Here is a 72,089-nt window from a genome sequence, read left to right as displayed (position 1 = left end):
TGATTTTAGTGACCCACAATCTCTGTTCTTGTATCATTACTGAAGTTTTTCTTGCTGTTGACTCCTAACTTAATTCAATTACAATCTGACAAGATGAAAGGAACTTTTTCAATGTTTTTTTTTGGTGTGTTGCTAAGACTTGCTTTGTAGCCTAATATATCATCTATTTTGGAGAAAATTCTTTAGCAGCTGTAAATGTGTATTTAATAGTTGCTGGATGGGATATTCTGTAGTGTTTATTAAGTTCATTTGATCTAAAGTATACTTTAAGTCTATAGCATAATCTGTAGTATCTTTGTTAATTTTTCTTTGAATGATCTTTGTATTAGTGAGAATGATGCATTGAAGTCACCCACTATTAAACTGTGGCCTATCTGTTCCTTTATATTGAGTAGTATTGTTTTATGAACTTGGGTATACCAATAATCATAGAATATATATTTATAATTGTTATATCTTCTTGTTGGTTTTTCCTTTTATCATTATATAGTGATTAATTATCTCTTCTGATTAATTTCTGCTTTAAGTCTGCTTTGTTGAAAATAGTAATAGCTACTCCTTCTTGCTTTTGGATTCACTTTCCATCTGTAAATGTCTTTGTCAGTGAGGCATGTTTTTTGTAGACAACATACAGTTGGGTCTTGATTTCTGATCCAATCTGCCAGTCTATGTCTTTTAAATGGAGAATTAAAACCATTTACATTCAGTGTGTTACTATAGAGAGGTATGTATTTCTTTTTGTTTTATTTCTAATGTTTGATTCATTTCTAAAATCTACAATTAATTTATACTCTCTGAATAAGATTTATTCTTTCTTATGCTCTCTTGGTTATTTTTATCTTCTCTGTATATAGGATTCCTTTAAGTATCTTCTGAAATGCTGGATTTGGAGTCATGGATTGCTTTAGCTTATGTTTATGTTGGAAGGTTTTTATTTCTCCTTTGATTCTGAAAGATAGATATGCTAGATGTAATAATCTAGGTTGCAGTTATTTTATTTTAGGTCTTGGAACACATCATTTCATGCCCTCCTAGACTTCAGAGTTTCTTCTGAGAAATCTTCTGCTATTCTGATGGGTTTTCTTTTATGGTGTTATGGGTTTTTGATATTTTAACTATAATATGTTCTTTTCTGGTCATTTCAATTTGTTTTTCTAAATGCCTCTAGTACCTGCATGTCCATCTCATTCCCAAGAGTAGGGAAAATTTCTGTTACTATAAGCTTTTTTTTAATGAGATTAGCCTATATCTCTATTCCTTCCTTTAGACCTGTGAGTCATAAATTTGGTCTTTTAATGTTCTTGTATATTCTGTTCAGTTTTGGATTTCTTTCTTGGTTACTGTGTAAATGTTCTACTTCATCCACTTTGTCTTCAAGCCCTGATATTTTTTAATTCTGCTTGATCTAGTCTCTTGGTGAGATACTCCACTGAATTTTTTATTTGACTTATTGAGTCTTTCATATCCAAGATTGCTGCTTGGTTCTTTGTCAGAATCACTATCTCTTTATAGAGAAGTTCTTTGTATCCTTAAGCATTGTCTTCCTTAATTTGTTTTATAGTTGTTATTTAAATTCATGGATCATTTTAATAATCAACATTTTTAATTCTTTGTTCAGCATTTCCTCCACTTTGATATCTATGAATTCAGTTATTGCAGAGGTATGAATTTTTGTAAGTGCCTTATTACCTTGTTTTCTCATGTTTTCTGTGTTTCTATGATGATATCTGGGAGGGATATCTCTTCCATTGTTATGTTACAGCCTTTTTAATGAGTTGATTTCCCTCTATATGGTCCAAACTGCAAACATATCTCAATGTCAAAGCACCAACTCAATATGCTTAAAGTGCTATGTTCAATCCTCCACACCTCTTTGAGAGGAGAGACTAAACACCAGTAACAATGACAGATCCAAGGCAAACTGTGTGTTAAACATTATAGTAACTTATTAAAATGTTTTCTATAACTCCATTAACTAAAGAGAAGAAAGGGGGAGTAATAATATAGAATAGACTGATAATTTAGGCAGTAAAGAATGAAAAGTTAATTTAAAGCTATCGAGAACATACAAAAAAAAGTGAAAGAGGAGAAAAAGCAAAAGAAGAGGAAAAAAGAGCGGAGACAGAAGAAGAAAAATAAGAAGGGGAAGAAAAAAACAGAAGGGGGAAGTACAAAATGAGAAAAAAATAAAATAATTCAATTAATTTAAAAAAACATAAACTTGTATAAAATTATGCAATAAGGAATAATGAAGGGAATTGAAACAACCCAGCATATCAGACACTACCAACAAAACAAAAACAAACAAACAAAAATAGTAGCATTAAAAATACTAAAATTCCTCCTTGCCAAGGTTTTGTGGTGGAGGGATTTCTTTCAGGGACTTGCATATTTGGAACGCGATGAGTGTTGGGAGCATCTTATACTTTCCCCCCATGTCTAGCTCAGCATCCTTCTTCACAACAAGAACCAATAGTAGGAAAAAAATAGGAAATAAAAACCCTGCCTATGACTCAGGCTCCAGAACCCACCTTCACAGTCTTCACCCTAACCCTGGTGCAAACTTTTGCAGCTCCGTTAACACCAGTTCAACCCGGGCATCAGTGTGTTCTCTGGGAGCACAGAGTGGATGTTCCCTCGTTGCACAGTCACATGGCCCAGGCCAATCACCATGGTCCTCACCCTACCGTCTGTTCACTCTTAAGAGGTTTTGTAAGCCCCCCTTGTGGGCCCAGGCACTGGAGAGTCTTTGCTTGCACAGAGGAGAGCCCTTGGACCAGTGAGGGGCACCCTCCCAGGTGTGGGTGATGGGATTGCATGCCCAGGAAGGTCTTGATGCTCGGAGAAAGCACTGTGCTCCCATGTTCTGGAATGTTCCCACTCTGCTGGCTCCCCTTCCAGTCGGGGTAGATTCAGTCGGGGTAGATCTCCCTAGAAATCTCACCATATATATTGCTTAGATGGCTTGCTTCAAAGGTATTCCCCTGCGACCATATCTGCTGCATCTCCAGAGGAGAAGAAGGTACAGGACTTTGTATTTCCCAAATCTTAAGCTTAAGCATGGCCTTCATGAAATGGCTTCCCCAAACAGCTCTCCATTCACTAGCTAAGAGAAGTGGGGTGCTGCTTGCTCATCTACCTGCAATGCAGCTTCTCAATCTGCTAAATTCAGTCTGATTTTTCTTTTATCCCACTACCTCCAAGGCAATTTTTCCATCTTTGCCTCTCTCTTTCCCTCCCTTTGGATCACTTCTCTGCTGGCAGTGTAGGGTGCAGGGAGGTTCAGAACTGATGAACTCCCTCTTGCTGTGTTTCAATGATCAGAATCTCTGAGTCTCTCCATGTCTGGCTACTGTGGAACCTCAGTGTGTTCCCTCAGTCACCCACCTTTCTATGTAGCTGTTCTCCAGCGTCACGGTGCTCTTTTGAACTGTTGGTTTATTTTCTGCTGCTGTGGTTCCTCTGTCCCCACCAGTGCTGCCTGAAGGGGCAGAAGAGTTTCTGCAGGACATCCTCTGGATGTCTCTGGTAGGGGAAGGTTGTCTCCACCTGTGGGCATGTAGAGTCTTTCTGGACTGGGTGCTTGGTGTGGCAGAGCTTCCTGGTTACCTGGAGTGTATGGAGTAATGGATTCCGAAATAGGGGGAAAAATCATTTCCCAGTTCAAGTTTATTTTACTTTATTTTTGGGGTGGGGTGGGGAAGATCCATTTGCTGGCTAAGAACAGGAAAGCTGTTATACGGTTATGATGGGATCCTCCTTGATGCTATATGCTATGCTGGGTCAACTGGTATCTCTAAGTGGAAAAGCATAGTCTTTCTCCTGTTGAGCTTGTTTCCTTGGGGCTCCTAATTTATCCCTTTTATCTTGTCAGTGCTACCAGATTCACCTCCATGTTGTCTGTAGAAGGAATGAGCCTATCTGGGAAACTTCTGCTGCTAAGCTGGGGTCAGGAAACATCAGACCTAGGTCTTTACTTGGATGGAGTAGGTATTATGCCTGGCCACTAAATTGTTCTGTCAGTCCTGGGGTCTCTAACCAGTGAACTGTATGTCTACCATTTGGAATTTTCCTTAGTGATTCTTGCATTCTTCCCAGAGTTCACAGTTGAACATAATGATCTGAAGTCTCAAATCTTACTTTTTTTTTAAAAAAATTATGAACTATTTTTTTTTGTTGTGGTAAAATACCATTTAATCATTTTAAGTGTACAGTTCAGTAGCATTAAGTACATTCACACTGTTGTACAACCATCGCTACTGTATATCTCTAGAATGTTTTCATCTTTCTAAACTTGATAATCCATACCCACTAAACAGTAACTTTCCATCTCCTTGTCCTTCTGGCCCCTGGTTATTACCACTTGTTTTTCTGTCTCTATAAAGTTGATTACTGTAGGTACCTCATCTAAGTAAATTCACACAATATTTGTCCTTTTGTGATTGGCTTAAAATGGCTAATAATTAACCACTCACCATAATATCCTCAGGATTCATCCATGTTGTAGCATGTGTCAGAATTTCTTTTTTTTTTAAGGCTTCTTTTTTAAATGGTATTTTTCTTGGCTATGGACTTCTAGGTAGGTTGATATTTTTTCTTTGAGTACTTTCAAGATGTAGTTCCACTGTCTTCTGAATAACTCTATCATGACCAGAGCTACAGGTGGCCACTGGATTGTTTCTTTGACTGATTTTTTTTCTTTTTTTTTATTGATTGTTCAAAACATTACAGAGCTCTTAATAAATCATCTTTCATACATTTGACTCCATTGGGTTTTGAACTCCCATTTCCACCCCAAATACAGATTGCAGAATCACATCTGTTACATACTCACATTTTTGCATAATGGCATATTAGTGACTGTTGTATTCTGCTACCTTTCCTATCCCCTACTATCCCCCCTCCCCTCCCCTCCCCTCCCATCTTCCCTCTCTGCCTCCTCTGCTGTTGTTCAATTCTCTCCCTTTTTCCCCTCCCCCTTGCCCATCTCTTTGACTGATTTTTAACCAGTCCTCTTGTTATCCATCCAAACTCTCATCCTTTAGTTGAGGTTTACCCACATGTTGCTTTTAATTCCTAAGCCTGGTTAGGTGACCTGTGTCACCTGACATGGCAGGTGTTTAAATTTAAATTTTTCTCTGCTCTGCTATACTAGACACTTCTAATCTACCTTCCTCACATTTTTCAAAAAAGTCATCAACTCTCTTAGTTTTTTCCTCTCTTGTTCTTTATGGAGGAACAGATTTCAATCCGAGTGTAACCAGAGGCCACTTACTCAAAACTACAAGGCTAGCATATCTATAGCATAGACACCTGATAAGAACCATTCAGCACAAGGAAAACAATATTATATGATTAAGTAGATGCTGAAGAGGAATCTGATAAGAGATAACAGCCATTCTTAATAAACAGAATAGGAATAGACAGAAAGTACTTAAACAAAATTCTGTAGCAGGAGTCAGCATATTGTGGTTTATGGGCCAAATCCAGTTCACCATCATTTTTTTTTTACTTTATTTTATTTATTTATTTTTATGTGGTTCTGAGGATTGAACCCAGGGCCTTGCATGTGCAAGGCAAGCGCTCTACTGCTGAGCCATAACCCAGCCCCTCACATCTATTTTTATAAATAAAGTTTCATTGAAACACAGCCACATCCATTCATTTATGTATTGTCTGCTTTAATTCTGTCATTTTGTGCTACAATGGCAAAGTTGAATAATTGTGGCAATGACCATATAGACCATGAAGTTTCAAATATGTATTGTCTGCCCTTCTACACAAATGTTCACTGATCTTTGTGCTAAATAGACAAACAATGAAGTTATCTCAAGAAAAAGTAGAAGCAATTTAGTGATGTACTTTATCCCCAATATTATTCACTCTGTCTTCTACTTAACAGAAAAGGGGATCTTAAGTCCAAGTCTGATAAGGTAATTTCCTGATTAAAATTCTTCAATGTCTTTTTTTAATATTTATTTTTTAGTTGTAGTTGGACAAAATATCTTTATTTTATTTATATGTGGTGCTGAGGATCGAACCCAGGGCCTCGAATGTGCTAGGCGAGTGCTCTACCGCTGAGCCACAACCCCAGCCTCTTCAATGTCTCTTTATTGTGTTTTGGAAGAAGTCCCAATTTCCAGCTGTGGTCTGTGGACAAGGACACTTATGACCTATCTTCTGCTGATCTTCCATCCCTCTGTATGCTCTTCCTCCTGTTCACCATAAATACCATGAGGACAGAACTGAGTCAATCTGGTTCATTGCAACATCATTGCTCTATTTCTTGATTAGATGAATACACAGGTGTAGGAGTTTTTCTAAACTGCATAATGACTTCTCTAGATAAAGGTCTATTGCTGTGCAAAGTCTGACAGTAAAAGTCATTAGTTTTTTCATTTATTTGATAAACATTTATTGAACAAATGCTCAGTGTTAGGCTTTAGGGTGATGGGACAGGAATGGAAGACATTATTTCTGATGTCAACAAACTCACAGCCTGATAGGAGACACCATCAGTAGACAACTGGTTATAATGGAGCCTTATAAGAGCTCTAATAAAGGGAAGTACAGAAGGAATCTTCTTTGATTCCTGAAGAGGAAGTGGGTGAGGATGGATTCAGAAGAAGGTACTGCTGAGCTGGATTCTGGAGTCGTGTCTTAACTTGTGTTTGACATATTAATGCCTGATGCAGTGCCAGGAGGACTGGAGGCTCTACAAATTGACATAGGAATGGGATTTAACCAGAAAATTGAGAGGATAGGGTTGTATATTTAGAACTATGTTTTAAGAAGAAGGAACAGCATGAGAAAAGGAATAGCGGTGAGACAGAATATGGTCCATTTGAGCGAATGCAATGAGATCAGTTTGGCAGGAGCAGAAGGAGGTATATGGTAGAGCTGGGGGAGGTGACAGGGAGGCAGAGACCGATCACAAAATGAATTATATGCTGTGTGTTAACAGGGAGCCACTGAAGAACAATGATATGAATGTAACTAAAATGATTAGAATAGCAACTGAGAAAACAGCTCTGTTTCTGCTGTCAGATGTAGGTAAGTCATGCCAGAAGATTTGATGCATCCTTAGATCAAACTTCTTTTGAAAAGCATAGGCTTCTGTAACTCTGAGTTTGCAATTACTGTTTTTTTTTTTTTTAAATTCCTGAGAGAAATTTACTTTGGTGCATGACAATCATATGCTGTTGACGAAACTGCTTTTAGAATACCTCAGCTACTGCTGGCTGCACTCTTCTCTGCAGGCCTGGGAAGAATGAAGGGCCCTGGAAGTTGCTTAGCAAAATCCTCCCTCCGCATGATTTCCCTCAGGTAGAGAATTGGGGCACATGGGGTAAACTTTGTAGGCCTTGGACGTGTGTCTTCCCCTCCTACTTTGGAGCCAGGGACAGCCTGGAAATAAATATCTTTTTATGTTGAGTCAAGTTCAAAACAACATGCCAAGCACCCAATTTACACCTGTGGGGAAAAGAAGAAACTTCAATGAGAGCTAATTGAATAGCTTTGCCCTGGTAGCAGGCACTTGTGTTTCTGCTAGTGGAAAGAAGGCCTCTGGAGAACCAAGGACCAAGTGACCTAAATTTCCCTGGGAACCCTTGCATTCTGGAGAAGCCCAGGATTTCAGAGGAAATATTTCTGTTTTCTGAACACGTGGAGCGTGTGCAGGATGAGCAATCTGTTACTTCTCTGGCAGCTGCAGCTGTTCCCTCTGAGGCCTGTTTGAGCTGTCTGCAGAGAGCAGTTGCTGGGTGTGGGCTACTAGGAAGGATCCCGAAGAAGAGTATGGGATCCTACTCTGAAAGAAAAAAAAAAAAACCCACATTTGTCTCTGGAGGTCTGGAAGACTATTTCAGGGTAGGAACTAGTGAGTCCTGGTCTTGCTGAGGGAATGCAGACAAAGGGAAAGAGCACCATGGAGTGGCACAGCCAGACAAAGCCTTCCAGGGTGATGGGTTATGGCCAGGACCTTGAAATTAATTTAAGAATTTGTCTCGAAGAAAAGGAGGTTCTGGGTTATTCCGGGCAGCTGGAAGCATGAGGGAAGTTGTAGTTAGATCAACAGAGCTATTCAAAAGATCCTTCTGACCTTGTCTTTACCTGCTTCAAACCTGTTGCTGGTCCCTTGACAGCTGGAGAATCAAGGAAAGCTCCTTAGCCTTGACATATCATTGACCTCTACTTACTCCTCCAGCTTCCTCATTTCTCTGCTCTGTGCCTTGGTTCTTATGCACTAGCAATATCTTACTCTCCTGCATGAGTCCTCCATGCTATTTCATGCCTATATGATTCTGCCTCTAATGTTTCCTCTGTCCAGAATGCCCTTTCCTGCATCCCAGCCTGGTGAAGTCTAATTCCTCCGTTAAAGCCCTTCTAAGACCTCACTGGCTGCCCAAGGTCATATGGTGATGGAAGTTAGAGAAAGCTGCTTTGCTCCGACTTCAGAGCCTCTGATCTTAACCACCATGCTATGCTATCTGACAGGAAGAACCCATAATGCACAACCATTTTATTCTGTTCAGAGTCAGTCTCATTGAGTGAGCTGAGCACTTTGGGAAGAGAAGTACCCTGGATTCTAGTTTCTCTCCTGCTACAACACTTAGAGCAAGACATGTTTTACACGTGGGCTTTAATTTTCTCACATGTAAAACAACAACCTTGGTCTTATTTATTTACAAGTTATTTGATATACCATAAATATATGTATTTTTTACTTTCTAAGGATACTGGCCAAGTTTAGCTCATGGATATAGATTTGTATCCAAGCACTTAAATAAATGACTTAAACGTCAGGAATTAATTCACTAATAGACTATGGTTTATTATCAAGGTAGGAATTTAAAAATGGAAATTGGGAACAAAATAGGACATGTCTTTGTAAAAAGTTGGAGGAAATGAGGCTAAAAAGAACCAGAAATACTGGCCATGTGACCTGAGGCAAGAGTATCCTTTATAATTCTATTTCCTTCTTTTGAAATGGGGATACTAACACATTTTACTCTAGAGGATCACTGTGAAGAATAGATGAGGTCATGTGTATAAAATTCTAGCATAGCTCTTGACTTGTGATAAATAACCAATAAACATGAACTGTGGATTGTGGGATGGTGCCATAGGACCTGGAAGGAATATGGGCAGCTAGATGACTAGAGAAACTTCAGATATCTTATCTAGTAAATATTCCAGCCACTGAATATCATCTCTGCCTGATGTGACCCAGAACTCAGAGTCAGCTTTCAGGAGGTGCTGGTGATACCTCATGGTACCTTGGACATGAGCTGGGATTGGTATAGCAGGAAAATACTGAATACTGAACACAGTCGAAACAGTCACAGCAGCAGCAATGACAATGACAACCATTACCAGGTCTTTCTGACTCCAAAGCCTGTGCTTTTCAGCATTTTTGTGTCTCTGAGATGCCTGACAATCATTCCTCAAGGGTCTCAGGCCAGATTGTTACTCCATGGCCTGAGACCCTTTGATGGGCGCAATAGTACTAGGGTTATCCCTGCCTGTGAAAGGGTAAAGCCTGTGTGATGTCATTCAGTGGCAAGAAATAGCCCTCATGAGTCACCTGCCAGGGCACCTGAAGGTTCCAGTATTTATCACCCTTGGAGACAGAGGCATTGACATCTTCTATTAAAATGCAAATGTAATCTGGAAGGCATTGTGCATCGATCCTTTACCATCATTTCTGAAATTATAAATCAGATTTGCAAGTCTCTTGTTTTGGCAGGAAGCCAGGGAAGGTTCAGAGCATAGAATATTCTGTCATCTCTAAACATAGTTCAATACTAAATTGTCATAATATCTCTTCTATGTCCAAATCTGGACAATTTCATTTTCTTTTCACTGGTTTTATAGTTGAGTGCAAGTAATTCAGGTCCTACTCCATATAGGATTGTGCATTTTAGAATACCAGAAAACATCTTTTTTTTCTAAATGAAAGATACTTAAGAGAAGGCTTGCAGGCATGGGTTAGTTCAAGCTCAGTCTCTCATGTTCCCTTAAAATGTTCTGATATTCATTACCCTCTTTCTGTGTATATGTATGTCTATCTCCTGTATTATTTATTGCTTTATTGACAGCATCTACCTTATATTCTCAAGGAGATAAATTAATAAACTGAGCACCTGTATCGTGAAAGACTCTGAGGAAAATAAGAAAGTCTGTAAATAAAGGCTCTCCATTCTCAAAACCCTTGGAATCAAGGTTATAAAGTTATAAAGCAAGAAGATGACAAGGGCCAGAAAATGGCTGTGGAGATAAAAGAGAGATGAATAAAAGCAAGGACAGGGCAAACAGGGGAAAGAGGCAAAAATTACTGTGAGGTTTTGAGCTTGGATGAGTGGGGGAGCCATGGTGTCATCAACAGAAGGGTAAAGTGAGGTGGAGGGAAGGCATGGGGCACAATGACAGGAAAAAGAGATGCTGTTTGATTGGAACTAAATATTGCTGGGCTTTGATGACACAGACCCGAATATAGGATAAGATGTTCAGCTGCCTTTTCACCTCTGTAGAAGATGAGTTAATTGCTGAGTTTCAGCTCAAAGGTAGGCTATTTCATCCTCCTTCTGATTTTTATTCAATGGACTTTGTGCTAGGCAATAAAAAGGGTATAAAGTTCCAGAAGTCATAATCTTTGCTCTCCAAGAGTTCCAGCTGGGTGAGTGAGGGACTGTGCACTCAACCGTGCCAGGTACTGAACAGCAGTGTGAGCAAGGATAGGGGAGACAGAAAAGGGAGCTGCTTGGGTATGACAAGCAACCACATGCAAGTAGCTACTGGTAGAGGGAACCTGGAGAATACCAAGGTCAGCCTGCCCCTTATGTCTTCTGTGAGGAAGTTACTAGAAACAAAAAGACATCATTGACCTGTATAAGGCTTATTTAAAATGAATACAACCAATGTAAGAGGTATAGTTTTTACTATAATCTTGTTAATGTGTGTCTAAAATGCAGTGACATTGCTAATTGCTTTATATTTTATCTTCTCATGAGAACAAGGAGCCTAAATGCTCTGGGCCCTAGGAACAGCCCACGCTGAGGTGGGCAGGGAAAGCATGGGGGAAATGCCCTCCGTGTTCCCGTCTGCCTTCCCATCCGATTTTGTCATGGGTTGCCCATCTCCTTGAGCCTGACAACACTGTGTTGAGTCCCATCCACTTCCTGACTGCCTGTTACCACCATTAAGCCTCATTCTGATTAGCAGTTGTGACAGTGGCCTGGGAGTCTAAACTTTGATAGACTTCACAAATGCCATGGGACACATGCCTGCTTATGTGGGTATTGTCTAGGGCTGTCCACAGGTGATGTGGTGTTAGAGCCCCTGTATATGAGGTTGAAAACGTCTATAACAATGACAAGTCCTAGTAAGGTTAGTACTCTGGGTTTATTGCAAAAATTCAACTTTCTAATGGTGATTCATATGGCCATAATCATAGGGTCAGGGAAAACGAAAATTTAGATAGTTTACTAGAAAAAGAAATTATTGACCACAAAACATTAGATATTATGGAAACTTGAGAGAAATTACAGATTTAGAACTTTCACTTTTGGAGTACTACTACTTGCTCTTTGCTTAAAGCCTACACCTGCATGTGATAGTAAAGATGTCAGAGTCAGGGCTTTATTCCCTCATTAAAATAGTGCCATCTAGTGGTGAATATTTCAAATTGTAGCTAAGTGCCCAGTGAGCTGTCACAAACCCCCAAGGGGCTGGGCTTAAATACTAAGCAGTATTTATAATTTGGTTATTTATTTATTCATCTCTTCTTTCAGTTAGTTCACTTATCACTCACTTCATGCTGGGCATCTTGTTGGATGGAGATGAAGAGGAACAAGCTCTGACCTCTGGGGAATTTGTAGTCTAGTAGGGGGGACTGTTAGCAGACTGGTGAATGCAATCCAGAATTAACGACTGTGACATAAGGACACTGGGGGACAAGGAGACCCAGATATCACAGGGTGTTTATGATTATTAAAAGAGGATTTATTAGATTGGCTTACACAACCAGAAGCTGTATAGTCCCACAATGGCTTTCTGCAGCCTGGAGAACTAGAGGAACCAGCAATTGTGCAGTCCAAGATGCTGAAGCCTCAGAACAAGAGGCATCAACAATGCCACCAAAGTATGGGACCAAAGAATTCTGGAAATTCCCTGGAGAATCACTGGCAGTGTCTGCTTTGGAAGAGTGAAGGAGCTGGAGTCTGATGTCCTTAGGCGATTGGAGCAGCAATCAAGAACTCATTCAAGAAGATTTGAGCTTGCATCTGCTGCTGCTTCATTTTTCTTCCAAATTTTATGCCATCCAAGCCTCCAACCTATTGGATGCTGCTGCCCACACTTAGGGAGGGTCTCCACTTCAGTTCGATCTCCCACATGACAATCATTCCTAGATACACCTTTATTGATACTCCCAGAAGACTCTTCATTTTAGGCATCTCTTAATCCAATCAAGTTGACAATTCAAATTACCATTACCCAGGGGTTTTGAAACAGTTGCTGGAAAACCCTTCTATGTGTATAAGGACACAATCCATGGGAAGTATGGAGGAAGGAAGAGGCCAGCTGTGGAGGATCATCAACCTATGGGAGGCTGGATTCCTGACCCTGCCAAACCTCTTTTGAGTTCTCCTTGGCTCTCCGGCCACATCTCTAAATCAAGAAACTGAATGAACTTGAGGTTTGCTGCCAGGTAGAACTCTCTCATTCCTGGGCTTGACTTTTGGTCAACCTAGTATACAACTTGCAGGACACAATAGTATGTTAAAAACATTGGGATGGTTTCAGAAACTGATTAATAGATTTTTACATGCCTTATCCACTCTTTGCTTATTTATATTTTCCTTTCTGCCCTGAGAGTTTTCTTATGAGTACGATTTAGTATTTTATACCATCTAAACAGGAGTGAAAAACTTTTTAATACCTTTTCTGTACTTGTTTTAAGTTTCACTGTGTGAAAAATTTTCCTTTGTATGGTTTTGGGTAGAATTAAACAAATTTTTCATTTTATTTATTTTTTAACACTATATTACTTGAATAAGTCTTTCTACTTTCCTTCTAATTTGTTCTTGTTAGTTTCCTAGGTTTCTCCTTCTCCTGTCCCTATGTTTCTCTGTGATAGTGCCTCTCCATCCCTCTCCTCTTGGTGAAGCTCTTTACTGTCACGGATCTCACCTTGCTTTGCTTGTCTTTTTTATTTTACATTCACCTATCAAAACCCCTTTCAATCTGTTTGTTACTCCTATCATCTCCTGGTTCTTCCCTATTTAATACTTCTCTGATACTTCTCCATATGTCTCTCATTGTGCTTCTTTAACTATCTTGTAGGTTCTACTCCTCAGAAGTTTGTAGGTACTGCTACTGATGGGGGGAATCTAGGTTTAGTCTGTGCCAGTGACCACCATTCTGTTGGTGTGAGGAAGAAGAGATCTTCAGAAAGAAGATCTCATTCCTTCCTTCATGGGTCAGACATGTATTATGTGCTTGCTAAGTACTAGGCACTGTACAAACAGCCAGATGGGGACAGAGACAAAGAAGAACGAGATGGTCTCTGCTTTCAAGGAGCTCCTACTCTAACCAGAAACAAAGAGTTGAACAGGTTATTGGTACAGTTATGATTTGGGCTATGTAGAAATAAATGGAAAATGTTCTGAGCATGCAGAGGCCTGGGACAATGAACTCTGTCTGGAAGAGGTGGGGAAAAACTTCACAGCATATGACGCATTTGTGCAAAATGGCTTGTCATTAGTTGGAAATGGTTTGGGCACAGAGGGGCATTCCAGGCAGAGATGGTTTACAAAAAAATGGAGCCCTGATGAATGTGGTTAGTCTAGGGAAATGTATATGGAAGATGCAAGGCTTAATTGGGCAGAAGAGGAAATGAAGAAAGGGAAAGAGTTTTGTGTAGTTATCTATTCTGTGTCATAGGGTTAGGGGCTCATTCCACGAACCTTTGGGAATGGATGGTACATAAGTATCTGGGCTGTGTGTACATTGAGGAGATAGATAAAGTGAATGGATTTGATGGATACTTTAGAGATCAGATGGGCAGAACTGGTGACTGATTCCATGTGGGAGGTGAAAGAAATGGGCCATTTAGAATAGGTTTGCTTTCATTGGTATATTTTCTCTCTAGAATTTCCTAAGAGTTATTATCCTTTTCAAGTGGGATTTTTTTTTCCTAAAGACTCTAAAATTGGAAGTTTTTATTTAGCTTTTAGAAATATTATTCTAAATTCTAGCCATGAAATTCTGTTTTTCTACCTTTGCTGGGTTTGGCTAACATTCTGTCCAGCCCTGATATTTCTGAGGTGAATCAATGGTTCCACAGTCCAGCATCTGAAAGAAGCAGATGATGGGGTGCAGTGTGCCTTGCAGTGCTGGTGTTGTGGAGGTGGAAGCACAGAGAGCTTCACCTACTCAGCTTATGGACAAGGTGAACTTTAGGTGTTTGTGGAAAGTGGGGAGTAATGATTCTGAATGGTTTCCAACATAGAGTGTATTATATTTATGTTAAATTATTGATATGGGAGGGACTTGAAGGGGATATTGGAGGTCAGCAGATACTCCTTTCTTCTTGAACTTTACCTGGGCAAATATTGAAATTGTTTTATATTTCTCAAATTCAAAAAATGGATAGGGGAAGGAGAGGTTACACTTTGATAAATTTCGTGGAGATTTATGATTGGGTTAGAATTCTTTTTTTTTTTTCCAGGAGGACTCTCTAATGGACAATTACACTGAGTTGTGTAGGACTTAACATCATGGCTTGAGACGTGAGAAACATCAAATGTGGGATCCAGCCTTTCTTCTTCTCCCCTCCAACCATCCCCAATTGTCAGATTTAATTGAAGATTATTGTATTTTTTTTCTTTTTGATTTGTTCCTTTTAGTTATGCATGACAGTAGAATGTGTTTTGATATATCATACATACATGGAATGTAAATTCACTCACTTGAAGATTACTAGATTCCAAGTTTCTTTTTTCCTTTTGTGAGGTTGTCACATAAAACTCATTAACTCTTTGGATTTATCATTGGATTCCATTAATTATCTCAATGCTGTGTCCTTCCTGAATCCATGAACTTTTGCTATATTATTTTGTAATTTCTTTCATTGGAATTACTTTTTCTGCCCTCGATTCTAAGTTTGGCCACCTAATTTTCTTTGGCCAATGGAATTTGTAATAGAGTCTTGACTCCAATTTTGATATTAGACTGTTGATAGGATTTAGAGTCTTCCCTTCCCCACCATCATGTATTAGATACTCAAGGAAACACATGGGCATCTCCTGAGCTCTTGGCATCATAGGAAAGTATGTACACCCTAACCCACATGATAATCCCTTCTCCATCCCCACCTGGCCTTATCCACTTTCTTCTGTTTTGCCATTCCAGATTGTCTTGTGTCTACCCTGCTCCCCTCAGAAGTCCCTTTGTGAATCCCTTGTATAGTGTGTGAGGTGTTCTCAGTCTTGACATCCAACCTTTGAAAGGTTGAGGGAGGTCCTACCATCTTCTCAGGATGGTTAAAACACAAAGGTTAATGTGTGTGGTACTTTCAGATGATTGGAAGAAATGCTTACATAGTCTCCTCTAACAGTTGCTCCTCTATCATGGCCATGAGACCATACTTGGGCTCTGCTAATAAAGGGTGAAACACGGGTAGAAACCAATTACCCAGTCACCTCAGTCCACAGATCACTAACCCCAGATAAGTGAGCAAGTTCAGTTAAGATCAGCAGAGCCCCCTAGCCAATCCATGGCTAACTGCAGAAGCATCAAGGAGGTTAGATGAGATGATCTGAGGCTAGCTAAGATCAGCTGAACCCCCAAACTTGTGAGCTAAATTATTATTGTTGTATACCATTGAGGTTTTGTGGTTGTTATATAGCACTGTTGAAGCAATATATAACTGATAAATCAAATGTGGAGGCTTTTAGACTGACCCTGGAGTAAATAACACCAAGTCTCCAAATTTTAACAACTTTTATTGAAACCAGCAATAAAACTAAGCAAAGGATTATAGTGCAGCTCATGTTTAGCCCTTTCCCCCTTATTTTAAGAGTTTCTTTTGTTTAATTTTTTGTGTGCTAGGACTCTTAATAAGCAATTTAGAAAAAGCCTTAAGTAAGATTAGCAATTTGCACCTTTTTAAAAATTAACAGCGCTCTGTTGTTTTGATATTGAGCTCCATTATCAATTTGCATCTTTAAAGAGGTGTAACCTTTCTCAGATATTTTGCTCTGTGTTCTTATACTTAACTAGCAAGACTTGATTTTTACATTGCTTATGTTGCATTTACTTCTGCATGACTGAAGCAAGAGGAGAAGAAGAAAAAAATCCAAGACTCAAGAATTTGCAGTGTGATGAAGATTTCTGTAACTGAGGCTATTCAGAGTGGGCCATGATCCTACCAAGAAATATCCTTGTATGTTAAGAAGGGGGGAAGGGTTCTAGAATTTCAGGAAACACATCGACAAAAATTTCTGCATGCAAGCAGAAATTTTGAGTGCTTACAGACCATACCTTCTTATTTATTAAAGTAACTCCAGGGAAAACAGTACAACCCTCAGCATCCTGTGGAGTCCTGGGCTCTCAGTCATATGCCTGGAGCCATCTTGATTGATAGTCTTCCATCTCCATACTGCTTTATTCTGTCTGCCAGAGTCCCACTTTCCCCACCCAGACCCTCCAACAAGCGATGTGCTCCCAGGTGCCTCACAGGCAGAAGGCTCTTGTGTCTCATACTCACCCTTTGTTTTCCACTCACATCCCCTCTAGAAGGAAGATTCAAGTTGGTGGCAGTGAAGTCCTTTTTCCTTAGATAAAAGTATACTAAATATCCCGTTTTGATTAGAAAAAAAGTGTTAACCGTGTTGCACAGGAGAAAGAAATTTATTTTAAAAATGCATTTTTTTCAGTTATGCCAAGTTATTACATACATCTCCTGGTGACTGTGTAACCCACTGTATGTTGTCAAACCATGAGCATAATTAATATATTTTGTCTTTTTAACAATGGATGGGTAATAGCTGGAGCCTAACCTGTATATCTTTTCAATCTCCCCAGCTAGGAAAAAACCAGAACATCAGTGCCAGGGGTATAACTCAGTGGTAGAGCACTTGTCTAACATGTACAAGATCCTGGGTTCAATACCCAGCACTGCACAAACCAGGACATCAAAAACTGGCTTGATATTCTACTGGGGAAAATTTCTGTTGTGATCCTAGGAGACTGCAATAATTCTTGGACATTTTTTTTAGGATTCTATGTGAAATCTAAAAGTTTGTTTTTATCTTTAATTAAGGCCAATTTTACCAGGAGTTAGTTGTTCTTTTTAACATAGTAAGCAGAAGAACCAATGTCACTCATGGCAGAGGAGAAATCGTGAAGTATTCAGGCAGGTTTCGTTTGTCTCCATTATATCATCTAAATCATTTGTTAGTCTTGCTTTTGATCTCAGTCCAAGCAGCTTACCATGGAATACATGGGTATGCTGTCCCCCATGGCAATATTCTGTAGCTATTTTTGTGGTGTTTTCTTTAGTGAACCTCATCCTGGAAATCACTGAGGAATGTCCTCTAATTTCTAATGTATCATCATATTACAGTCAAATGGTCCTCAGTCTTTTAGCTTTTACGTTTCTATGACCTGAATTACTGACTGAAGAAATAAGAACACATAACATGACATTTGAAGATACTTTTATCTATATTGTTGAAAAGGATATGATTAACTTAACAAAAGTTAATTTTGTCATGAGATCAATGACAACAGAATAACTCAATTATTCTTCTGAATATAATTTAGAGAGACCTCTCTGATATAAATTAAAGAACTCTAAGAGGAGTGAACATTTAAGATGACAAAGAAAGGTAAGACGTTACAGGAAATAAACTCTATTTGAAAATTTTGGAAGAAAAGATTGATGAACCTCCCAGGAGTCAGTGGAGGCAGGGTCATGGTGTGGGGATTTCCAGACAGTTGCCTTTGGCTGGCCTCTGGCTCAGCAACGAGTCACATGGCATTAGAGAGGAGATGAAGTGCCCCTCTGAGCTACCTGCTGCATCTAAACCTGAATGTCAAGCAACCCACTGCTCTGATTTAAAACATTTTAATTTGATGTTTTCTATATTGCAAAGTAATTTGTTCTAGTTATTACGAGGGAGACAATATAAAGTTGCATAGGATCACACTAGTCATCACTGCTCCTTCCATTTCCTGTGCCATATTATTTTTTATTAGTAGTATTAGTATTAGTAGTAGTTTGGGGAATTGAATTTAAGGGTACTTTACCACTGAGCTACAGCCCAGTCCTTTTTTTTTTTTTTTTTTTTTTAAATTATGAGACAATGTCTCACTAGTTTGGTGAGGCTGGGCTTGAACTTGTGATCCTCCTGCTTCAGCCTCCTGAGTCATTGGAGCTACAAGAGTGTGCCACCACACCCAGCAAATGCCATGCTCTTGAAGAACTCAGTTGACTGGTGTGGGCCTTTCCACACTTTGCACCCTTCTTGTGTATCCATTTACTGAAGTTATTGTCATATTTTAAAACTTTTATATTGAAATAGGACCACAATGTACATTAATCTTTATTTTATTTTATTTTTAACTCGCAAGCATATCCTGGAAAATTTGACAGTAGACATACATCTAGCATTATCCTTTTTTTGTTTCTTTCTTTATGTGCACACACATATACACATACAGAAATTTATGTAAATGAGAATATTAATGGAAACTCTTTTTTATCCTCTCTCCTCTACTTTATCTATTCCTTCTTTTCCTTTATCAATCCTATAACTTACATGTACAATCTGGTAAAAATCCTTTAGTATTTTTCTCTGTTCTCATAAAAGTCTTACACATAGGAGTGTGCTCATGTGCATGGGTATGCACAGATCCATTTTACCCTGTATCATAAGCTTCGATGTGCTGAATTCAGGTTGAGGTTAGGAAAGATGACCTTTCTTAACCTCTTTTCACTGCTCCTCTTTCTTTCGTCCCATCTAAGTGCTTCTCCCTCAGCCCCCTGCTCCTCTTTTTCTACATAATCCATTTAGGTGATCTCATGTATTTAGTGATTTTAAATATCATCCTCTTGCTCTTGGCTTCCAAATCTTTATTCCCAAGTTAGACCTCTTTTTATTTCTATATGCAACTTGCTGCTGGATATTTCCATTTAATTTTTTTTCATAGATACTTGAAATTGAGTGTTTCCCAACTTCTCCCTTCTCTCCTCCCCTTTGTGTCCCATGTCATTTATTGTGATTGTTGCTACCACCATTCATTTAGATGTCAAGATAGAAATCTGCCACTTGAAATCAATCCTCAACCTCTACCAATTTATCACTTAAAGAGTTCTTAGGTGTGGTGGTGCACTCCTGTAATTCCAAGGACTCCAGAAGGCTGAGGCAGGAGGATTGCAAGTCCAAGGCCAGTTTCCTGAAAACTTGTCTCAAAATAAAAAATAAGAAGAACTGGGAATGTAACTCAATGGTAGGGCACCCATGTGTTCCATCCCCAAATATGAGAGAAAAATCAAAACAACAGTTCTTGAATTTATTCTCTCTCTTCTCCATTTCTCCCAGTAGTATCTAGTTGAAATATTTATTAAACCTTATATGAATTATTGTAACAATCTTTTCCTTTCATTTTTTTTTTCACTCAAATCCCATACCATAGCAGGTCACTGGTAATATGTAGCTCCCAATCTATTAAAGAAAACATTTCATTGTTTTGGTAGGGTTGGAAGCATGATAGACCTGTCTGTATTAAGGTTCTATTTGTTCTTTTTGGAGTGGAAATTGCATAATATTTATCAAAACATAAAACAAAAACAAAGAAAAACCATAAGCAGGAAGAGAAGTTGGACACGAGTAATAATGTTAGGAAAGGAAACCCCATTCTAGCAAGCCCTGATGCTCCAGCAACATGGGGTACGAGCACCCCTTCCACACTTGCCCCATCGAGGTGGGGCCTGCCATTTAGGCTCTTTGTTATCGCATTCATGGCCATTCTCCTGCAGCCAGACCAAACCCACATTTGATCTTTGTATCACTTTTAGGTGTGTCACTTGTAGGTGGTACTTGGATAAAAGTGACTCACTATAAGGGCTGGGGTCAGTCCAGATTTAACAGGCGGAAGAACAGCTGATGACACAAGGACCTTAAGTGTTGGAAAAGCTGCCAGAAAAGGAACACTGGGTTCATCTTGTGGGCACTGGAGAACAAGCTGGCAAGACTTTCCTTGGCTCATTTGAGGCATCATACCCAGGAGATTCCTAAGACTGGATTCTTTTTAGACTTTTTTTGCTGATCAGAATACAAAGTGGCTCCTTTGGCCCCCTATAAAAGCTGAATAAATGCCACGTGTAGCTCCTTGAGGCTCTCTTATATAGTTGTCTACTTGGGAAACAAAAGCCTAGGAAGTAGGAACCAAAGCACTGTAACCAGAGAGAGTGAAAGCATTTGGAAGAAGGTGTCAGTGGCAGTGTTGGGGCAAAACTGGCATTGGGAAGGAAGAGGAACCTAAAATTCTTGTAATAGGTGTTGTGTCGGTGAAAATCCTATCTTGTTTTCTCATTGTTGAACTTTTTAAGCCTCTGGAAAGTGTTTTGGGAATAGGGAGATAAACTGAGGGCTGGTTCCCATTTATCTGGATGTCCAGCCTCCTTGAAGACTATCTGGTAGTTTGGGCAGCTGTTAGGTGATGTGTCTTTTGCGTCATCAGGATTTTCAAACGTGGTGATGTGGCCATCGGAGGATGTGGTGAGGTCAGTGCCCGCGAGTACTGCAGGGTTAACAGGTTCTGAAGGCTTCTCAGGGCTGTCAGTCACCTGCCTCTGGATTATCTTCATCCTTCTCAAGTATACATGGTCCCTACTTAGGTTCAACTTAGGATGACTTTTCAACTTTATGATGGTGGGAAAGCAATACCCATTTAGTAGAAAACTTACTTCAAATTTTCTCCACACCCCACTATGGTGGGGATTGAACCATATTTCAAGATCTTAATTTGAATCTTCTGTACTAGTGATAAGTGGCAGGGTACTCTCGGGTGATTCTGGGAATCTCCAGCACCTAATTAGGGTTACAGTCACAAGGAGGAGAGCTGATGCTCTATGGCATAGTATATTGCTAAGTGGTGATGTTTGGAGGTCAGTGTATCAAATGCATTTTTTACTTACAGTATTTCCCACTTGTCATAGATTTATCAGGATGTAAGTCAAGGAGCGTCTGTAGTTAGGAATAGACTAGTTCATTTGGACACCAACCACCACAAGTGCCATGATATTGTCAAAAGCTGGGAAAAAAAAAAAAACTTCTATTGGCCTAAGTGCAGAGCTATTTTGTCTGGTTTAGGCTCATCCATGTAGATCCACATGTAGATCATATAAGTAGATGGAAGCAAGTCTTTTAATATGAACACTGTTATATAAAGCCAGGATTGTTAGGTTCCAAGAAGCTTGCTTTTTGATAAGTGAAACTGAATCTAACATGCAATGAAAAGTGGTTGGGCTTTCAGTGTTCCTAGGGAAGAACTGGCACCAGAGAAAGTGGGAGCTAATAGTAGTATTTGGTTTTCTGTGTTTCCTGGGCTCAGAAGCAGGAATAACTACAAATACAAGAAGATAGAAGGTCTAAAAGTATCTGAACTCATAATCATGCACTTTGTATAACTGACTAAAAAAAAATAACTAGCAGATATTATAGTGATGTTCTCGTGTGCCAGGGACAAGTCTGAAGATTTATGCTGCCCCAATTGGAAAATTCTTACTTTCTTTTTGCCTCCTTTGTAGGAAGTTTCAGAGGTAAAATGAGATGATCAGCGCTGGGAGATCACCCCAATTTAGGAAAGCAGAGAGGTTCGGTGATATCTCTTGGGTGGTGGGAAGTGTTGCTGCTTTCTGAAGTTTCACATTGAAGACTCAGACTAAGTGTATTATTTTGTGTTGATCTGCCAGCTGCTTCAAAGCTTTTTTTTTTTTTAAGGAGAAATAAGGAAAATACACCTATATCAAAATTGTATGGAAGAAACAACAACTTTACCCAACATTTTATTGGAAATTCTTCCTAATCCCACCACATCTGGGGGATTTTCTCCCCTTCTTCATAAGTCCTTGGTGTGTTTATTGTTTTGGCTAGTGCTCTGCCAGATAGCACCTAAGAGAGTATACATAGACAGCTTTGGAGATGAATTTCCAATGTTGAGTCTTTCAGCAAATTTGAAACTTAGCCAAGTATCTTCTCCCATTCCTACTTTTTATTCCTTATAATTTCCTGAGAAACTTTCCTGCCAGCAGACTTCTCAGACAGTGACAAACTGAATCCTCATTAAAACAAAGAAAGGTTAAGGGGAAAAAATAACCTATTTAAAATGAGGTAACTCACCAGTCTTTCAGCTATAAATTGACAATAGGATTTATATAAATCCATAATTGTATCTCTTTTACCTGCAGTTAGGCTAGTTAATGATGAAAAAAGTATACAGTTGATCGTGTGCCTTTAATGAGGATTCTTTTTACAGAGTTAAAAAAATCCACCAAATTAAATTCTGCCAATTTACTCCATTGCAAATTGAGCACCACCCTGTGAGCCAAAGGAAGGAGGGGGGAAAAAAGAAAGAAAGAAAGAAAAAAAAAAAAAGAAAAAATCATCAAGTAGCTTAAATCAGTTACAGCTAAACGTGTAAGTCAGCATGTGCTTTAGCCTTTAGTCATGAAGAATATATTAGATTTTAAAAATAAATGGCTTTCTGCTGAGTCTTCATTGCAATGGCTTTCTGACTTTTAATTAAATTTTCAGTACTTGTGGGTGCTTCCTCCTGTACTCTGGCCACAGAGCTCGCATTGCCTCCATCATTAAGTGGAGTGGAAAACCAAATTGGAGATTATTAAGCTTGTTCATTTCTTTGTTATCAGTAGCTGGTGACGCTCCCCTTTTTACTTGTTAAATAAGGATGGAGCTTTCTACCAGGATATTTTCCAAGAATGAGATAAGCTCTCGTAAATAGAGCATGATTAGCCCTAATGCGGGAGCTTGTTAAATGTTCCTCATTATACATTTCTGGTCTGTTTCATCAGTGTTAAATGAACTTAATGTAAATTAATAAAAACAGGTTTGCATTATTTGTAACAGGATTGAGAGTAAAGAAGAAAACTGTAAGCAACACTAAACTCAGCAACTAATGTTGAAGTTTACACTATTTCTCTGCTGCCCTTTCTGTTCTATGGAATTGAATAAAGTGTTCTGAAAGCTCCATATTTAATCTTTTGGAATATGGCATTACGGTTCAGGCCTTACATTACAGACTTTAATTGCTAATTTGGTGCTGTTCTACAAATTTTGTCTTTGCTCCTTTTGAACTTCCTAGGAATAAAGAGATTTATGAAAATCATATATTATTGTAGGGGACAATCTTCAACAAAGGAATTGGAATTTTTATACCGACAGGGTCAAGAACAACATAATTTTGGCTATAGAACCTCATGGTTGGTTTTAAATTCATATTTGTTTTGATTTATAAAAATAAGTTCACTGCAGATGCTTCAAGGCAAATGTGTTATGTAAAATTCACATTGTTTTAAAACAGTGACATTCTTAAAATACAGGGCTTTTTCTCCTAATTAAGGAGAAGCCAGACTGAAAAGACACTTAAACATGCACAGAAGGTCAAAAAGCTAAGGGCCACTAATCTAAATGATAAAATGATTTATCTCTGAGATGTAGAATTAGATGCCCATAAGCAAGTAGGAATAATTGGGGATCCCAGTATTTAAATTTTTAAGACCTTCACTAACTAAAATAGAATGTGCCTAAATTGCAAACTCCTTTCAAATATATCATCAGAAATGTGAGGCGAGTGATTTGGAACTTGTGTTTATTGATGCAGTCAGTGGCACCTCAGTATGGGGTGGTTGTGATTATTTGGTTACCTTTGTAAACATCTTAATGCTTGTTTTAGTCAGCTTTTTTGCTGCTGTGACCAAAAGACTTTTAACAAGAACAACTAAAGAAGGAAAAGTTTACTTGGGGGGCTCATGGTTTCAGAGGTCTTAGTCCATCGCTAGCTGACTCTATTCCCGAGGGTCCAAGGTGAGGCAGAACATCATGGTGGAAGGATGTGGCAGAGGAAAGCAGCCGGGAACATGGCTTCAGGAAGCAGAGAGAGAAAAAGAGAGAGAGCTTCACTCTTAAATATGAACCCCAAAGGTATGCCCCCAATGACCTACCTCCTCCAGCCACACCCTACTTGCCTATAGTCACAGCTCAGTTAATCCCTGTCAGGGAATTAATGCACTAATTAGGTTAAGATTCTCATAACCCAATCATTTCATCTCTAAACCTTACATTGTCTCACACATGAACTTTTGGGGGACACCTAATATCTAAACCATAATAATGCTCATGAAGGTTAAGCTAGTGTTTGAAATAGAGTGAAGCCAAAATAAAAGTAAATTCTGAAAAAAAAATGCATCATACAGTGTGGATGCAGTCTCATTTTTAAGTAGGAGTTCTCTGGGACTTTAATTTTATTGCAAATTCTGTGGCTCCTCAGACTAATAGTTCATATTCAGCATTAGTTTAATAATAATGGTGACACGGGTAGCAAAATATTGATTTTTAACTGGAATTCTTAGAGAATATCATTCTCACTGACCAGAAGTGTGAGAATACAGAATATATTCCATAAATATCAACCATGACAGATATGATCGATTCTTCATAGTGTGATTTCCTATTCAACCTAGATTGGCCTCAGAATCCTTCTCAACACAATAATCCAGGCAGTTCTTACCAACAGACTGCAGTGGTATAAAATGAAATCTTTCTTGCCGTCCCTATTATAATGAGTGAAATTTTGGATTGTTTAGATTTAGTTAGAAAACTTTTCTATTTTTCAGTTTTTATGGATGACATATTTTGGGTTATTTCCTGCCTTACTAGAGTATGGTATCGCTATTCATGTACGTCTTCATTTCCTGAAGATCTTGTTGTGATTCAGTGCCATCATTATAAAAGTGGATTTTGTTTTCAAAATGAATTATATAGAGTGAAAGTACAGCATATTAGAATGACACTTCCGAACTCAGGATGTATACTGGAATCTCTCTCTTGCTTTCTCTCTCCCTCCCTCCCTCTTCTTCCTTTCTTTCTGATAAATCCTTGATTTTTTTTGAATTTTGTTAAAAAAGCAAAAAACAAACAACAACAACAACAAAAAAAACAAAAAAACAAAAACAAGAGTTAGTTTAAAGCTTGGTTTAGAGGAAAGATAGAACAAAAGCCTTCTAAAATGTCCAGGCAATGCTAAATTGTTGTCCACCTGGCTTTGCTGTGGGACCATCTACTTTGAATTTCTGCCACATTCTGCTTTGAAGCTTTTTATCTTTCACCTTAGTTTAGTTTGGGGCTTATCCTTTGCCATCCTGGCTGGCTTCCTTGTTACTGTCTCCTCTCTCTCCTCCCCCTGCTCCCCAAGTAAAGTATGAAAACTAGATTCTGGTTAATTGACAGCTTTTATTGACAGAGCTCTGTTGAACAGTATATATTTCAGGTAATATATACTAAATATATTACCTGAAAAACCCAGCACGTGAGAACTCATCCCTGTTGATATGTAATAAGGATCACCAGTAAATCTGTGTAAGTGTAAAGGTCACGGGAGGAATTGGAGCATTTTGGAATAACTTCAGAGAATCCAACCAGTACCTTAGTATTAAGAATAAATAAATAAATAAATAGATAGATAGATGAATAAATAAATAAAAGGACTTAACTCATGGCCTACTTGTGGAGTATATATTATAACAATAAGTAGCTCTAGATTATCACAAAAATACCACAAAATAAATTTAAGTGATATAACAAAGAATGACAAGAAAATATCCTTTTAAAATGAGGGGAAAGGAATAAATCATATATGTTCATAAAATAATAGTGAAAGTGACAGAGAATATTAATTGAATGCTCACTATGTGCTAAGAAGTATTCTAAGAGCTTTATATGTATTAGCTTATTTCATACAACACTATGTGGTAACTACTATGATTATTTTATGAGTAAAGACACTGAGTTGTAAAGATAGCAAATGACTTTGTCAATGTCAAACAGCCAGTGAATGTCAGAGCTGGGAATTCGCAGGGACTCTGACTCTAGAGCCCATGTTTTGTTTGGTTGCTGTTTCCAATTCTGAATCCTGTGTTTTTCTCTTCACCTTCTTGAAATTAATCTAAGAAAGAAGCTATGTAGGTATAATCCCTGCCTCCTGTGATGCTAGAAAGGAAAAAGAGTGGCTCTGGAGACTAACAGACTGCCAGAACATTACCCAATGGGCATTCGGGTTTTTTTTTTTTTTATAAATTTTATTTGTTTATTTATTTATTTTTATTGGTTGTTCACAACATTACAAAGCTCTTGACATACATTAGATTCAAGTGGGTTATGAACTCCCAATTTTACCCCAAATCCAGATTGCAGAATCACGTCGGTTACACATCCACGATTTTACATAATGCCATATTAGTAACTGTTGTATTCTGATACCTTTCCTATCCTCTACTATCCCTCCTCCCCTTCCCTCACATCTTCTCTCTCTACCCCATCTACTGTAATTCATTTCTCTCCTTGTTTATTTTCCCATTCCCCTCACAACCTCTTATATGTAATTATGTATAGCAATGAGGGTCTCCCTTCATTTCCATGCAATTTCCCTTTTCTCTCCCTTTCCCTCCCATCTCATGTCTCTGTTTAATGTTAATCTTTTCTTCCTGCTTTGGTACAAAGGTGCTAACATCTGGGACATCACAATAAAACAAATTAGAAGGGATCTCCAAATGTCAGACTTTTTGGATAAAACTGGATCTATTGTAGGGTTATTCTTTTTCTTATCAACTTCCCTTATTTCTTTTATGATTAGATATCAGGAGTGTCGTGTCTCTCGACTAAACACTCAGGGTCACTCCAGGTGAACTGGGCTGCATGAAATAATCACACAGAAACAGAGAAATACCTTTTTCTTTGGGTTCTGTGATGGCTCCTTCAACCTTAGGGGGTCTGTGGGAAGAGAGAGTGAACATGTGCTGAACCCTTTTATTGGGGAAAAGCCATTCAAATGAGTCAAGGGGTCAGGTTTCAGAGGCTTGAGTCTAGCTTCAGTGATGTCTGCTGTCAGCGGATTGACTGACATCTAGGGAGGCCATGCCTATGTCATGTGGGGATCAAGACAGAACAAGCAAAAAGACCAGAGCGAGGCCCGCCCAAACAGAGGGGCAATGTTGGTTTCAGTCCACTTTGTGTGCTCAATGCCATAGTTCATACACACCAGCCCATGGCTGGCTTTTGCCACATCTCCACATTCTCATCACTCAAGGCTAAGGGGCACCCAGTTCCTATGAGGACATAGGGGGAAGAAAGGAGATTATTCATTGGTTAGACACCAAAGGAGGTGGGTGAACAAAGCTTAGAGTTTGTATAAACAAAGCAGAGGCTGGTGCAAGACAAGGTGCAGAGCTGGGTTAAAATCCTCTATCTAATTGGGTGGGGGTTATGACATAAGTAGAACAAATAAAACTAGGAAGTGCATGGAGTACTCCAAAGTTGCATGGTGATAATGATGATGGCAAAGAAGCTGTAACCATTAGTTGCTGCCCCTGATTATCTGAAAATTATTGTGGGATACTCTGAAATAACCAGTTGCTTTCAATGTATTTTGGATTGATTCTCACAAACAACCTTTTTATTAATAGATTACTATTATCTATTCTTAGGAATCTATTAGAATTTAATTACTAATAGATTACTCTTTCCATACTTATTCAACATCTAATATGCATGGAGTCCGGTGTGGAATCATAACATGAATGCAATGATCTTTGTTGACATTAAAATTATGGACAGTTTTTTTTTTTTTTCCCATCCTACTCACATTAGTACTGCTCTTGTGGTAGAGAGTGGCCTAGAAAAGTGTCATAAGCCATCAACTTAATTTCCATTAACATCTTCTCTGCCACTTTCCAGAAGTAGACTGAAAGGGCCTAGATAGGGGCTAATTTGCAAGTAGAACACCATCTCATTCTGCTCATTGGCTATTTACAGAATCAATGGACAGTGTGTTAGATCCTCTGATAGGACACAAAAACTTGAAAAGCATTGATGAGGAAAATGAGAATCTGTAATTCTGACGTCTCAAGTACATCTCCAGTTTATTTCAGAAAATAAAAGAAAGGCAAACGAAGGAATATTTCTTATTCATATAATCTTAGAGAAATCTTAACAGGTGGTGAGATTTCTTTCTATAATGCTGTGTAATCTCATCAACTGAAAGTAAGTCTTGTGATATTTAGCAGAAGTGAGGATTGTCATGGAGGCTACTCTGCTGGAGAGTTCTTAGAAGAACCTGGAGTGGTTTTCATTCATGTTTGCCAATTTCATAGATTTTTTTTTCCAACGTAAGATTCAGAAGGCACAAGGAAACTCCATTTGAAAACAATGTTTCCTTCACAAAATCTTCAGAGAAGAGTCTCCTCAGAATCAGTTTGGTTCATGTGTCACTATGATAGGGCAGTAAGCCCCAAACATAACCATTCATCTTCCCTCATCCCCTTCTTTCATTTATTCTTGCAAAATGGTCAATGAATCGACTGGCAAATCAGGAAGCTTCATGGTGCAACAAAATGTTGTCATAATGATGATAGCTACAACTAATTAAATGGTCAATCTGTGGAGGTGCTCCGTGTGTGCCATTTTTTTTTTTTTAAATTTTCATGGCAAACCTACGCAGCAATACTATTCCTATTAGATGAGAAAGCTGAGGCTCAGAAGAGTTATCTGCTAAGGTCACCCAACTGGTAAGAGATGGAGCTGGGGTTTAAAATAAAGCGTGTCGGATTGTAAAGCAAGTGCTGTCTGCACCACACCATCCTGCTTCCCTACATTACCTGCATTAAAAAATCCTGTAGCACCTAATTCATGCCTGAAACAAAAGACAGCCCTTGCTGTACTATCAAGTTCAATACTGCAAGGGCCCCTGCCAGCCCCATCCGGCTATTTCTGACCACTGAGACCGAATATTTTGGATCCAAGCTTACAAAGCAGGCTTCCCCAGCCAGGCAGGTGGGTGGCTAGCTAGATGGGATTAAGGCACAGGGGCTCTTTGCTGAGCAAGGTGCTCCTTCCTGTCAGAACACATTTCCGCAGAGCCCTGCAGTCTGCAAGCTGGTGGCACCTCCTCCTGCTTCTGCCTCCTAGTGGGCTGTCTGAGGGAGGCTATACATATGTATTAAGTTATTAAGCGGTGGTATGGGTTCTCACAAGTTCAAACACAAAGCATGCTGTGTCTCTGCTCGAGCATCTCCAGGAGGGCCTGGATTAATAGAAATGCAAATGGAGCATCTGCACAAGGCCATATGATTAGAGCCTCCCCCTCACACCTCAAAGTCAAGAGCAGAAAAACACTGCATGTGAAATACAACAAAAAATGGTGATATAATATGCAAAGTCTGTTACCCATTTCAACAGCAGTCAGCAAAACATTTCTACTCACACCACTCAGAACAATTCTGCCCCAACTTTATTATGTAAGCTAATGTTTTTCATAGAGGATAAAATGGCTCTTGGTACATCTGAGTCTCAGTTGTGTGCTTTATTACTCAAGACTCTCTGCACACCACTGTGGAGCCCACTCTAGAAATAGGCTGTTAAAAGAAGTAGGACTTTAATTTTTTTTTTTAACCTCTGCCCTCTTCCTCTCCCTGGGGTAGAAATATAAGGGTCCCTCCTAGGCTGGCCTTTCACCCTCAATCTGGCCTGAGCCGTGAGCTGTGCACTGGGCTGGACTGGTTATAGGGCAAGTCACAGCTCCATCTCCATTTGAGGCGGGGAGCCCCACTCTTTTAGTGGCTGCACTATTCATTCTATACACTGGCAGGTGTCACTCCATGCCGTGGCTTCTTAAGGACCAAATCCCAGCACCTTACCAGGTTGTGATCCACGGATGGATGATTGAGTGCATGAATAAATAAGGGAAAAGAAAACCCCCCTTGCCTCTCAGTACATGATGGGGCAGGAGGGTGTCAGCAGGAAGGAGAGTGGATGATTTAGGGTAGCCAGCCCTACTAAGAGAAGCTCCAGTGTAGTTCACCTGTAACTGCTTTGTCTCCTTTCTTTCTCCTGGTGTTCTCCCTCCCTGAACCCAGCTTTCTCTTTTCCTTTAGCTGGTTGGTTTGGCATATGTATGCTTAAATGGCTCTGGAAAGTTATCTTTGTCCCATTGTGACCCTGTGAGTTTACATGGCTGAGAGAGAGAATCACCATTCTCCTTCCTGCCTCAGAGAAAGAGGGGCACTAATGTGACTAGAGTGTATTGTGCCTAGGGATAAATCCTGAGGTGATTCTGGTGCCTGGATAGGTGGTATCTTCTGAAGTCAGGAAGCTGCATGCATTGAGTGACAGTGGAGCTGCTGAAGATGTTATAAACTCACCAAACTCAGTGTTTATATTCAGACTGAGTTACATTTCTAGAGAATGCTACTAGAGGATAAATTGACACTATTATCTTATGCTATTCATATAAGCCATCCCATCTCACCTCCTTTACCCCCAATATGCTGTCATTGTCTCAACACTGTTTCTTAGCTCTCACCTGGGCCTATAGCCATATTCTTCTGGACTCTAGGCTCTTGCCCACCATTCAGTTATAGAATGATGAATTACTTTAGATTCATCATTCTAAAGTAATTCTGACTAAATAACTCCTCAGTTAAACTCTTTCAGCAATTTCCATTGTCTAATAAATAAAACACAAACTTCCTCTACTGTCATTTAAAAAGGTCTCTGGGATCTGGACCCAGTCTGTTTCTTTCAACCTTTTTAATTGGCTATGCTTAATTCATACCACATGATCTGTAGTTCCTTTTCTCTCTAAAACACTGGCTCCCTTCAGTTAACATGAAGCTCCTCCCTGGCTGTCCCTACTTGTAGATTAACCCTTCAGGAAGCATCTTATCATCACCTCCAGTTGGAAGCCTACTGAAGCATGTCAGTGATTTCTTTGTCTGCCTGCCTAAAGCACTTTGTCCCTCTTTTGTGGCCAACATTTTCCATTTTCTTTTATATTCCAGGTAATGCTTGTCACTTGGATAGGTATGCAACAGAACAAATTTCATTTACTGAACGAATGAAAGACTGTTGAATGAGTGTGCATCTCGGCCTGATCTCCCCTTAGAGTTTGTGTGATTCCCGAGGGAACCACAGTGTGATGTAACAGAACTGGTCTTTGGGATCAGGGACTTGGGCTGGCGTCTCTGCTTGGCTATTGGGTGAACTGTCGAATTCTTTGCACCTCATCTTTGTCAATGCTTGTCGAAGGCATGAACTTTCATTGTAGGTAAGTTTGTCATTCATATGCATATCTTTAGTCCCTAGAAATGCCGAAAAGCAAAGTATTGCTTGTCTTACAGATAGGGAACCCTCTCTTCACATGTAAATCATGGCATGAACTGACATCCTATACACCACAGAGCTAGTAAGATTTCACTTGAAAAATAATGAGTGGGGAACATATTACAGGATCGCACTGGCATCTACCCCTGCTACAACTGTGAACAATGAGAACTGTATGCTTGCTTTTAAAGACTATACATTTTGGTAGTTTAACTAATTTGGGGGACCCAGTAATAGAAATGACACAGTGCTGCTAATCCAAGTGTCTACAATGAAAAATTTCTTGGGAAAAGTAAGAAAAGGAAGGAGAAGTTCCCGCAGCAATTTCTTGCATCTGCAATCCTAAATCTAATTTAGTATTAGTGCTCCTGACAGGAAAAGAAATTTCAGGGCAGTTACTCACACTTTTGAAGGTTTTATTTGGTTTAACCTCAGAAATAACTGCAGTGATGGAACTGAGTGCTCTCAGATGCGGGTTTTCTCTCTGAAATAATGGACTCTTGAGTTTCTTCTCTTCCTAAAATTAGGTCTGAGATGCTGTAGGGGCTTCCTGAAGAGTGGCTTTAACTACCTTGTGATGTTAAAACATAAAAAAATAATCCCCTACCCACTTAGTGGGGTATCTTTTTGAGAGCATATAAGAACTGGGGAAAGCACTGCCCATGCGGTGGATTTCAATGAGATGGACAGCACTGCATGCTGTGGCCCTGTGTTCCCATCACCATGCACATCCCCTGTGCACCAGGGCTGCTCTTTGTACCGGGCCACTGAGTTATGGTGAGAGTCCCACTCAGGTCCCAGATACTCTCCAGGAGTCATTTCCATGTTATTTACAGCATTGTGTCTCTTTTTGTGGCATTTGTCCTTTTCTTTTGAAACCTCTCTCTGGTCTCTTGTCAAACTACAGTGGTGAGCATAAAACAGGAAGCACACACTCATTCTTCTGCTGGGGATAAGATAAATAACTAAATCAGAAACAGTCAATCTTTGTTACGAACACTGTGGTGTAATATTACATTCTGTTGTAGGACTGGCAAAAGAAGGGGCTCTAGCTTTGGTATGGAGTGTAGCTGAGTGTAGGGTTGTTTCGTTTTGTTTGTTTCCTTTGCCTGATATAGTTCTCTAAGAAATCTCTGAAAAAAAAATCCTAGTCTTGCATGGCTTTTAACAACTTAATGAAGCACTCCCCACAATATTTTAATGTTTAATAGAGCATCCCAGGTCCAGGGATGTAGTTCATTGGTGGAACACTTGCCTAGAGTGTGTGAGGCCCTGGGTTCAATTCCCAGTATCAGAAAAAAAAAAAATAGAGCATTTCTTTTACAGTTGACATTATTCTTATTATTTATATATTTCTGATGATGAAACTTAAAACAGGAGTTCTCACAAGGTAACTAACAACACCATGGTACCTTGTGATGGTTACACTCTCACCAACAGTGATTCTCAGGAACATCAGATGTGGAACTCCACTGTCAGATGATGAGAACCTGGACACTAGATGGGGGTTGGTTTCCAAAGACTGGAATAGACCTGGCCTGGGGGGTTCCAGAATGTGGACTCTAGGGAGACTGGATTCAGGATGAGAAGCCCAACTAAGATCTAAGGAGGAAATTTAGTCCAGGTGTTATTTTGAAAGATCCAGATGAAGAGGCAGATCCAGAGAGTAGGTAATAGGACAGACCAGTGTCCTCACACCAGGTTTCAAGTATTCAGATGAAAAATGAGAGTTGGAGCTTGGTGGGAATCTCTGTGTCATTGAAAAAATAGCTGCAGGAACATTAGATAGAATATTTGTACCTTGACCATAGGTCAAGAGGAGCAGAGCAGGCTCAGATGTCAAGTCATGGATTTGGAAACAACTGAGTTAAGTCTTTGGAATGACAATACCCAGGAGACACAGAAAATAAAGCCAAGAAATGTTTGAATATGTGCTATGGGCTGAGAATAGAAATTATCGTTACCTCTAGGAATCCCAGGTACTTTCCCCCTTCTTTTTTTAATTTTTCACTTCATCTCTTTCTGTCCTCCCTCTCTCCCTTACGTCCTTCCTTCATTTTGTGTCTTATCGTATAACTGTTTGGCACTGTGCTAGAGACTAGGTTGGGCTCTGGTATACAAATGGGCCTGAGAAAAGCATTTACAAATCTTTCATCAATGAAGAAAGCTATGTGCCGACCTTTAGGTTATTTTTCTCTAAAATTTTTAACTTTCACTTCAAGTCGGTGAATTTATGTATTGAAAGTGAAAAAAAAATTGAGTGCCCATACTATGTGTCTACAATGTGTAAGTGTGCATACATGTGTAATTGTGTATGCATATGTGTGTACATACACACACTATAGGTATAGAAGTTAATACTCAGTGACTTATTATCTTTTTGGTGTACTAACTCCAAACATTCCCCAAATCTCTGGTGGTGAATGTAATGATGTATATTTCAGTATTTTAAATTCTGAGGTACTCTTCCTATATGAATTCAAATAACCTTAATTACTCTTCTTAATTGCCTTCACTTGTTGGCTTAATCAAGGCTGGTATGAGGATAGAATGGATGTGTTTAAGGTAAATGTGTGAGTAATTTGTAGAATCATAAATCTTTTGCTGTGGGAGAAAAGTATTTATATTTTGAAAAACAGAGACTGACTTTCTATGTGGCAACATTTAACCTTGGTGGCAACATGTATTTTTAATTAATATTCTTAATTAATAAATGTTTCCTTTACAGGATATATGACTATACAAAAATCTGCAGTGTTCAGAAAGATGGTGGAGGTGTTAAAAAACACAAATTTGTCCTAGAGTAGCAACCATTCATGTCTCCCCCCACCTTTTTTTTTTTTTTTTCAGGGAATGTATGTGTTAATGGTTCTGCAAAAACTTTGAATAGGACATAGCTGGAACTCCATGAGAGGTGTTGTTATCATTATTGCTATTTAGCACCCCAAATTAATCAGCATCATTTTTTCCTAGCCTATGCTATCAAATATTCAAAGCACAAGATGGATGTAAGTTTTATCTTCATGAGCTTGTCACTGGGACTAAAGTACATTTTATATACCTGGAAAATACTACCTAACGTTCTAATTATGTATGTCTCATTCATTTGAACTCAGAAATTTCAAAATCCCTTGTGCTTAATTTTACTAAATTCTTGTCCACATCAAAATTGCACAGGCAAAAAGAAGGATTAATTAACAAAATGAGAACTAGATTTGGATCTCATGTCATTTTCCATACTACTCACTTATCTTCTAGGCCCATTTTAGGAAGCTGTATACCTGGTTGTGGGGATTTGCCGGGGTCGTTAGAGGAAGTGAGCAGCAGCAAATCCCTTCTCCAGTGATATGGGAAACAGGTTCTTTCTATCTACAGGGAAACTCTCACCTGAGATTCTTCAGAGGCTGATCCCAGTTCTTTGGATCTACTAGCATTTTATGAATGAAAATGGCAGCTGAGGGATATTTGCCCATCTTACAGATGATAGGCTCACAAAAGTTATTTATCCCAAGTTGTAGATTGGCACCAAAGATATAACCTAATTCTGAATTTATCTTGTGGCTCATTCCTGGGAGGAAAAGGTCATGTATGACTACAAAATGGATAGAGAAGAAAGCCAGTATTTGTAGTGGCAATGAAATGCACTTTTCTACCCCTTGCCTCCCAAGCAAATATCTGGCTTGTAATGACCTCTTGTGTTTTCCTGTAGAGATGGACTTATTTCAGGCTGACATCAGGGGAAGGTCATGGGGGAGATTTGAGACCAGTTATGAGAAGACGGATGGGATTCTTCTGGAAATTTGAAGAAGCTGTCAGTGAGAGGGACATGTCTTAACAGGATGCAGCAACAGATGCCTGGAGAATGGAGAAAGGCCATTGTGGGCTTCATCTAGACTGAGAAAGCCAAGGATGCTGCTGCTAGAGAGTGGAGCCACCCAACAGTGGGAATCACAGGTGGAACGTGAAGACCCCTAAGAGAGATGGAGAGAGGCGTTTTTCTCCAGAGTCTCAGAAATGGGAATTGCCGAGTTCTGCTTCAGTTCCTGCATTTCTTTAAAGTCCCTATCTTAGCTATTACTCCAGTGTATCTTTAACTTAACTTACGTGTTTTCCCTCCCCGCCAAATTGTCTTGAGCCAGTTTGTGTGAGGTTCTGCCCCTTGCAGTCAAATCAACCAGACATAAACTTATGTTACAAAAATAAGTAACACTCCTTCTTCCTTCAAGGGAACAACATCCGTTTCACCCCCAGCATCTGTTAGAAGTCGGGGATGGTTGGCAGGGGCATTTTTCCTGCTCTAGTGATATATTGCTCTGTGATGCCTTTTGGTTACTCTGGTGTAGACCAGATCACCTGAGCTCACAACCCTTAACTAGCTTTTATTCAGTTGAATGATCTGCAGATGAGTGGGATGCAGAGCCTCAGAAAATATTGTAAGGGATCTTTGTGGTTTCTAAGAATCCTGTCAAGATTTATTCTGGAAGTAGGAAAAGTTTATTGGTTAGGCCACTACTGTTTGTAGGAGGGCAGGAGGTTGGCACCAGGTAGCGTTCCTCGCTCATCAGATTTCTTGGTTAACACACAGTGATGCCCTTCTTCAGACCCTTAGGAACTTGGGGGTTTCCAATAGCATTGCATAATGTCAATCCACCAAAATACATTCATTGCATGCTAGAAGCTCTTCAGCTCTGCTGTGTTGCTGCTCTCCAAATTGGTAGGAGAGAAATGGACCTGGCCCTATTTGGATTTCCAGAGAAAAGTTCCGAGTTCATTGTTACTAGGTGTGTATAATAAGGAAACAGGGAGGGATAAGGGGTACTAGAGATAACCCAGATCTGAAAAGGAAAGCATCTCTCTACACCATGAATTTGTACACAGTGGTGTTCTCCTGCTGCGATCCTGAAATCAGTGTCTAGTATGTGTGCTCTCATTGCTAAGTGATGGATCCTGGGCATTTCAGGTAACAAGCTACCTGCTGTCTGAGTGGAAGTATTTAAATGCCTGCTGTTTTCCATCACTCAAGTTGTTTCCCCCTATGTTTCTCCTGCTAGGAAGCAGGGCTGCCATATGTACAGGGCCACCTGGCTGGCAAAACATGAGGATCACATTTGGTGTTGGATTTATTTGATGGCGTCATATTCCTGGCAGCTGGGCTTAGGCTGAACTTGCTTTGGCAATTCTGGGAAGAAGCCATCATTACTATGCTCTGAAATGTAGATTATCTATTGGGTTTAAGTCTAGGATTTTATTATTGTGATCAACATTGTCTCACCACACTTAAGATAGAATCGTAATAAGTACTTCGGGTGTTAGCATGAAACCTGAGAGTCTTTCAGTTGTAAGGATTGGGTAGAAGAAGCTTGGGTTCTGGAGTGGACAGGCTTGGATTTAGATTCAGGCTTTATCTCTTTTACTGGTTGGCCAGCAACAAATCATCTAACTTCTCTAAGTCTCAGTTACTCCATTTGTAAAATAAAGAAAAACAGTATCCATATCACAAGGTTGTTTTGAGAATAAATGAGGCAATAGCTGTGAAGTTCTTGGTTTTATATTTGTCACACATGAACATTAATAGATATTTGCTCCTGTAGCTGGTGTCAGATGTAAGCAACTGGTCACTTCTTACTCTGTTCTTGTATCTCCTCTTAACCTAGTTTGCAATGCTCAAAGTGTTAGCTTGTAGAAAAGATGTAAGATTTATTTTCTACTTTTTCCTTTAAATATTTTAGGAAACTGAGCTTTGCAAGATTCATGCCATATGCAAAACAGTTCAAAGGAGTCTAAATGCTGGTCTTTGTTGGTGGTCCTGCCTTTCAAAAAACACTGTAGGTACATGAGACATGAAGGCAATGTGATAATAATTCTCCATGTCATCAGTGTCTCATTTGGGGTTATCTTTAGTTTTTTATTGGTGAATTTAATCTTAACAAATTTGTTTCATCTTTTCTGTTCCCACTGGTTACAGCCCTAGTTCAAGGTCTAGGCACGTAAATGGAGTGAAAGAATCATAGATCCATGGTTGAAAGGAACTTGAAAGGTCATTCAGTTTGCTGCAGGTGACAGCTTGTTCTTTTGTCGGCTTTTGGGTGTACACTCCGAGTTCTGGAAAGATCTACAGGGGAGGTGTTAAGAAGGCATTATCTGAGGAAAAGAAGGTGATTGTAGACATAGTGGCTAGTCTAGGAAAGTCTGTGGAAGCTTTTTCAGGAGATGAGAGAGAAAAAGGCAAAGGAAGAATAGTCCATTTAGAAAAATTAGAATATGTAGGAATGAAGTTTTTTTTTTTTCTGGAAATTTTAGGAATGGGCATCGTATTACCAAATTTCATGAAACTTTTTTTTGTAGATAGATGATATAGCTTCACTTTCTGGAAGGCCCAGGAAAAGGAGATCTTCCCTTCCAAGAAGCTTAAGGCTGCGAATATCATGATCAAGACTTTGTTTCTGAAATTATTATTTAGGGACTATATATCTTTTCTTACTTTTTTGTCCTAAATAAAGGTTTTGTCTGCAAGTTGTGAGAATCATAAGGGTCATAAATAATCATATAACTAACCAAAATATTGTCCAGCAACTATGTTGAAAGGGACTAGAAAGAAAAAGTAAAAACGCAAACATATATTCCTATTTTTCATTTCAAGTACCGAAGTTGGAGAGTTGGAAAGCTAACCTGTTCATTTTAAGTTTCTGGAGAAATGAAAAATGAAGGCAAGCTTCATTTTAGTCTCTGTAGTCAGACATAGCCAGACGAAAGGCCAAATTAACAGACCACACTGGCAGCTATAAACAAGCTAATCCTTTTATTTATTGGAGCAATAGAACATGCATAATATATTGGACTTGTTACGTATAGAGAATCTCTCAGTGATAGCAAGACTGAGACTGTACTAGTGAAAGAACATTTACATGACAGAAAATCTATATGTGTAGGAAAGAGGACATCAATCTGCTAGAAAATTAGGGATGTTACTGAGGAAACTGTTGGCCTGAGCCCACTGAATTATTCACCATGAAGTAATTACTGTGGATGCAGCAGGTGGCCTTAGAACCAACTCAACTATTCCAACCTAGAAAACTTCCCAATTATCATTGTTTGGATTAGTAGTTTACTTGAAGGCCCAAGGAAGAGAATGAGGCCAAAATTAAGAGATCCTAAAGGGAAAACTCTATAATACAAGCTATTTGACAGAATTAGATCAGATCACGGGAGGTGATAATTTTGTAGATGTGCATATGTATTTTTAAATAAGGAGGAGGGTATGAATATAGGTATATCTTTCAGAAATAGCTATACAACTGTTTAAATTCTAAATGCTTTTTTCAATTGCTGGCAAAAACTCAGGATTTAAATAACCTCAGGGAGAAATAGATTAATATCATAAAGTGAATATTCTTATTATCATAAAGTGAATATTTCAGTAGGTTTTTTGCAATGTGGGCACTTGGAGAATTTGTAGCAAATGCAAATCCTTGAGAGAGTGGAGTGGAGGTGGGAGAGAAAGAGTTTCATTTCTTATTTTTGGTGGTGGGTACTGGAGTTGAACTCAGGGACACTTAACCACTGAGCCTCATCCCCAGCCCTATTTTGTATTTTATTTAGAGACAGAGACTCACTGAGCTGCTTAGCACCTCGCTTTTGCTGAGGCTGGCTTTGAACTCTTGATCTTCCTGCCTCAGCCTCCTGAGCCTCTGGGATTACAGGTGTGTGCCACCGCACCTGGCCAGTTTCAGTTCTTGATCCTCAACCTCACACTTTTAAATATGACAACTGTGTGGTTTTTAGAAATATCTCAGAGCTCTAGTAGTCAACTGGATCAAGATGCAGGAAAATATTGAGATGCAACCTAAAGACACTCATAAACTTAAAAACACAAGTTGATGAAATCTTTCCATTGATACAGAGGACCCAAAAGAACTTTTGAAAGCAAGAGTCCAAAGGTTGGCAGGCAAAGCTAAAGACACAAAGAAAGCTCTTTGGATTCTGCAATGAAGGTTCTTGTTCCTCTCAACCACCTGCAGACAAGTGGAGTTTGTTTTAATTACTAAGGCTCCGTCCCTGCTCATACTTGGATAAAATATTTTCTTTCTATGGCATAGATAACCTGATTATATCATTTACTTCTCTCTGCTGACCTGTAGATATTCTATCCCACCACTGCCTGGATTTACAGGTGAGAAAACTGCAGCTTATTGAAGTCACACGCTTTATAGAGAGGGTCAAACGAGGATTTGAACCTGGATCTCTTAATCCTAAAGTCAGTGATTTCACCTGCTCCATCATGTGGCTCTCTCAAACTTGTGTGATGTCATTGTTGGGAATATTTGCATTTCATGCTACAGAATGTGAGGTTTTGACTCATGGTAAAGAAATTTTTACCACTGTTGTTGGCCAGATATATTTTGGGGAGGTGGCCCTCTCGTAGCTTCCCTGAAGTCATGTACTTTATTCTCTGGGTAAGAGTTTGTCCCTAGTCTCTAAATCTGAGCTCATGATTGTAGTGTCATTATCAGTTTTTTTTTTCAACTATGTGAGCAGGTGGGGTGCAGGAAAGGAAAGAAAATAAGTTTGCAGTCTCCATTTTATAAAGAAGAAACTGGAAGTTAGGGAGATAAAAATTCTCAAGAGGCACAGGTTGTGTCATAACAAGAGAGAGAAGGTGCAAACCCAAGATTTGGCCTTCTGCCATCTGTTCTCTTTCCACCAGACCCTGAATCACATATACTTTATATAAATGGGAAAACTTCTCTGCAAGTCTAGAAAACCCTCCTGTTAAGCCCAACTCACTGTGTGGTTAACAAGGAAGATTCCTCTACAATGGCTTTTTTCTTACTTGGTGTTTCTGGCTTCAAGTATAGTTATTTATATGTTTCCCATTTGCTACTTGATTTATTTTAGAGATTGACACTTTTGCAAGCTGACATCTCGGCATACAGACACTTTTTTTTTTACTTTGCTGAATGCAGCTGATGCTACTTACTTGACGCCATGCAGAGCAAAACCTAGTTAAAGGGTTCTCTTTGTGCCACAATCCATCACTCCTTTTACAGTTCTTCAACCGGAAGAGTGTAAACTGCCTCCTAATTTTGGCATCTGTTACCTGCCTTTCTGGCTGCTCCCTGTTGCTTCCTGAGACTGCTCTGACAGGTAGACACTTGAGGATTTCATTGCTACCCAGGAGTGTAGCAAAGTCCAATTTATTTAATGGTGTTTTTAAAGTTCCTATTAGCATTATTATGAAAGCTGAATGATTAACAGGAACTAGGTATTAAAATAGAAGCTTAATCAGCTACTGTCAGTTGATTATTCATTTATTTATTCCATTTGAAAAACACTTATTGTTTGCACTGGAATAGTTGGGGGTGGGGTGGGGGGGGAATGCCCCTTTCCTCAAGGAGTTCTTAAAATAGTGAACAACTACATAGTCCTCTGTTTGAAAAAACCCTGGAATAGGTCACGTTGCTGACTACTTTTCTACTTTTGTTGCTTCTTTCTTTTTTTCCCCACTTCTTAGAATAATGTACCACACAGAGTACCCTATCCAAGGACCCCATCCTTCTGGTTTTACTATCTTTCTCTCTTGCAAAATATATCTGTTATATGGGCCTTCTTCTTGGGCTCTGTTTCTCCTTTGGGGATGACAGACAAACCAGCTAAATAGACTCACCCCAGAGTGCTCATGTGCTGCCCCTCCAGGTAACAGATGCTACTTTTTGGAACAGAGTGTTTAAGGTGCCTCGAGGTACATAAGGGCATTTGTTAGGTCAGATAATTGTTAGGCTCCTTTATCAGAAACTGAAATAATGAATGCTTGAATGAAACATGAAATGGTAAAATTATTTCTCTCTTGGTGAAAGTTTGAGCCGGCAATTGCTCCAGGGTATTGGAATAGGCTTGTTCCACGAGCTAGTCCAAATGCCTGGGTTCTTCCTATCACGCTCTGCCACTGTCTTCTAGACGTTGCCCTCATCCCCATGCAGACCCACCACTGTCACGCCAGAACCTCATTCCACAGACACTGGGGAAAAAGACATGGAGGGTAAGAAGTTTCCTTTAAGGATGTTACCTGAAAGTAGCACAAATCACTTTCCTTTAAATGTTATCGACCAGAATTACATTCAAGGTCACATCTACTTTAATGAAATGCTGGAAAATGTAGCTTATTTGGGCAGTTGCATACCTCTCCAGTGGAGACTTACATTAGTGAAAAGGAGAGTGGATATCTGGAAATTTCTCTACCTCAATGTACATATAGAATCTTTCGTAAGGGAAGGACCCTGTGGATTGTGTAAACTCACAGGTGATAAAGACAGAAACAATGACCAGACTTGCAAGTGTAAGGGGTTAGAAACAATTGTTTCAATGGGCTGTCCATTCATTACTTCTATTCCTCCCGCTCCAGTATTTTCCAAGGAGTGCCTGGGCTCCAAAGACATCTACTGCAGCTGAAATTGGCACATGGCTCTGATTTTGTAAGTGCACTTGAAATTTCTTACTACTCCCTCCACAGCATTTGAATTTATCTGCATACGTCTCCTTGGGCACCTTTGGTCACCGAATAGAAGCTGTTTTCCTTCTAATGAAGACCACGTACAGCCCTGTTATAGATCTCATTTTGAATCCAAGCTTTCTAATCTAATTTGTCTAAGTCCATTCATTGTAGTGAGTGTCTCTGTGCATTGGTACAAGATACTATAGTAATGTAAAGAGACAGTCTCTGTTTTCCAATTTCTCACAGGTAGGAGGGAAGACAAACAAATGCAAAAAACCCTTTGAATACAGGGTAGACTTTGATCTGTGCTAGGCTAGAAACACACATAAAGGGTGTGGAAGCACAGGGACAGAGGCAGTTTTCTTTTTGATTGTTGTTTGTTTGTTTGTTTGTTTTGGTATCAGGGATTGAATTCAGGGGCACTCGACCACTGAGCCACATCCCCAGCCCTATTTTGTATTTTGATTTACAGACAGGGACTCACTGAGTTGCTTAGTGCCTCATTTTTGCTGAGTCTGGTTTGACTTACTATCCTTCTACCTCAGCCTTCCAAGTTTCTGGGATTACAGGTGTACACCATGGTGCCTGGTAGAAGGTAGTTCTGAGTATGGCGGGGAGGGGTCAAGAGAGACTTCATGAAGGTTGTGGAATTTAAACTGGAAAAGTCAATGATATTTCACTTGGCACATATGAAACATGGCAGGTTTTTCAGTTCTTAAATAGACTGAACTTGCTGGAACTTGGTGGGTACAAACCAAGAGAGGGGAAGAGAGGACTATCGTGAGTGGGAACACTAATTTTTGAAGTCAATTCATGGAGATTTTTGCATATCAAAGTAAGAAATTAAGACAACTCTGGGAGCAGCATGTGGGATATCTTGGACTGCTATAAACAAGAGCAGAAGTGTGTGTGTGTGTGTGTGTGTGTGTGTGTGTGTGTGTGTCTGGGGGAGGTGAAGTTCTTGAGACAGTGGGACTGGTTGAGAGCTGATATTTTTGGTTCATGTGAGAACTGAAAGTATAAACCAGGAGTTAGGCCTAAGTATGGAAGTGGAATGAAATTGTGAGGATTTGATAACAACTGGCTTCTAGGGTGAGAGAGTACAAGAGGACTGTTAGTTTTCAAGCCTCAACCACTGAGAAGGTGAGAGCATTAATCGAGGTAAGAGACAAGTTAATTTGTGAGTGTAGTTAGAGATATTAATACCCACTACATCCAGGTCTATTGTAAAAAAGTATCAAAGGACCTTAGAAAAAAAAGTGCCAAATAAACTACAGGATGACATTTTAACTTATATGTTCTAGCAAGCTATCTGGAGTGTTCGTTTCCGATTGACAGGGAACATGGCTGTTTGATTCCCGACTCTAAACCCTGGGTTTGGCAGAAGGCGATGGATATTAACACATAAGACTCCAAAAAGTCCTTAACAAAGTAACACATTACACTTTGTTTAACCTAGCATTTCATTTGGCTCTGAACCCTTTCAGTGAAGATATCCTATAAATATTTCACGTAGCATTCCCTAGAATACACTGAGAAAAACTGCCTTAGGGTAATGTATTATTAAGGGTTAACAAAATTCCTAAAGAAGAAGGGAATTGTGGTATAGGTCAGTATGTCTGTCCATCTCTTTCTCTCTATAATAGAACTAAAGGCACTGAGATCTTTGGAAGAGGTGTCCCTTGGCAGAGTGACAGCCACAAAGAGGAATGAATGGCTGACCTCTCCCCCACACCTGATCACAGGTTTTAAAAGACTCACCATCAATTTTAAAATGTGTCTTTAAAGCTGTAAATATGGCCCTAGGACTTTACTCTTTAGATTCAAGTTCAAGATGATGGTCACAAGCATGTCCCGGAGGCAGTTTGAGCACTTTAAAAGCTTCATTTAGTTTTCAAATGTTTATCAGTGCTCCCAGAGCCCTGGAAGGCCAAGAGAGGCTTTCAGAATTCAGTAGAAGTACAAGAAATGAGTGGGTCCCAGGATCTAATTATCATAAATTTTTCAATAAGATACTAGTTTTATTATAGGAGAAAATTGCAATGCACACACACATACACACACACAGAGACACACATACACTGACGATTTATATTTCATTGGTTCTATGGGAACTCTTTGAAGGATAGGTAATGCAGAGAGAAAGAATGTCAATGCAACAAATAACAGTGGTGGTTTTCCTTTGTGTGGAGGAGTTTGAAGAAGGAAAACAATACTTTAAAAGAATTTATTGCAGCAACATTGCTTTTTGTAAAATAGGCCCCGCTGAAAAATCACAAGGCCTTTAAGTAACCTTGTTTTATATATGTCAATCAATATTATTCTAACTCTATTCTATAGGCACTGTTTTATAATTATCAAGTCTGGGGTGGAAGCCTTGGATATTTCACGGTTATACTAGAACACATGTTCTGTTTCTACTTACTTAATAAGTAGTGGCCATGCTTGCCACTTGTCAAAAAAGACTGTTATTTCATGAATGATTAAAGTGCCAGAAACCCAAGATTTATGGCTCTCTTGCTCAAAATACTCATGTGGCTCTTGTCTGATGAAAGTTACCTATCATTGAACGTATTTCATTTACAGTGTAATTCGTGGGTTACCAAGGTAACATTCAGGTTAATCATCTGCACCACACTTTGCCTAATTGAGGGAGAGCTCTTCAGTTCCCACTTCAGTCCCTGAAAGATAACAATCTTTTCCTTTCATTTTTTTTTTTCAATTTGACATTTGGAGGATGTTTTGGATGCTCTTGACTTCAGAACCATTTCCTTTGCTGACTGGCACTGACCCTCGGTCCTATGCCCTCATATCAGCTGTACTTGAATGAGTGGGTTTTATAAAGGGCATTTTCCTATTTGTTATGTGTAAATAGGATCACATTATCATGAACTGCTCTCTGGAATTATGGTAAGATGGTTGAAATCATAACTGTATGTCAATATCAGCACATCTGATGTGTTTCTTGTTTACTTTTCTCTTCTTGGCTCTTTGGGTGTTTGACCACTTGCGTGGATACAAATGAACAAGACATTTTATTTGAAACAAGACTTGGTTAAAGTTCCTAAAACTTTATGGGCAAAACTGTCAGACAAAAATTCCAAGTATCTGTTAACTTTATTACTCCATCTTCCTCTGAAAGAGTTCTCCCATAAATCAGCTACTAACTAACTTTAAAGGTAGATAAAGGATACATGATTTTGAACTACTGGAAACAGATTTGGCATCTAGCATAGGCAACCATTCCTGTGAGAGCCATGTTGTGAGACCAGGCAAAGTCATGAGTCTTAAAATGGGCTCTATATTTGCCCAAGGTGCTAAAGTTCAATTAGATAAATTTTGGCCTTTACTAAAGAGAATATTAAGTAAAAGTTGAACTGAAAAATCAATAACTTATCTTAGATTCAAAAATTTTCAAGAGTTTCTCTCTGAAATTCTGATTTTAGGAGTGGTTTATGCCCTTTTTCTGCTATTTTATTATCGTTAGATTTGGTAAAATAATGACTGAAATGATATTTTGTTGTATCCCGTTTTATCCAATATGACATCATTTTTTAACACGAGTGAATTGTTAAATGCCAAATATTGAAATTACCTTTTACCCGTACCCTACAATTAAAGAGTAGAAGCTTCTTTTTGTAAATATTTGTAAGAAAAAGTCTAAACATTCTAGAATAATTAATTCATGACACATAGTTCTTTAAAATCTGTAGTTCTTCAAGATTCTAATGAAGAACTCTGTGTGAATTCTCTATTCACTACTTGCTTGTCCTGAGTTATCTAACTGCTCTCAGTTTTACTTTTCTATTCTGTATAATGGGAATGAATGCTTACCTTCCAGGGCTGTTGGGGGACTGAATGAGAGACTGCCCATAAAGGGCCTGCCCATTGACTGGTACTTGATCATGACAACATAATGAACAATTAAAAAAAATTGGCCTCAATCTGCCAAATATTTCAAGGAATAGATAAAAATTTCAATATTATTTTCATCTTCTGTGTCCTAAACAAATTTTGAAAAACTTTTACTTTTAGATTTTATAAGTTTTCTTTTTAAAGGGGCTTCTCATCTTGGCTTCATGTTGTTATTTATTTATTTTTTACATCAAACCAATTTCTAAATTGCAACTCTGAGTTCTACTTCCTTGTATTGTCTTTCAATATAACTCATTGAAGCTTGTGAATATGACTATTTTAGGTAATATATGTCACTTTTTTGAAAAAAATGATAAAAATGCTAACTAATATGAAGTATTATTATTATAGTGATGAGATGGGAATCGTTCCCTAAAAAAGGAAATGCTAAATACAGACTACAATGGGAATGCCACTTTTTATATCTAATGAGTATTTTTTCAGTTTTTATTTTCCAACTGATCTTTTATAGACAAGCAATGTCAAATTTTCCATATGAAACAATTTCTTTGAATTGTATACCATGGTCTGACAATAATACAAGTATACCACAGGATTTGTTTTATTATCTAATACAGGCTGGTGAGTCAAATGATATACCTGTTTTGTTTTGCCACCAATGACAATGCCACCAGCTATTGGAGACAGCTATCTGGAAAATTGCAAATCTGGACATGTCATGATAACTCTGTATCATAAAGATATGCATTATTGGTATTGGTACTTTCTGGTCACCCATACACACAATGGGTGAGTTTGGGGTAAAGTAATTCCTGCCCACAGGTACATTCTCTGGCCTGTGCCCACAATCTCTGCTCCTCTTACCTGACCCCTAACTCTACCTCAACAACTTAGAAACACCCTAGGGACATCTGTAGCCTGCCAAACTGGTCATGATTAGAGATCTGAACACTGATCTCACTGCCTTGTGTTCTATAAAAAGTTACAGTTCTTTTCTGTTGATAAGGAAAATATTAGCTCTTTTTATAAAATACTTACGACAAATATTTTTCCTAGATTGCTGTTTTCAGTTTTAATTCTTTGAATGACTTATGTGAGTTAAGTCACAGGCTTTTTACTTGGTGATTTCTTTCATTCTTTTAAGCCTAGAATTGAAGCTTCTCTTTATAACTTCCGAATTTTATACTGTCTTCTAGGCTGTGTTTAATTAAAAAAAAAAAAAGCAGAACTTTTGTTTTATTCACTTGGGATTTATGTTGTAATATAAGATAGTGACTAAACTGACTTCTTTTCCTGCTGGAAAACAGACCTGTTTTCTGAGTCAGTATTCCTCTCCTCCGTATCACTGTAGACTTCTGCTTTCTCCTCCATTCTGTGCCACATATTCAGTTAATAAATGTCTGAACATCTGTTTCATTCCATTGACATGTCCGTGGGTCTTGCCTATTTTAACTTGCAATAGTAATTGGTATTAAATTAATATCCAAAAAGGAATGAGGATTTTTTTTGTATTAGTAGTTGCCAGGGGAGCTTCTTAATAACCTTGTTATTAAGTTACAAAATAGTATCATATAAATCCATTTGCATTCAAACATACATGTAACCTTAAGAAGCATGATAAAAACTTACTAATGCTGTTTTAGACTAAGCTTTTTACACATTTAAAGAGCTGTTTTTCTGTTTATTTATTTCAAAACTTCTCAAAGGGATATTTTATATATATATCAAATGACCATGACAAGAAACCCAGTTTTAGAGAATCTGATGTTTTCTAAAAGCAACCTGCCATTAAATATAGGCACAAAACAAAGTAGAGATGAATGAAAATGGAAAAGACTGCATGTAATAACCAAGTATTATTAAGATCCTTATGAACATTTCTGAGCTATAAGATTATATTTCTTTCTTGAACTCTCCTCCCTTTAAAATATGCATTTTTACTTAATATAAAGCAGTTTGGGTAAGGCTTTTCAGTTATTTAAGGGCTGAATTTTATATCCTCCCAATAGTCATCAGGATTCGAGCAATTTTTATGAATTTGAGAATGTCAGTCTCTTATTAACTTCTGATCTGAATCCTTATTTGAACTTAATAGCCTCTTTGTAATTTTTTTAATGTTATAAATGATATAGGAAACTCGATGATGTATTTTATTCTGAAGAGTACAATGTACTCGGGATTGATTCCTCTGTTTACCAGAATTTAGCTGTTTTCAAATAAGGATTTTTAGCCAGATGTCATCTGTGCAACTTTTTCATGTTCTAAGAATTAGCATTTAATCTCTGTTTAGCTGAAATTTAGTTAGCAATTTTGACACCTCTGCATTTCAACACTGGGATTTCTTTGTGGGACACAATTCCTTTCAATCAACTTAATATCCCATCTTGGTCTCTAAGGGACAATAATTGAGTTTAGGCTAGTTTTAAATAGCGATAAGGACAGGGAACACAGATGGGTATTTCATTGATTAACACTAACCCTGGCCTAAGGCCCCAGTGTCAGGCATTAGATTAGGACATTACGAAGAGAATGACAGAGTTTTGGCACTTTATTCCTCTCAATAACATTCTTTCACATATTAAGTTTATCCCCCCCTAGGTAGCTACTTTATCATGCAGGGGCCTTAATCCACTGATGTGACTCTCTCGCTCTCACTTTGATGCGGTCTCTGTTTACAAGAGTAATTCGGCCTGTGTAAGACAAAGTACTTGGGACAAGGACAACTGAATACGGCTTTTAGATGCACAGTGATCCGACCTAAAAACAAAACAAAACCCGCACTGCACACACACACAAATCCACAGATACACATGCACACACAAACACCAGCAAGATGAGGCTTTTTTGAAATGAAGTTATGAGGTTTGCACCCTGAAGAATCAGACATTAGGATTTCATCAAGAAGGCCCACGTTACTGATCTCCTTGTTTGGCACTTTATCTTTTCTTCACCTTTGACCTTCCTTTCAGGCGCTCTTCAAGGCATGGTGAACGTAAGCCCTTGTGGTGTTCTTTTAGAAGTAGGATTGCTGCCATCCCCTCTGGTGAATTTAAGCAGCTGCCGGAATCAGTGACAAGGTTGGGTACAGATTTGGTATCCTGGCTGGGAAAGAGATTATAGGTCAGTCCCCAGTGCTGGGAGACAATAGATTCAAGCAGTTCAGGATTTTTTGGATATCCGAAAAAGATTTCATGAAATTTGTAAAGATCTAACAGTGTATTGCAGATTTCATGTGGTCTAAACAGCTTATACTAAGTACAACTCCCGGTAGTCAGTAAATGGTGTTTTCACAGCTATGCAATTTTCCCGAGATCAAACTGCTCTGGAATAGTTTAATTCCACTAAATTGTGTGGTTGTTGGAGGAAGCAGGTGGCCTCTTACATTTAGATGCTTTATCTATTAAAGAGTATCCTAACTTTAAGAGAGTCCTGGTCTTTTATCAGGACAACTTACATGTTCACTCTAGTTAATTCAGATGACCAGGTGATGCCTTTTTAATTCTCCAGAGCACTGACAGTTACATTAGGTTAGATACTATATGAAGAATCATATATAAATGTTATGTATGATAATAAAAATTTTGGCAAGTTATATGTTTAGATACTATAGAAAGTTTGACTTATAAATGATATCCATAGCTATTTTTCCCAAAAAGAACAAATATTAAAAATACTTCCAGTTTTGTCCTTTGTCATCATCTCATCCTACACTAAAATCTCAAAGAGAAAATCTCCATTGTCATTTCCCTAGGTTTGAGAATTGTTTTTAAATTCTAATACTCTTGTTTCTAATGTAATTAGGAAGAAAGATATATCATAGGTCAAATTTTTAAATTTCTGAAATTCAAAAATCCAATCCACCAAATCACTATTTTGAACATTTTGAAGGGAGAAAATTCAGCATATTCTTCATAGCCTTTTTCTTTCTTTCATCTACTTTTCCTCTAAAATCTTTTAATAAGAATCCATAATGCCATTGTATAAGGATCTCTGCTTATTATAGATAACAATAAATAAAGAGTAGGAAAGGCCCATGTTTAAATGATAATACATTTGATATAACCAGTGTATGTTCCACATCAGAAACTGTTGGAATGGACAAAGGGCAAGCCCTCTGGTCATGACTGAGTGCCTCACTGCAGAAAGGGGTCCACACAGTGTACTCAGTGGGTCCATGACTGCTCTTCTAAAGCAGGCTCATTCAGTGGAGCCTACCTTTGGAAAGTGGTAGTTTTAGAGTTGGTATGTTTTGGAGGCAGACAGTAATGCCTCCTACTACATCTTTCCCTAGCCATTGAAATCCTGGTAAGTCATTTGTTATAATTAATTCATAAAACTTCATTGAGAGCACTGCATTACCAGATGGTGCCCATTACACATGGGCACCAAATCATAAACTTCTTACAGAGAACACTACTGATCTGGTTCAGGGCACTGATCAGAGGAGAGGATTGCAAAACTTCAAATGATTTTTTTTTTGTTCCCCAATTATCTTCAGTCAAGACCTCTTTTTATTATCTCATTTGTATGGTACCCACAATTGGAGAGATTTACAAGATTTTACCCATAAGTTTGGTTTTTATCCAGACTAACAACTAACTGCAAATAGTTCAGGAAGGGCATTCTATTTGGAGGTGGGGAAGATTCATGGAGATTTTTGTGACCTCAGTTTGGGAACTGGTGATCTTATTTTGTCAATGAAAGACCAGAGCTTACCTGACTTTCCCCCTGTAGATCACACACAGTTAGTTTGGAGTGGATTAAAAATCAGGTTCTGAACAGAAATGGATTGTTTCAGAGAAGAAGTGAAAAAAAAAAACTTACAATTGTTTTTCACTTTTTGGTTACCAGGCCCCATCTGGAGGAAAAGGTGTTTTTGTACACAGCTACCCTTTTCTTTTAATTGGGAAACTCTTAATGACCAAACCCTCACACAAACAATTATGACACACAAAAGCACGATAAGAGACTGTCTACACTCTTTGACACTTTCACGTGACTTTCATCATTATGAAATTGGCTTTTATGATATCCATATGAGTTTGACCTAAGCCAGCAAAAGCCAGGGAAATCGATTAAAGAGGAAAATTCAGCCTTAAATCGTATGTTCCCAAGAGAGCCACTGATAGCCTCTGGGCAGCCAGAGCTTGTATGTGGCTCATCTGTGACAAAATTCTTAAATGAGGCAGATGCTGAAGTTCAATCCAAAAAAAAAAAAAGTATCCCTTTGGTCCATTCAAGTTCTACCTAAGCTCATGCTTTCATGCCCTTTAAGTCCTGAATGAAAACGAGCTACAATGAGACAATAAGCTGATGTGGAAAATCAGGCAGTTTGCCTGAATTTCTAGATTAGTTTTTTCCCCCTAATAAAGTAATAATTTGTTCATCTTGTCCTGGTGGATTTGGTCTCTTGCATTCTCTGGCTGTCTAGGAAAAGTTAGCTCAAGTTTTGCTCTCTCTGCCATTAACAGATGGCACGCAGATCTAAGCATAAGCTGTGGCTCTCGGGCCACAGGCAAAGGGTGAGGGCCGCTCCCCTGTGGACACCCTCAAAAGGCCCTAAGCTTGAGTAGCACAAATGAAAAGGTCTAGTGCTGGTGTTAATTACGCAGAAACCACACAGAAAGTGCTGGCTGTTACTGAGTTGAGAGGTTGGGCATCTCTTCTTCCCCAGATAAAAGGCTTGATATGAAAACATTTTGCAGAGGACAATGAAGTAAAGATTAGCATAATCTTCTGCAGTATCCTCAGTAAGCTATCCATGAGCGAGTTGCTTTTTTCTCATTCCTCCGGCTCTAATGTCTGGATTTAAGGAATGGTATTGTTAAGAGTAGGCTTTGTCCTTGGAGCCTGACAGTTGTGTTTTTCCCGCCTTCGTGTGATCATCCCAGTTGCTAGTCTCCTGCTCTTCGGGTAGGCAGACAATGGAAGGAAAAATGAAGTGTCAGTTCATTGACAAAACCTCTCTGTGCTATGTTATTCTTAATCCAGACTCCTTGGGATTTTTCTTTTCTTTCCTCTTTTTTTTTTTTAACATTCTCTCACCCATGCTCCCTGTTTGAATGGGGGAAAGACCCTTTAATAGCATCCTGAGGAAAATGTGGAGCAAGGAACACTAAACTTTGGGGGTTTAGGCAGCTTTATATACACACAAAAGATAAAATAAAATTTGTTCACTGTTTTCTCTGTACTTCAATCATTAAAGGGCCACTCTGACATTTTATATAAAAATGAGGGTGGCTGTTAAATTGGTTATTCAGATCTACGCAACTGAAAGCCTTGAGTGTAGAGGATTTTTCATGAGAAGAATTTAACCACTTGCACAATGCAGCTTCATGCGCCTCTCTCTCTCGGGGGCTGGTCCAGTGGCTAATGCACTGGTTTATTGGCCACTTTGATCCTGGCTGCCCTGTTTTAAGTCTTGCTATGACTGGTTAAGCTAGTGCTCCGTAACCCCGGGGATAACTTAAGGGTTCTGAAAGTCATGAGGCACGGTCCCCAAGATCAAAATATAAAAATAGGTCTGGGGTCAGGGAACTCGACAGGCCCCGGAAGCTCTTCACTTTTGCAGCTGGAGACGGTCTCTTATGTATTTAGAATTCGTCATTAGGATTCTGACAAAGAAGTGCAGTATGGGATGGCTGCAGGGCAGGCGCTTTGAATCTTATTCCTGATAAAAAAAATCCAACTTCTGGCTGCTGACAGGAGACAAGGCAAGTACAAGGAACGCATTAAAAAGCAGCTTATGTCTATTGATGGCTGAAGAAGGGTTGGAACGGCTGAAGTTTGAGTTTGGGTGAAAAAACCTCAGAGTTTATTTTTATACAAGATGGATTTGGGGAGATACCGGTGGTGTTTAAAGACCTAGGGAACCTATTAGCGAGGATATCTTAAACATCTGTGTCAGACAATTTGTTGACCTTTCCAAAATTCTACCATTTTGGCCTGGATTCCATTCTGGATCTAGACTTCCTATTTGTTGTACTCCCAGGTCCCACAGAAACTTGGTGTTTACCTCATCAACCTTTCCAAGGATGTTTTTTTTTCCTGATGTGAATCCCTTGAACATGTCTGATTTTCTTTCTTAGGGGTGGTTTATTCCATTCAGTCTATAACGCAAACCAGGATCAGCCATCTGAGGCAAACAATTTCAACTGGGCTTGGATGGATGGTCTGAGTCCCCACACTGTCATGGTATGACTTTGAAGAAGACTTAAGAGACTTTACATGTCTCCTGGTACTTATCATCATACCAAACTATGGCTTGGAGCTAAAGGCCCAACCAAGTTGCTTCACTGTGAGATTCATACTTTCTGTAATAAAGCAGAAGGACCCCTTGAGACGGAGCCTGGCATAGTGGCAAGTCTCAGATCTGTTTCAGAGGCTTGTGACTGACCTTCTAAGCTGAATGTTATTCTGTTAATTGTTCTGTGGTCTTTTCAGTGGCAGCTCCACAATTCTTTTGAAAAGATTAAAGGAGGTCATGCATTTTTGAACAATTTTTTTTTTGTACCAGAGATTGAACTCGAGGGCACTTGACCACTGAGCCACATCTCCAGCCCTATTTTGTATTTTTATTTAGAGACAGAGTCTCACTGAGTTGCCTTGTGCTTCACTTTTGCTGAGGCTGGCTTTGAACTCACTATCCTCCTATCTCAACCTCCTGAGCCGCTAGGTTTACAGGCCTGTGCCATGGTGCCTGACCCATTTTAGAACAATTTAAATACTTCAAATTACTATATCTATGTAAGGTATCATTATGATCCCCTTAGAAAGTTTCTCCACTAACTATTTATTCATTCAGCAAACATTTATCCAACACTGATTATGTACCAGACTGTATAAACCTTAGAGGGTGGTATTACAAAGGTCAATAAGGCACAGTTTCTGCCCTTAATTAAGAAAGTCCCAGACAGGAGGTAGGGCCTAAAAACTACAACAGAAACTCCTATGAGTTTAAGGAACTCTATCCCTTCCACTAAGAGTTGGTTGAGAACCTACTACATACCCTGCACTGTGCTAAGTACTTTGGTGACGGTACTTTGAGAAGAATGATAATCTTTAAGGGAATATAGACATGGACAATGAACTCCCTGTTGATTAATATAAGCAGTAAAATATAAGCACCAATTAAATGAACAAGGTGCATAATAAGTTCACAGGAGATAACCATAATTCCTGAAGATTGGATGAATTGGCTAAGTATAAAAACCCTTAAACACTTCATTTTTATCTCCAGGCATTTAGCTCTATCCAATGTATATTGTTGTAATAACTGTTAGCATTATTACTGCACCTATTAAGCTCCCTAAGAGTGGATTCTTATTCACCTTTTTTTTTTTTACTTCTGTGATATTTAGCATATGCCTAGCATGGAGTAGGAAATCAAATAATATCTGGTCAATGAATAAATATAGGTTAGAGGGGTGATTTAGTAGTGTGTACGTAGAAATACTAGAGACTTTATTTCTGTTCTTCTACCTCCGAATCATTATTATGGTTCACCTCTATATCTCTCAATGTATCCAGTGGTTCTGAGTAAGTAAGTACATGAATTTTGAATGAGCACACCTGGAAAACATTTCTCTTCCTAAGCTAGCCAAATACCTTGCCCACACCATCTTTAACATCTTTTGAAATCCTACTTCCCTGGTGAAACCTTTGTCTTGGATTAGCAAAGGGCTCAACATCCCTCTCACCTCCCTGCCCCAATCCCTATAGAAAGCACAAGAGAGGCCTAATTCTGTTGCTTTTTTCTGTTTTCTAGTTCTCAAAGAAAAATTCTTTCAAATTTATTGTCTTTGACCTCAATTTCAATAACCTACTCTTCCAAGCTCCATCTCTAAAATACTTTTAGAATTAATTTACTTTACCCCACTAGATATTTTTATAGTGAGCCAGAGTTTCCATCTTGGAGCTTTCTGTCCATTCAATATGTTGCCTGGAGATTTTAAGGTCCTGGAAGGCAACCGTTGGGCCCATGTTATTTGCTTGTGATAATACGAGCCCAGTGCTTGTGATAATACGAGCCCAGTGCTTACTACAGCTATGAAACTTATTAGAAACTTATTAGATGTTATGAGTCATTTCTTCCTGAATTTTTGTGAGAATGTTAAACTAATGACAGACATTGCTGTAGATTGAAAAGTTTAGTATTTTTATCTGGTGCCTTTGTTTGATTGAAACATATCAGGGCATTGCCAATACCATGATACTCTCCAAGTGCCTCATCTATGGATGGAAACAGGAAGTGGCTGGATTATAGAAAGTGCAATTAGCAGGCCAATGACATAGTATCATCTAGAATGGTTTGTTAAGGTGGTTTATTTTTCCCTATTTATTTACTCTTTTGGGTTACTCCACAAAACCAAACTAAGCAATGACAGGCTGGGAATGACTAATGTAAATAGCTTAGTCTGGTCTGTGGCCCGCAGTGCCTGTTCCTTTGGAACTCAGAGACACTTGAAGTGCTACTGATGAGTTCTCACAAAGTCAGCCATCTCAACCTTCACTATCCCAGTGATGTCTTTCTTTGAATTCTGTTGTCTTGGGTCTAAGACATTGTCTTCTGTCAGATTTTATTTTCTAAAAAAGTTGTAACTTGCTAATAGTTTTCGTTAGTATCGATGCAAAATAGCCATCATTGAGGTCTGAAACAGTGGATATTATTTTGGGAGAAGGAAAAATATCTAATACAATTGCTTCAGAGTTCCCTGGCTGTGTCAGGCTGTGATCGAACCCCTGAGACATTCTCATACTGCCAGACCTGGCTTCACAGACTCAGTGCAGGGTAAGGGAAAAGCAGCAGCTGTGTGATCCAAATAGGATGACAGGATGATGTTTTGTTGTAAGAAAGAGAGGCAGAGGTAAGCACTGGGCAAAGAAAAAGGAAAAAAAAAATACAAAAATACAGAAATAATACAAAGAGTGTTTCCACTGGAAGTGCTTTGAAATTTGTGAGGAATTTTTGATTCAAGTAACTAAGACTGTAGAGTCTCCAGGGCCCACTAAGGGACTACTGTTCTTGGCCTAGAGGCAAGGGGGACTGGACCACAGGGATGTGGGATACTATTAAAAAGCAGTGAAAGCCAGAGGTATCAAAACCACACCCTATCATCTGTGACAAGCAATTCTCCTGATCTGGCTTGGGTAGTGCGGATATCTGGCTTTTGGGGGCTGCACAAACCCATGCACATCGTCAGCTGTGTCTTTGCCACACTGTCATTTGGGATTAAGTTTTGCCACACACAATCCCTTGGGGTTATGTTTATCCCTCAAAATGTGGGTGAGTTTATTAACTTCATTAGATTAAGGGATTCTAAAGTAAATTCATGGTGATGATGGAGTATTAGTTTTAAATTTTTCAATAAAGCACCTAAGCAATATGCTAACTTGAAACAGACTTACAGGCTTATTAGGTTAACTGGATGAATGATTAGTCAAAACATTGATCTTGGAGGCAGGGACTGTCCCTCATCCATTTTGTGCCCCTAGCATGGAGCACAGCACAAAGGTACCCAATGCATTCTTAACGATTTAGGTTAAATTTATCCATCTTGACTTAACAAACAAATAAAAAAAATACCCAGAGAAAAAAATGATATGACTACCCATCTGACCTCCAGTGACTTGCTTTGGTAAACAAGTTTGGTGAACAAACAGTCAAAAATAGCCCAGTGCTTATTTGCATTTGGATCACTTGGAGCTTGTGGCCAGGGAGGGTGGAAGTGCAGCTGTCTTGAAAGCAGGGTGATGAAGAGTCCCTTGTCCTATTGTTTAAAACTCTCACCTTTAAATCCATGCCCTTGAATGAAGGTGTAGATTCTGGAAAACTTCCATTAAAATACACATGTGTTATATGGTATGGGACATGAACTAACCTGTGGGACCCTGTACACAAAAATGCCTTAGCATTTTTCAAATAAAGTAGCAGAGAGCAATTCCTTGAGTGAACAAGATCTGGAACAAATAGGTTTTGTTTGGAGATTGTGTGTGAGGGAAGAAGGCATGAAGCATAAGGTATCATCCAGCTGTTAAGTCTCTGCATTAGGCAACCAGGACACAGAACCAAGAGCAACAGGGAAAGGCTTTGGGAATTAAGGACCTCTGGTTCTGTTTTCTTTTTGATGCTGTTCAGCTGTGATGTTGACCTGGTAACGTGAATTCTCAGAACCTAAAAGAGTTGTCCTTAAACAATAATCTACCACTTTTGATCTTATTTGTACTTACTTTCTGTAATTTTGACTTTTTGGATCGAGTAAGGGTGGATGAGTCAGACTAGTAGCCAGCCAATATTATTCCAGTCAAATTGATTGTGTGTTGTTCTCCGTGAGTATATGTCTTTTTGTTTGGGTGAAATATCATGGGGGAAAAAAAGCTGTTGTAACACCTATTACAATATTTCCAGAGTGACCCAGCAGGAGAAAAAACATTCAGAAGAGGAAGATTGGAATGTAGAGACGAAATAGCTAGACCTAAGAAAGGTTGTGGGAAAATGGGGGAACAGGAGATAGATACACTAATTATGTGAAAGTCCTGGTGCCTCTATTGTACTTTGGGTTTCTTACCCTTGATGAACTGGCAGCATTAAGTTGTCTGTTAGCTTCTATGAGCAGACAGCAGGGGAGGATATGGGTTGAACTTAACACATGGACAGTGAAGACAGTATATTCTCTGAAGATCTAAAGAATTTTGAAGAGTCATTGTAGTGCCTGAAAGCTGGAAGATTGCTTTCTCAATGTACACGGCTCTTGAGATCTAATGGACTCTTCTGGAAAAATTAAAATTGATTACTTTCTCTACCACAGATTTCTTCACCTATGGTGTAGTAGAGGTAGGTGTTGTGTGAGCAAGTAATTTACACAGCACCTCTGCATCTCTGTTACAGGGCAATGCAAACATCTCATTGTTTTCCAATTTGGGTGATATTAGGGAAAGAGCAATGGATCCAGAGCCAAAGATAGGCTTAGATTCTTAGCTCTCCACTGAATGAATACTGTTGCAGAATTAATTTCTTTGTGAAATCAAGATAATTTTACATGATTTCTCTACTTCAAGTAGCCATTACAGAGTTAAAATGGGATAGCATTATGAAAGTGCTGAAATACCACACAATTATAATTATTTTTATATGTAAGACTAATGTACACGAAGCAAAAAGCAACTACTTTTTTTTTTTTTTTTTTACTTAGTGTGGATAATTAAATATTTAGTATGTTGGATACTGTTACAAGTCCAGTGGGAGATCAGAATCAGAGACGCTGGTGTGGACTGCAGTGGCCAGCGAAGTTTCGGGTTTATTCCCATTGTGCTCCGTGCTTAAGCATCCCTCATCTTTCTGAATGTCTTCTTACCCTTGAACAAAGCAGACTTAGTTAGCTCTGGCTGCCTTTGTTCCCTGACAGTAGTTAAAGCTTCAATTAGGCTGGTATCCATTGAAAGTTGACATACCCATTTCTTTTACGTATTTGTACAGACATAGAAGCTAGTCTGTATTTGGGTTGTGTTTTGGCAGGGTTTGAAGTCATGTTCAAAGATCTAAAAAAAAAAAAAATTGAATGACTGAGGACACAGACTAGAATTCTAACCTTCAGTTTATGTGCAAAATCAAAAACATGCAAAGTTTGTGGTATCTGAGCTTCATCTGATCGTTCCTACATGAAAGTATAAAAGAAGGCCCAGAAATAGGAGTCTTGTCAGTTTGAATGTTAGTTAAATAAGTACATAAGATAAACAGTTCATGGAAGGTTATGCAGCTGAATTTTCAATCAGAATGCACATGAGACCACTGCACTACCATCTCCTGGTAACCAGAGGCGGGTGGATTCGTTGCTCATCCTACTTATGTAGACAAGGTTGTGATTTTTAATGCTGAAGCTTTATTATGCCTCGGAAGGAAGGGATCTGTTAGGTCTGTCACTCAAACCTCATTTACCCCCAACTTAACCAAGCACGTAAGAAATAAACAGCCCCTAAGTTCCCTTGATATCATCACTGCTCCCTTCATAGTGACCCTGTGACAGATTTTAGAATTGGTGGACTTCTTGGACACTTTTTTATCTTATTAGAAAAAGGATTAGATCCTGAAATGAAGATTCCTAGTAGGCATGGAGTAGGAAAGAAAACTGGACATGGAGGCATTATGGACTAAATGTGAATTGTCTCAAATCGTTTATGTTCCTGTCTTAGGCTCTGCACAATGAAGGGAGCCATGACTATAATAGTGTACTTAGTTCATTTTTTAAAAATTTGTTTTATAGTAATAGGAATTGAACTCAGAGCCTCATGCATGCTAAGCAAGTGCCCTGCTACTGAGCCACATCCCCAGGCCAAGTTCACTGATTTGTAGAGAGTTGGCACTCTGCTAATATTTGTGAAGTGGGGCAGAATATGCAGTGTGGAAAAGCAAAGGCTTGAGAGTCAAGTGGACCTGGGTTTGCATCCTGTATTTCTGCCATCTGCTTGTTGTATGACTCTGGGAAATTTATTTCACCTCTGTGAGCTTATCATTTTCATTTTATATAGGAAGCAATTTAAGACCTGACCTTTGTGGTGGTTGTAAGAGTTAAATAATGAGATGCTAGTCAAGGACCAGAAAACTCACTGCTTGTCAGAATGAGCACTCAATACAGGGTGACCTCTCACCTCATTCTCTCCATCATAATCAGAGTGAATGGATAATTCTAGCCTATTCCATTCTGAATCTCAATCTGAGCTCTTCAACTTTGCCTAGTCAATGTCATTCCACGGGAGCTCTGTTCCCTGGGAATGCATCCATGATGATTTCAGAGGGTATGAACTACATTCTCAGGACTTTGAAAGCTGCTTATTTGTTAAAACTCTTTTCTACCTCTGTCCTTTTCACTATCATATAGTCATTTGTGTATATTTTCCCCACTCAATATAAAGCTTTTGAGGTTCATTCACATTGTTATGTTTAAGAGTAGTTCATTCCTTTTTCTTACTGAGTAGTATTCCATTCTATGGATATACCACATATAGTTTGTCCATTCTTCAATTGATGAACATTTGTTTTGTTTTTTTTCTAGACTTTGCCTCTTCCAAATCATATTACTCTGGACATTCATGTGGAAGGCTTTGCATGCACTCATATTTTGATTTATCTTTGGTAGATTCTTAGGGAATGAAATTGTTGGATACTATGGCAGGTTTATATTTAACTTGAGAAAACAACTGCCAAAGTGTTTTTCTAATTAACTACAATTTTACATTCCCAGCAGAAATATAGGGGCTATAGTTGCTTCATATATTTGCTAACATTTGGCATTATCATACTTTTTGATACAGCCATTCTAATGAATGTGTAGTGATATCTCTGGTTTTAATTTGTATTTGTCTAATGAAGCATGACATTGAGCCTATTTTTATGAACTTATTGGCATCTGTTTAACTTCTTTAATAAAACATCTATTCAAATATTTTACCCATTAAAGTTTTTTTGTCTTATTATTGAGTTAAATTCATATATTCTGAGTCAAAATCATTATCAGTGTTTTAGTCAGTTATATGTCATTGTGACGAAGACCTGACTCACAATTTTAGAGGTTCAGTGCGTGGTCAGCTGACTCCATAGCTCTGGACTCAAGATGAGGCAGAATGTCATCTCCGAAGGGTATGATGGAAGAAAGCAGCTCAGGACATGACAGCCAAGAGGTAGAGGGACAGCTATACTCACCAGAAATAGAAATAGAAATCTCAAAGGCATGCACCCAGTGATCTACCTTCTCCAGCCACACCACCATGCCTGCCTTAATTACCACCCAGTTAATCCATATCAGTGGATTAATCCACTGATTAGGTTATAGCTCTCACAATCAAACCATTCTAAACTTTCTTGCATTACAACATACACAAGCTTTGGGGGCACCTTATATCCAAAGCATAACAGTCAGATAGGGCACTTGCAAATATCATCTGCCCATCTGTGGCTTGATTTTTCGTTTTATTAATAGTGCCTTTTAGAGAGTAGACGTTTTCAATTTTGATGAGGTCTAACTGAACAACTTTTATCTTGAATGGATTCTGCTTTTGATTTTATATTTATGAAAGCCTGGCCTACCACATGGTTGCAAAGATTTGCTCCTATGTTTTCTTTATGAAGTTTCAGTTTTAATTTTTATAGTTACATCTGCAATCCATTCTAAATTATTTCATTTGTGTGTACAGTGTGAAGTAAAGGTTGAAGTTCTCCTGCTCCTCCTTTTCTTCCTTTTCCTTCAAAAAGTGATAATTTTTATACACACACACACACACACACACACGCACACACACACACACACACACATATATATATGGCATATGGATAGTCACTTGTTCCAGCACTACTTGTTGAAAAGACTATCCTTGCCTAGTGAACTACCTTGTTGATCATAGACTGAGGGTCTGTTTCTGGTATCTCCATTCTTTATGTCTGTCCTTATACTAATACCACACTGTCTTGATTACTGTAAACTTATTTAAGTCTTGAAATTAGTCTCATTTCCCTAACTTTGTTGTGCTTCTTCAAAGTTGCATCTGATCTTTTTTTTTTTTTTTTTTGTATTTCTAAATTCAGATCATTAATTTTCACAAAAATTTCTGCTAGGGAAGAGTTGCCATCTTAGAAATATAGAGCCTTTTAATGAAATAAAATGTGTTATTGTTTAAATGTGTTAAAATTTCCTTTAGCAATATTTTGTAGTTTTTGAAGTTCCACTTATTTTGTTAATGTGTTTCAAAGTATTGTTATTCTTTTTGGTGCTTTTTTAAATGGAATTGTTTTCTTAAGGTTATTTTTAAACTGTCAATTGCCATTGTATGAGGCACAATTTTTTTTTGTTATACTGTTCATATATTGTTCCTGTGATCTTAAAAGACTTGCTTGTTTTTTTCAGCAGAATTTTTTAAAAAATAATATATTTCTTAAGATTTTCTATGCAACTTTGAATCACCCATGAGAGAAGATAGTTTTATTTATTTTTTCATTCCAGTGAGGTCTTTAGTTTCTTTTTCATGCCTAACTGAACTAATGAAAACCTCCAGTACAATGCTAAATGGAAGTAGTGAGAGTAAATGTTCTTGCCTTGTTTCTGATGTTAGCACTCAGTCTTTTACCGTTGTGACTCACCTGTAGGTTTTTCATGGATGCTTTTGTAGGGTTTTGGAAGCATCTCTTCATTTCTAGTTTGTTGAAAAATTTTTCCCAGCTTTTTAGTCATGAGTGGGTGTTGAGTTTTGTCAAATACATTTTCTGTGTCAATTTAAATAATCATTTTTTGTTCATTTTTTTGTTAACATAGTGTAGTACATTAATTCTCTTTGGATCTTAAATTAACCTTTTCTTGAATGATTCTTACCTGGTCATATTATATTACATTTTTTAATGTATTATGGGTTTCAGTGTGCTAATATTTTCTGGATGATTTTTTTCACTTAAGCTACTGATCTGTCATTTTCTCTTTTTGTGATGTTTTTAATCTGACTTATCAGGGCAATACTGTCCTAATAAAATGAGAAGTTACTCCTCCATTTTCTGAAAGGATTGATATTATTTTGTCCTTAAATACTTTTAGAACTTAATCAGTGAAGTCTTCTGGACTTGGGGTGGGGGTGGTGGTTAAAATTTTTATTCATATTCTTTAATATATGTGGATTCAAATATTCTATTTCTTCCTGAGACAGTTTTGATAATTTGTGCTTTTGAGGAATTTATCTATTTCATCTAATTTGTTGGACTAAAGTTTCCATAATTTCTTTTTGTCTTTGTCATGTATACCCTTGATTATTCTTAATTTTGTTAATTGGTGTCTTCCATGTTATTTTTATGACAGTCTAATTAAAGGCTTTAATTTTATCAAATTTTAAACATTTTTTTCCAAGAAATGACTTTAGCTTCATTGATTATCTTTTCTTCTCTTTCATATTTTATTAATTTCTGCTCTGATAATTAATATACTATTTCTTTTCAGCCCTAAAAACTTCCTTTAGTATTTCTTACTGGTTAGGTCTACAGTAAATTCTCTCAGTTTGTGTTTACCTGAGAATGTCTTTAATTTGCTATTATTTTGAAGAATAGTTTTGTTGGATATGGAATTCTTGATTGAATTTCTTCCTTTTTCAGGAATTTGTGTCCCAATGCTCCTTGATACACATTGTTTCTAATAAAAAGTGTGTTATGAGTTGAATTGTTTGTACAAGATAAGTTGTTTTTCTTTTACCACTTTCCAATTTTTTCTCATCATCCTTGATTTTCAGTAGTCTGGGTGTTATTTCTCTAGGTGTGGATCTCTTTTTCTTATTTAGAACTTGTTGAGATTCTTAAATATATAGATTAGTGTTTACCCTTAAGTTTGAGAGTTTTTCAACCATGATATCTTCAAATTCTTTTCTGTCCTTTAATTGTTCCCTAGTCTAGAACTCCTGTTCTATCTTACAAATGTTAGTAAGATTAATGTTGTTAGATCGCCAAGATTTTGCTCTATTTTCTTCAATGTTTTGAACAGGATGTAGAAGTTCTTTGGGTTGGATAATTTCTATTGATCTGTCTTGGCATTTATTTATTCTTCTATAGTCTCAAAAATGCTACTGAACTTATTTGATGAATTTTTCACTTCAGCTATTGTAATTTTCAACTCTAGAACTTTTTATTTGGTTCTTTTTCATAGTTTCCACATCTCTAGTGGGATTCTCTTGTTTTTGAGTCATTGTTATCATGTTTTATTTAAATTACTGAGAACAGGTTCTTTAAATTCTTAGAATATATTTAGAATTGATGCTTTGAAATTTAATATTTACCATTTATTGATTCTAAACTGTAGCCTCCTTGTTCTTCTTACTCTAAATATAACTTTAAAAGGTCATTTTGTTAATATTATCATTTTAAGGCTTTTTTTTAAAATTAGGTATTCATTTTTAATACCATTTTTATTGAACAAATGTATTCTTGTATTCATCCTATGTGTCCTTTCCACCTATTTTTAAAAATCACTAAGGAGTTCCCTATGCAGCTTTTACGATCTGTATCTACTAAGTCTCCTTATATTGCAAAAAACATTCAGTCCAATTCAAGTTTACCTAAATAATTAGGCAAATTTATTAGTTTATGTAAATAGTATGTATTATAGTAAGTCTTCAGGTGCAGCTTAAAACTAGGAATTAATTTCTTTACATCCTAGTTTCTCTATATTGTGGCTCTATTTCCTTCTTGTTGTTTCTAAGTCTCAAGATAGCACTTCCCTCATAATGGGAATATGTCTTCCAATAAATCTTGGCTCTATGTCCTTCCTTATGTATGTAGTCATTTATATAGAGGAAATAGACTCTTCTGATAACTTTACAGAAGAATAAGGAGGATTTTCTTAGAAATCTTAGAAAACAGCTTTCCATGTCCTGGTGTGTCTAATTGGGGTAATGCCCATCCCTAAGCCAATCAGTGAATGGAAACCAGGAATGGGTCATTTTAGCATTTGGAAGGCTTAGTTCACTGATCTATGAATAAAGGAAGGGATAAAATCCACAAATGAAAACAGAGGTTTTGTTGGCATGAGAAAGATGGCATAGATACTGGAGAAGGAACCAACAAATATCTTCCATTATCTCCCCTTGTTGCTCCCCGCACCCCACCCCAATTGGGATGAGGCATTCATGTTGAAATCTTACCAATCCTCTTCTATTATCTTGTTTTTTTACAGTCTCCAAGTTACCTCCTCTTGGGACCATATAATGGAATCATGCTTGTTTTCTCTGGGATTTATAACATATCTACCCCTTTAAAATATGGAGGATTTTTGTGGTTTTGCCACATCTTTATTTTTTTCCTCTATTATAGACTCTAGTTATACTTTATCACCCAGTTTTTGTGGATTACAATTCAATTTAGATGAATTGTTTCACTTGTCACTATCTCTATGTTCTGAGACAGGAAGTTGTTAACAAGGTGAGGTAAAAGCTTACAGAATCATTGCTTTGCAGTTGAGAGGACTTCCAGTAAATGTCCTTATAGTTAAAGTCTCCTATCACTGTTGTTTCTTACCTCTTTGTCAGTTTTATGATCCTCATAATACAAAGGCTCTGTCCTATTGTCTTATATGTAGTTTAGTGTATTTTTCAAGTCAGGGTTAGTGTTCAAGACACTCCTCAGAGCTGGTCAAAAATGAGACCAGTTTTCACAGAGCTCAGCTGCACCATGTGACTGGTGCATATGTGCACAGTGCATATGTGCACTCCTCTGCAAACCTGGAATGCGTGGTGATGGGAGGAGTTGGTTTATCAGTCTGTTGATTCAAATAAGAAATATATTTGGAGATGAGATGCTAGGAAGTAGCAGGGAGAATAAGAACAGAGACACAGACTGAGGGACAAGCCCGAAGGGCAAAGAAGGAGAAGGAACCAATGGTTAGAAATGGTATAGTAGGACACAAGACAAGGCATGGTCACATGCATGTCAATTAAGCTCAGCAGTTAGTTATGGTACTTTGCTATTCATCAAAGACCATTCAATCAACAGATATTTATTAAGACTTTAATAATATTGATTGAGTTCTTATTTTGGGCTGTACACTCAGTTGAACATTTTGTTTATTTAATCCCTTCCACAATATTATTAACTCCATTTCACAAAGAGAAAATAGAGGCTTAAATAAACATGCCCTCAGATCTCACAATTTGTAAGCCAGATTCAAGTATAAAGCTTCTAGATTTAGAACACCTGCTCCTAGACCTTACAGTAGTATATATGTGAGCTAGGCTTTGGGCTACGGTGGTGACCATGACAGATACATCCTTTATCCACAGGTACTTTTCTTAATATTCTTTTAAAATTTTAATTTAAAGACATGCATTATTTCTTTGTGTTAAGAAGATTCAAAATCCTATCAACTATTTTGAAATATTCAATATATTTGTTATCAACAAATATTTGTTATCAACCACATTTATCCTCCTGTGCTATAGGACATTAGAAGTTATTCCTCCTATCAAATTGTACCCCTATACCCATTATATCCATCCTCTGGCCATTCCTCCCTCCCCTACACCTTTCTCAGGCTCTGGTAAGCACTATTCTATTCTCTATTTCTCTGAGAGCAACTTAGTTTCTTCATATTTATTTCTTTGTGCATTCTCTGGTATTCTGTTTAGCCCCGGGATAGATGTTCTAACTAGGAGAATACTCTATCATACAGTTCCATCAAAAATTCTGTTTCACATCATTATAAACAGCCATTAAGAAAATCTCATCTTTAAATAATTGACATGTGATTCAGTTTAGTGGCTTTATATGTTGGTATGAAAAAGTTTATTAGGTAGTTAAATTGCTCTTCCTAATTGGGGAAAAATAAGTTTTGAGTAAAAGTCAATTTAGAGAAAACCTTCTTTTTTCAAAATTCAAATTGAGAATTAAAAGACACTACAACAAGAGGGGAAAAGATAAATGGGAAGAATTTGGTTTTGCCTGATAGTATTATCAACTGGTAGGAAAAAATTTGCAATGTTTTGTTTTGATTTAAGTCACAAGTTGAATTTAGCAAATCCTAAACTTGAGTGCTTTCAATATGATAAGTATAAGCATGCATTTTACCTGCATAATATTTTTCTTCTGATAAACTATATAGCAAAAACAATTTTTGTGAATTTTAAATACGTTGTTATGTAAGTAAAAATTGCAATATGGATTCATCTTTTTTCCAACTATAACCTAATATAACTTAAAATAAGAAAGGAAGTGTTATTCCTGACCTTTTAAGGGATCCCTGTTACCAGACTATTCCATGAGTTTTAGAGTTTGGCTGAAGCTATGAACAGAAGGGGTAGAACAGGACACCTGTAAACCTTGTGGGGAAAGGCTCTTTACTTTCTTGTTCACTGCAGTGTCTCAGTGCCTGAGGCACTGAACACCGGCATGAACTAAGGTCAGTGAAGATGCAGAGGGAAGAAAAATGTGTCTCCAATGGTGGGAGAGGGGCCAAGGAGGGTAGTGAGAACTTTTAGCCTGGGCTTGAGATGGACAGACCCTTGTGGGGGAGAAATGGCAGATGATGAGTATAAAAAGCTATTTTTCATCACTATGCCAGAGTCCCCTCCAATGTTCTACAATGTTCTGAGCTTTTTTTCTGTTATTACATGCATCATGCTGCAATTGTCTTCACGTGCATAGGTAACAGCTCAGTCATGGTGCCCTGGCGATCTACCACATTTCCACATCAGCTAAGTAGACACTTGAGTCTGACGGATTGTGTCCGTGATTCCTTCTGGGATTGTGGTTGCTGAGCCCGGAGAGGAATCACCACAGGCAGATCCTTGGGTCTTATGGGAGCTGCCACCAAGCAATTCCTCCTTCATCTCCCTGGTTCCAGATGAACAGAGGACTTCTCACCTCAGTTCTTGCTCCTCTCTCCTTAGAATACAGCTATAGGCTTCTGTGTAAGGCCATCAAATTACTTGTCTGTAGGTAAAAGCTGGTTCCTGTGTGGTAGAGCGACCTATTTCTCATGCCATCTGTTGTCTGGCCCCTCCTGCTTAGTGTCATCCTGTGGAAATACTGATATGGGGAGCTGACACCATGAATATCTCACTTTGGTTGTCAGTCTGAATAACAAAATGCCCAAATTCCTCCTTCCTGTAGGAGTTGAGGGAAGAGAGCAAGCCAATCTTACCATAGTGGTAGTAAACACTAGCCCATTTGAACGTGAGTTCCCCGAGCTCCCCAGTGTTCAGCAAAAGGTTTTCCACATAGGCAAAGAGTACATTTTGACAAAATGAAGGCAGTAATCAATGTGAGGGCACCAGCAAGTATCTTGTGTCTGCATTGGAGTATGGGAGCAGGCAGTGGAAGAAGAGGTAACCACTAGGGCCAGATGGGGCAGGGTCCTGTGTGCCATGCTACCAAATAGGTGAGGTGGTGCCCTGAAGAATTCAAAATAAGAAAATCACATGATTACATCTGTCTTTTTAGGAACTCATTAGGAGTAATGATGAGATTAGTGGCAGGCATACTAAGAAACTATAGATTCAGGTGAAGTGATAAGGATTTAAATTAAAAGCAAAACAGAGATTGAAACTGGGGAATTAGATTACAGAGGGTTTTGTTTTGCTTTGTCTGTCTTCCTTCCTTCCTTCCTTCCTTCCTTCCTTCCTTCCTTCCTTCCTTCCTTCCTTCTTTCCTTCCTTCCTTCTTCCTTTTTATCCCCCTTTCTTTTGGTTATGCCAATAAAACCACTGCTGATTTGAAATGAAAGACTGAAAGAAGGCAAAAATGAATATGATTTTATAGATTTTAATTTGTTTTGTAAATTTTACTCTAAGTGCCTACTATTTACTTGACTCCTCTCACAATATTTAAAGCTTAATTATATATTTAAATAACTGTGTACCTAATATACTGAACTATTCTGTTTTTGAAATCTGGGTTGCACATTTCTGAGGCTGCAGAAATGTTTAATCATCGCATTAACTTGTACCTGCTCACATCTCGTAGCAGCAAAATCTGCCGTTAGATACTTCTAGATTAAAAGCACCCTGAGGATAAGAGCAATGCATTAATTATAATTTCATATTATTTGTAGCACCTAGCACAGCGTTGGACCTATAGTAGATATTTAATAAATATTTGATGATTATTTATTCACCAATCAATATTGATTCACTAACTCAATTATGTAAAAGTCTTACCTGAAAATATCAAGATTTTTAAAAACACCACAAATATAAGAGTAATTTAAGTCCAGATGTCACATCTCATAAAGACTTTCATCTTTATTTCTATCTTCTCAGATAACATTTATAACACATCTAATCTGTTCTCAAACATATCATAGGCAATCCACATATAAAAGAATTAAAAAGGATCCCTTTCCTTTGGAAGTGTGGCATTTAGTTAGAGAGACAAGATATATCCTTGGGTGAAACTGTGAAATGGCAAAATAGAATGAAATGCTGCAAAGGTATCTAATCCTCTAAAATACTGGAGGATCTCTAAGGGGAAAGATCGGGGTGGGATGGTTTCTTAGGAATAAGTATTGCAAAAAGGTGGGATTTTAAGACATTTTGATTAAACTGAGCTTGGTGTTAAGTGCAGATTCTCTGTTATATTTTAGAGGAAAGGAAAAGGTCTCTTAGGTGAGTGGAGCGTAAAAGCAAACATCCAGAGAAGGTAAGGAGAGGGAAAACTGCAGAGGTCAAATTTTATGTTCAGAGAAATGAATCGCCATAGTGAGAACCATTTGAAAACTATGCATTTAAAAACTAGCAGTAAAAATAATGCGTGTGATCTTTTATGATTCATAGTACATTTATAATCATCATGCCAGTTACTGGGAATCTCAATAAAACAGAATGTTTTTAAAGAAAGAATCATTGCAACATCATTTAAGAGCCTCCTGGGGTTTGGGGTTGTAGCTAGGTGGTAGAGCACTTGCCTAGCATGTGTGAGGTACTAGGTTGGATCCTCAGCACCATATAAAAATAAATAAATAAAATAAAGGCATTGTGTCCATCTACAACTAAAAAAAAAAAAAAAAAAAAAAAAAAAAAACTTTAAAAAGAAGAGTGTCCTAGACAGGAATATGCAATTTACCCACTGGGCTTTTACTCAATGGATAGCTGAAATTAATAAATAGATTTTTAGTAGATATAATGTATTAGTGATAATCTCAGACATTTTATCTCACATTCTAGCAATCAAAATTTGGTACTTTTGCACTCTGGCCTTGGAAGTATGGTTTTAGCAAAGACAATTATCTTTGATTTAGGGTGTGTTTGAGTAATAGCCATACAAGTTACTTAATTTCTCAGTCTTATTTCCTTACCTTTTAAATAAACTACTACTAACAAAGACCTCTTTTTCTCCACAGCTCAATTAACATTTTTTTCTCCAGTTTTATTCAGTGATCCTACCCCAGATCATTAGATTGTTGTTCACTACTCAAGACAGAAATGTTAGGTATTCTTACATGTTGTCAATTTGTATAGATACCTGGGCTGACCAATTGACCAGAAAGACTGCTCTCTGCATTTCTCTTTCTCAGAGGGGTCCAGCTACATGCAGATAACTGTTCTTCTGTGCTGTTTGCAAATGGTTTGTACTCTTGTAGAAAGTGAAGAGGTAGCAAACGCCTAGTAACTACTATGGAAAATGTAAATTACATAGGAACCCCGTATATTATGTATGATGTGTCTGTACATATTTAAACCCAGTATCTCTTCTACTTCTAAAAAGTATTGCAGACTTTTAAACAGAGCAATCAGATAAAAATAAACTAAGAAGCAGTTAATGGAAGCAGCAAGCTTGATAGTACTACTTAGCCAGAACATTTGGATACAAGTGCTCTGGTGTTTTGCCATTCAATGAGAGATTCCAAATCAGCTCATCACCTAATTAGTACCACTAAACAGAAATATAAGACATTGTAAGATGAGTCTGTGATGCATTCAAATCTTGAGATGACTGGAGGATCTGAACTGGAAGAAGCAGGAATTTTCTTGTTAGTCTTTTTATTGTGTTTGTGACCACTTGCCCTGGGGAAAGAGGTCCTGGCCTGAAGGTGGCACATGCCATGTAGCTTCCACACAAAGAATGTTTGTTGTTTCTAATCCCTGCTAGACTAGGTGCCTAATTTTCTAATATATAGATCAGAATGGCAAAAATGAGCTTAGTACTTGTTACGATGGACTCAATCAGGTATATCTTATTGTTATTTAAAATACTCCAAAGAACATATTGAAAAATGCTTAAAATTGGGTTGGTTGCTCTAGCAACAAAGCCAAGCTTCTGAAGATTATCCTCAGTGACTGAAGCTTTGGCAGCTAAACAGCAAAAGGAAAAGGTAATTAGTCCCGGAACTTTGGTTTTAAAACTTGGCTTTAAAAACAACATCAAATCCTAGATGGTAATATTAAAAGCCATTGAAATAAATCTTGGAAATAATTTTCATTTTAAACTGGCATACAAGATTTTTTTTATGTTGTGATTTCTGTGTATAGGGAGAAGAAATTCAGTGGCATTCAACCTGAAGAATACTGTAGTTATGAATACCAGATTACTGGGTATCAAGTGAAATAAGGATGAAGTTGATGAATATGAAATTGAGATAGCAAATATTTTTACCTAAAGTAGAATTATTTCTGCTTGTTAGCAACCTGTTTATGTTCCTTTGAACAAAAAATAATTTAAGGTAATGTAGTTATAAAAAATGGTGATTTTGATATATTCCAAATTATGGTTGATAAGAGGAAAGCATTGATGAGCTTTAAATAGGGAAGTAAATCTTTGCTTTAATCTGTAGGTTTAGTTAGGTATACTTTGATGGGAAAACTAGAATGTGAAGGGTTGATTAGTTTCCTACTTCCTCCTTTCTCAAAATTGAGTTATGGCATTAGAGCACCAGAACACATGGATTTAAGTAAAGTACCAAGAGTCTGGAGTACAAGTAAAGTACCAAGAGTCTGGAGTACAGTCTGGGTTTTTAAAAGTCTAAGTTTAAGAAAGTCCGATTCTCATGACAAGGAATCCTTTGCTGGTGGCTCACCTGAGTTGGCTGAGTAGGATCTGAAACTTGTGATGATAGTCCTATGATTTCCATTGTTTGTTGATTTGTTTGGTTAATATAAGACTATAACTCTTCTGATTATAGTTTTTGTAGATCTCATTGAGTCAGAAATGTTCTCTTAGATAGTTCTAAAGATATGCTCCTATGCACCAAAGATACCACATGGGCTTTAGAAATGGTTTGAAATATATCAACTATAAAAATCTGAAAATCAATGGCATTTGATTTGGATGGAGCATTGCTGAAGCTAGTTTAATAAATAGAGTCTTAGCCTTGGGAACCTCAAGTAATGTGATGTGGTCCTCAGGTTGATCTTCTTGGATCCTGAGGTTTTGTCACTGTAGTAGCTGCCTTTCCCTTTTCTTAGCACATTTTTCAGGACTTGGTTCATCTCCTTGGTGACTTTAGTTCAGTTCATCTTAAAAGGGCCATTTCTGTGTCCAGCAGTGTATAAAACACCGAAGGAGTACAGAGATGACTAAAACACAGTCTTTCAAATATCCTTTAAGGAGTATATAGTATGGCAGTAAAGGACAAAATGCATGCAACTAGGTTTAATTAATACAAGATTAAAAGCATAAAGGAAGAGGATTTTGAATTGTACTTTGTCAAAGATTGGGCATTAAGGCTGAGGGAACAGCAGGAACAGAAGTATGGAGGCTGGCAGTGTCTGTAGTACCCTATCTTACCTACTGTATCACAGTTTAGGCAAATTGAAGA

Source organism: Ictidomys tridecemlineatus, chromosome 11 (assembly GCF_052094955.1).
Source record: "Ictidomys tridecemlineatus isolate mIctTri1 chromosome 11, mIctTri1.hap1, whole genome shotgun sequence".
Taxonomy (NCBI): Eukaryota; Metazoa; Chordata; class Mammalia; order Rodentia; family Sciuridae; genus Ictidomys; species Ictidomys tridecemlineatus.
Note: the sequence above shows the minus strand (reverse complement) of the source record.